The 72,089-nt window shown below is 36.3% G+C and overlaps 2 protein-coding genes across 3 annotated transcripts; both read left to right on the top strand.

Moving 5' to 3' along the window:
* Nucleotides 1-683: 683 nt before the first annotated feature.
* Nucleotides 684-1,881, top strand: LOC114383917 (DNA ligase 1-like). The gene has a single exon (XM_028343618.1). It carries the CDS (start codon nucleotides 684-686, stop codon nucleotides 1,542-1,544), a length of 861 nt encoding a protein of 286 aa, XP_028199419.1. The 3' UTR covers nucleotides 1,545-1,881.
* A 17,276-nt stretch (nucleotides 1,882-19,157) lies between these two features.
* Nucleotides 19,158-49,575, top strand: LOC114384871. Of its 2 annotated transcripts, none has more exons than XM_028344689.1 (19): nucleotides 19,158-19,270; nucleotides 25,173-25,260; nucleotides 25,336-25,563; nucleotides 25,920-26,006; nucleotides 26,110-26,199; nucleotides 26,285-26,411; nucleotides 27,722-27,822; nucleotides 28,315-28,483; nucleotides 28,605-28,726; nucleotides 32,806-32,934; nucleotides 33,031-33,129; nucleotides 33,229-33,286; nucleotides 33,363-33,438; nucleotides 33,519-33,648; nucleotides 41,982-42,139; nucleotides 46,320-46,392; nucleotides 47,165-47,359; nucleotides 47,965-48,058; nucleotides 48,465-49,575. In XM_028344689.1, the coding sequence occupies exons 2-19, from the start codon at nucleotides 25,186-25,188 to the stop codon at nucleotides 49,349-49,351; spliced, it is 2,898 nt and encodes a 965-aa protein (XP_028200490.1). In that variant the 5' UTR covers nucleotides 19,158-19,270; nucleotides 25,173-25,185; the 3' UTR covers nucleotides 49,352-49,575. The 2 variants fall into 2 exon arrangements, with proteins under 2 accessions (XP_028200490.1, XP_028200491.1); XM_028344690.1 differs by lacking the exon at nucleotides 19,158-19,270 and adding an exon at nucleotides 24,364-24,382.
* Nucleotides 49,576-72,089: the final 22,514 nt, after the last annotated feature.

The raw sequence follows: 72,089 nt of genomic DNA, 5'->3' as shown, positions 1-72,089 counted from the left end.
TAGAAAGATTTTGTGGTCTATTGAGGAAGACACCCACTGACAGATTCTCCGAACCGATTCAACTCAACATTTTTATTGGTGGGTTAAGGCCACAGTCTAAGCAGCTATTAGACACTTCTGCTGGGGGGAAAATAAAGTTGAAAACCCCTGAAGAAGCCATGGATCTTATTGAAAATATGGTTGCAAGTGACATTGCTATTCTCAAAGATAGAGCCCATATACCAACAAAGAAAAGCCTTCTATAACTTACATCACAAGATGCATTGTTGGCACAGAACAAGTTGTTGTCCAAGCAATTGGAAGCATTGACCGAAACACTAAGTAAGTTGCCAACTAAAATACATTATGCACAATCTTTACTATCTACTGTTTTGCAGGTTGTAGGGTATGCCATCTGTGGTGGAGCTCACCATTCTGGCTGTTGTATCCCCAATGATGAACTAGCTCATGAAGTCAATTATATGGGGAACTAGCCAAGGTAAAATTTCAATGCAGGTGGATATTTCGGGTTTCAACATGGCCATCCATATAATTCACAGCAAGGACAATGGAGGAATCACCCTGGAAACCAATTCAACAAAGACCAGGTTGGTCCATCTAACAGGTCACAACAATAAGGGCCAAATCTCTATGATCGAACAACGAAGCTGGAAGAGACCCTAGCTCAATTTATGCATGTATCTATGTCAAACCATAAGAGCACAGAGTCTAACATAAAGAATTTGGAAGTCCAAGTGGGACAACTGCCAAACCAGTTGGCGGATAGGCCGTCAAGCAGCTTTAGTGTTAACACTGAGAAGAATCTGAAGGAAGAATGTAAAGCTATAATGACAAGGAGTAGAATGGAAATTCAGGCTGATGAAGGTAGAGCCGAAGAGAAGGTGGAGGAATATAAAAAACAGTCGATAGCTGAGCCGGCACTGGAACCAGTTTCTGATCTTATTGAACTTGAGGAAGTTGTGGAAGACAAAGATGACCAACAGGAGAGAGAGACACCAATAAAAGAGAGTGAAATAGGAATAAAGATGAAGGAAGAACAAGAAAAACAAAAAGAAAAAAAAGAAGAAATAGAAAAAGAAAAAAATCAGAAAAATGAAAAAGAAAAAGAGAAGGTTGATGAGGAGAAAAAGAAGAGCAAGAGTGAGGTTTCAAGAGAGAAAAAGAGAGAGATTACTTCAGCTGAAGGCAAGGAAGTACCATATCCATTGGTACCTTCCAAGAAGGATAAAGAGCGACACTTAGCCAGATTTCTTGACATCTTCAAGAAGCTTGAGATCACTTTGCCTTTTGGAGAAGCTCTCCAACAAATGCCACTCTATGCCAAATTTTTAAAAGACATGCTGACAAAGAAGAACGGGTACATACACAGTGACACAATAGTTGTGGAAAGAAGTTGTAGTGTTGTCATTCAACGCATCCTTCCCCCGAAGCATAAGGATCCCAGAAGTGTCACTATACTGTGTTCTATTGGTGAGGTTGTTGTAGGTAAAGCTCTCATAGACTTGGGAGCTAGTATCAATTTAATGCCTCTCTCCATGCTCTAGCGACTTGGAGAGATAGAGATAATGCCCACACGCATGACTGTTCGACGGCCAGTAAGTGCACCAGATCGCGCAAGTAGTATAAAACGGTAAGTGAATACCGAGTATCGAACTCTCGGGGAACTTGTTTTACTTGGTAAAGTTGTGGTTCAATAAATAAGTGTCTTTGGATGAAAGTTTGGTGTGTGGTATGGGCAAGTATGCAAACTAAACTATTCAAAAGTAAATCACGTGAGTAGTGGTGTGTGAAGACAGATAAAAAAACGTGTTGGTCTTCTTACTGGATGACTGATGTTATTAAGGATGTTCTCTGCCTAACAATGTTCATGTGTTCTATGTTGTCTCCTGGACTACTAAACCCCGATGTCCCATGCATGTTTAGCCTAATCCTAATCAAGCGTCATCCTCAGATCCCTCTTGTTGGACTAAACTTAACCAAAACCGCATTAAGACATAACATAACAAAAACTAGGTTATCGTGCCCCGATGTCTCACGAAAATACGATAAGCTAGCCATGTCCTATCAGGTTCTAAGGATCAAACCATTTCCCAATGTTGAGTGACCCTAACTAAGCATGCAAGTGCGTGATCAAGGCAAAGGCACACAAGAATTAAGTACTGATAGCACAGTGAACACATAAAACATCATTAGATAGATATGAAAGTATTTACATCAAGTACCCCATAGGAAGAACTAACTGAGGATTTAGCTCTCCATAGCAGGGAAGCTTCCTTTACAACAATGAGAAGAGAGGATGAAAGATAGAAGAAATACAAGTAGTGGGGATGTCTCCTCCACCTCTAGAAACCTCACAATCTCTCAAAATCTCATCCAAAGCTCCACAAGATGGCTTCCTCTTCAAGCTTAGCTCTCTCTTAGTCTCTCAACAGCCAAAAACTCTAAAAAAAAACTGCCCCCCTTCAAAAATCGTGATTTCAGCTTAAATAGGCAATCCTGTCGGTGGACGCGAGCTTAGCGGAAGATGAGCTCGCTCAGCGCAGTAAGTGACTTTTGGCTTAGCGCCAGCCACACTCGCTCAACCTGAAGGTGAAGACGGTGCGCTTAGCGAGTTGGCTTTCGCTCAACGCCTCTATACAGCTCATCCTTCTTCCAGAATTGTCCATGCGCTTAGCCATCAGATGGGGCGCTTAGCAGATGATGCATTTAGCCAGATGATGAGTGGCTGAGCGAGTTCATGAAATCTGCACTTCACCAATCTTGCCTATTTTACCTAAAATTGAAGTGGAATGATCATTAAATACACAAAATTGGGATACTAAAGTATTTATTTCCTAAATTATCAAAAAGTAATTACAATACCACCAAAAACAACTATACATGGGAGGAGTTGTATACAATTTACAACAGTTTTTTACACAAAATTTAGTCGTATTGACTGGCTAACAATGACCCTCCAGTTGGCTGATCGCTCCATCACAAGACCATATAGAGTGATCGAAGACGTTTTGGTTAGGGTCAAACATTTGATCTTTCCAGCTGATTTTGTAGTGATAGACATTGAAGAAGATGCTGGCATTCCCCTAATTCTTGGAAGACCTTTTATGTCCACTGCAAGCTGTGTGGTAGACATGGGGAAGAGGAAACTACAAATGGCCATAGAAGACCAGCAAATCAGTTTTGATATGTTTCATGAAGAGAAAGCTTTGCCTGACTAAAATGTTTGTTTGAAGGTTAATGTGATGGAGGAAAAGAGACTAGAGAAGAAGGTTTTGGAAGTTGGAACCTTGTTGGAACAAGGATAACAGGATGATGCGTCAAGCTAGTGACGCTAAAAGAGCACTTACTGGGAGGCAACCTAGCTTTTCTTTCCCTTTTCTCTTTTTCATTCTTATATCTTGCATGTAGTTAGGATAATTGCTTGTGATTGTGATTAATTTTGCAGCTTGTTTAGTAGTGAACAAGAGGGTTTTTAAGCTCATGGGAAGAGATGAACAGAAAAGACTTAAATTTTTTTTTTCAATTGTCCATCTGCTAAGCGCAACCCTTGTGCTAAGCGCCATGTCTTCACGCACTAAGCCTGAGCTTGCTCGTGCTAAGCGCTTAGACCCCTTACTAGTTGGCTAAATAGTTCAGCTAAGCGCACATCACTGTGCTAAGCCCAACATCTTCATTGGAAGTAAACTTCAAGCAGTGGGCTTAACGGAGATGATGCGCTAAGCGCCACTTCTTCTCTGGAAAAATTTATTGTAGCAGCGCTAAGCGCGCTGTCCTGAGCTAAGCCCCAGATCAATTCTGGAATTGAGCTTTCATAGTTGGGCTTAGTTGTAGGATGCGCTAAGCGCCAATCCCTTACTATTTTTGAATTCTTGGAAGTGCGCTTAGCGCGCTTGTTGTGCTAAGCCTGAACTACTCTCTGTAAGTTGAAGCTTGATTGCGCGCTAAGCCTTACATCGCAGGCTAAGCGCATATTGCATAAATTTTTATGTTGCAAAAAGCGCTAAGCGCCACCTGCTACGCTAAGCCCCAGATGCTCACTGGATTTTGAAACTTCAAGTTGGGCTTAGCGCGAGGTTAGGCTAAGCGCATGGATTTTAAACTCAAACGTCACATTGGCACGCTAAGCGCGCCAAACGAAAATGCCAAAATAAAATAGAACTGCCAATGGCAGTTACCTTTACACCAAAGCTTGTCTTGTGCTTGTGCCTTTGTGCTTTCGTGCTTTCTTCTGCCTGCATTTCAAGTCATCCCTGCATCATTCTTGCTTTCATCTTACATCATTCACTCCATCATAATCCAAGTAAGTAGTGCTTCATTTCCATTTTCATGCTTTGAACCTTAGGATAGACGATTTCTTGCTTTGTTAGCTTGCATTACTATTTAGGTTAGGGTTTCTAGCTTTAGGGTTTGTTATTTTAGGATTTAGGTTGAGTTGTAAGCCCATTAGGGGCAATGCTGCTAAAAGGGGTGAGGACCCCTATGTTTCTATTTGGAAATCGCAATGAACGCGCTAAGCATGCCTGCTGCGCTTAGCATGTTCATCACAACTGTTAAATTTTTGAATTTTACGATATTGTATCAAATTGATTGAATAAAAATTAAGTGTTTTGATTGAAATGATATCCTAGGTCAGAAATCATGTTCTCTAATCTATTAAGTTGGAGACTAATCCCATTGAAATGATGTATTTCCACAAATTGTTGCTTAATTTCAAAAAATTTTACTTAGGGGTGGCAAAGCGAGCTAGCTTGACTCTTTTTGGTCCATTCTACCGGTAGCCCGCCAAAATGGGTTGGGCGGGGTAGTCCAGCTTCTAATGTTGAGCTAAAAATCCTAGCCTGTCCTATTTAGGAGTGGGTTGGTGGGTTGACAAATCGGCACACCATAAATAAAAATAAAAAGGGAAAAAGAAAAATAATAAATTTTTAATATCTTACTTCATAAAATTAACCGATATAAATAATTTTAGTTAAAGAAAATAAAATATATCAATTATTTATCCTAAATTTGATTTTAATATAAATTTTCCTATTAGTATTAGAGAAATTCAATTTATAAAATAATATAAAACAATAACAAATATGTACTTTGATTTTTGAATAACAATAGAAACTTAAAAAAAAAACAAAGTGCATGACAATCCAAAGCTAAAATACCTATTAGTATTTATATTTTTTTTTAAGAAAACTATATGTATGGCGGGTCGGTGGTGCAACTCGTCCTGTCATTGGTCCACCGGGTTGGTAGGTTAGGAGGGATGAATCGATTTGGGCTGGCAGATCTAGTCACCTAGCCATTTTTAAAAGGCTGATGGTCCGGTCCGTTGGGTCAAGGCCTACATTGGCACCCCTAGTTTTACTTTTTTAGTTTAATCATATCTAATAAAAAGAGAGTTATTATGGTACTCCCAATAATTTGGAGGTTTTGATATTGTTAATTTTTTAACCAATCAAATTATATGTCATATTCTCAAAAATTATTTTTTGTTTTTTCAAATTATTCCTTGGTTATTATTTTTTAAAATTTTAAAATTATAACTTGTTTAAATTAGAAAATATGATTAAAGATAACTTTAGAAATGTAAACTTGAAATCTTCACTTTCAACCCTTGTTATGAAAAATCTTTTGGAATTTAGGGTTTAAAAATGTGTTATTATTGGTTGTTAAGCATAGGTTTTATAACTTCTTAGTTACACTCAAAACAAACTCCTTATTGTTTAGGAACTGAAATTGATAGGTATAGGAAATATTTTTGTTCTCCAACATTGGCACCCAGCGCAACAAATTTTTTTTTTAATTTTTAAAAAAAATATGTGTTACAAATTAATTTAAAATTAATGGTCAAGCAAGAATCAAACTTATGACTTTCAAGTTATTAACACAACACTCTAACCAACGAAGCTAATTGACCAATTATGTTATAAAATAAATAATGTTGTTATACATAACACTAAAATTTCTAATGTATATTTAATGTGCATGTAAATTTAAATAATAAATTTTGTGACAATTAATTTTGATATAACTCATACGAATTATTTAATCCATATACTTTTTATAAATAAAAAAATATTTACTACTAAAAAATTTAATATATTAATAAATTAAAAAAACTTATTTTTGAAAAAAAAATTAAAAAAAAAACATTTACGGATCATGTAATCCGTATGAGTTAATTTGTATGACTTATACGGATCACACAATCCGTAAGTATTTTTTTAAATTTTCTTCAAAAATATGTTCTTTTAATTTATTAATATATTAAATTTTTTAATAGTAAACATTTTTTATTTATAAAAATATACGGATTAAATAATTCATATGAGTTATATCAAAATTAATTATCACAAAATTTATTATTTAAATTTACATGCGCATTAAATATATATTAGAAAGTTTAGTGTTATGTATAACAACATTATTTATTTTATAACATAATTAGTCTATTAGCTCAGTTGGTTAGAGCATTCTACTAGTAACTACTTGAAAACAATATGGCTTAATGTTATAATTATTATAATGTTGGCACTACGCATATGTACTTTTTATGAAAATTATTGAATTGTTTTTTATATAAAATTGCTACAAATTTATGTATTTATAATTTGAGACTATTTATAAAATAACAAGGATGGCCCACAAAGTTACTCCCATTAAGGAGTTTGATGATTCAAGAGAAACATGGGAGTTAGCTATTAGAATTATCTGTTAGTAATTTTGGGTCATACATATATATATCTCATAATTGAATGAGTTAGGGTCATTATATAATTAGCCAAAATATTAAAGTGGTCTAATTAATATAAAAATATGGTTGAGGACATATATGTCATGAAAGGATAATTGTGTAGATATCGGTGATATTATAATTTGATAAGGGTCCAAATTATAATTATCAAATGTGGGATAATTGATGGTATAAGAGGTTATGGTCCCCGTTTGTAATGCTACCGCAATGCCTACTGTTTCTCTTCATCCCGTCAGAAGAAAAAAATCCAGAGAAGGAAAGATAAGGGCTCTCTACAATTGGAAGATCACAAAACCCAATTTTCTGATCAACCTTTCATCATCATCATTCCATTATGGCTAATCCAGGTATGCTTTCGCATATAGTTTTCATCATGATTTTGAGTATGGGAACACAAAGGGATTCTACTCATCTTTGCACAATAATTCTTCTATACATGAATAGAAAACATGTGGTCAAGGTCGTGCAAGATGCAAGGCAATTTAGGCATCAGCCTAAGGCCCCAAAAAAAAAAAAATTTTTAGGCCCCTAAATTTTTTTTACTAACTATTAACAAATTTTAACTCATCAAAATAAAATAATTTAGGAATCTCTCTCTTCCCTAAAAATTAGTCAATCAATATCATATTTTAAAAAATTAACCAATATCACAATTAATGTCATTTAAAGTATTTTATTTATCCCAAAAAAGTAAATCCCTATTAACTTTCCTTTAACCCATCCCAATTCCTTAACTAACGTATCTCACTCTCCAGACTCCATTCTTCACGTTTTTTCATCTTCTCATCTTCTATTCATAAAAAAATTATTATTCTCCTTCCCTTGAATGAAACCTATTGTCTATTGATCAAACTTTGTCTCCGCAGCTCAACCTCTCTGGATTTTACATCATCTGGATTCTGAACGCCTATAAACTGCATACATCTTGGCGTCCTGCATACGGAGCCTTTCATCTCCATCCCGATGGATTGGTGGAACGATTCATTTCACGGGCATGACTCTGGGTACGCAGCAATACAACACGTATCATGTAGCATCCTTGCGCCTGACACAACATCTAAACAACAAAATCTCTGTCTGTTTCCAATTCCAGGTTCTATCGTTCTGTTCATCGATCATCATTTTCTATATTTATTTTAGAGTTTATTTTAGAGTTTAGTTTATTTAGATTTCTTTAATATTTAGTTAATTTTTTTATTTTGATTATTTACAAAAGAAAATGTCAAATAGAAAGTATGAATCTGGTTATGAAAAATTGAAGAAAAAACAAAAAGTTGAAAAGCTAATTGAATCTCAACGTGGTGCCCGTGATAAATTTGTTATTATTCATAAAAATGACGCAGAAGCAAGTTCAATAGGTGAAAATATGATATAACAATCACTGATAGATCATACTGACAACGAGGAAAATGTTATAGAACAATCACCTATAGATAATACTGACAACAGTGTTGAACAACCACCTAGAGATGATACTGACAATGGTAAAAACGTGATAGAACAATCACCTATAAATAAATAATACTGACAACACAAATAGTCATAATTTCAATCAAGAACTAGAAGACAATATTTTAGAAATAGGAGTAGAAGGGAATGTTGAGCATAATAACACTTCACACCTACAAATATTTATGACCCAGGACTATGGAAAAATATTGATGGAAAATTAATGATAGAAAAGGATCCTATCAGACATGACAATTTTCAATATCCAAAAGATGAAAATAATAGATATTTCTATTCATCATGTTATCAACGAACACTGTCAAATGGAGAAAAACATGATAGAAGATGGCTAGTTTATTCTAAAGATTTAGACAAAGTGTATTGTTTTTGCTGTAAGTTATTTGGTTCAACAAATGTTAGTCAACTAGCAAATGAAGGGACTAAAGATTGGAAGAATCTTGGTTCCAAACTTAAGAGTCATGAAACAAATCGTGGACATATAATTAATATGACCAAGTGGATTGAACTAGAAAAGAGATTGACAACAAAACAAACAATTGATAAGCATATACAAGAACAAATTAACAAAGAAAAGGAACATTGGGAAAAGTTTATACTTAGGATTATAGCTATAGTCAAATATCTTTCTAAAAATAATCTTTCTTTTCGTGGCACAAATGAAAAGATATATGAAAAGGGTAATGGTAATTTTTTGAGTTTGATTGAGATGCTTGCGGAATTTGATCCAATTATGCAAGAACATGTTAGGCGCATAAAAAGTAATGAAACTTGTAATCATTTCTTGAGTAATACCAAACAAAACGAGCTTATAGAAATGATAGCCTTCCAAGTTAAAAAGTCAATCATAGAGAAAGTTAATGATGCAAAATATTTTTTTGTTATTCTTGATTGTACTCCTGATGTAAGTCATCAAGAACAAATGAATCTTATCTTGAGATGCGTTGATACTTCTAAATCTCCAATTAAAATCGAGGAGTATTTTTTAGAATTTTTAAAAGTTGATGACACATCAGGAAAATGTCTTTTTAATGAGCTTGTTAATGTTTTAAACAAATATGGCCTTAATATTGATGATATAAGGGGACAAGGTTATGATAATGGTTCCAACATGAAGGGTAAAAATCAAGGAGTGCAAAGAAGATTATTAGACATAAATCTTAGAGCATTTTATACATCGTGTGGGTGTCATAACTTGAACTTAGTTTTATGTGATATGGCTAGTTCGTCTCCTAGAGCTATTTCTTTTGTTAGAGTTCTACAACGTATTTATTCTTTGTTTGCTTCATCTACCAAACTGTGGAAAATTTTGCAAGATAATGTATCTAAATTTTCTGTTAAATCATTATCTCAAACTCGTTGGGAAAGTAGAATAGAAAATGTCAAAGCTATTAAGTTTCAAGCTCCAAAGGTAAGAAATGCTTTGTCTGAATTATCAAAAAATTGTGAAGATCCTAAATTAAAAAGTGAAGCCATGTCTTTAGCAACTCATGAACTTGAAGATTTTGAATTTTTATTAGGAATGAATATTTGGTATGATATTTTGTTTGTTGTCAATTCTGTTAGCAAGATTCTACAATCAAAATATATGCATATAGATGTTGCTATAGATCATTTAAAAGGTCTTATCACTTATTTAAAACATTATAGGGAAAATAGGTTTGCATTGACTTTAGAATCCATAGAAAAAATGGCTATCGAAATGGATATAGAGCCAAAATTTCGTGAAAAACGTAAAATTCATAGAAAACCTCATTTTGATGAAAATATTAGTAATGAGATCACACATTCACTTGAAGAATCTTTTCGTATTGAGTATTTTTTATACATATTAGATCAATCAATTAATTCTATTGAGACACGATTTGAACAATTTTTACAATATGAGACTATTTTTGGTTTTTTATTTGATTCCAAAAAAATTAAAGCTTTAGATGAGGATGAATTGAAAAAATATTGTATTAATCTTGAAAAGCTTTTAAGGTTTAATGAATACTCTGATATTGATGGTCTTGATTTATTTTCAGAATTGAAAGTACTAAGAGAAGTGTTAAGAGAAAAAATTAGCACACCAATAGAAGTATTGAGTTATATTAAAACTTTAGATTCTTTTCCAAATGTTTACATTGCATATAGAATTTTATTGATAATCCCTGTAACAGTTGCTACTGCTAAAAGAAGTTTTTCAAAATTAAAATTGCTTAAATCATATCTAGAACCAACAATGTTACAATATAGATTGAATGGGTTAGTTATTTTATCTATTGAAAGTGAAGTGTTAAAATTGCTTGATTATAAAACTCTGATAAATGATTTTGCAGCTAAAAAAGCTAGAAGATTAATATAAAAATTGATATTTTATATAATATACTAAGTCTCTTTAAAATTCTTGTAAAAAAAAGACCTCTTTAACATTTTCGCCTTAGGCCCCAAAATGTCTGCTAAGTCTCTTTAAGATCAATGATTGTCTGCTAAAATGAAATTAGGTTGATTGATTGAATCCCTATATTTGGAATTAAATCCCATTTGGTATCAGAGTCACTCATACTTGATTCATGTATGATGGTTGGACAACATACACACATTAGATATAGTGTTTTGAGGAAACAAATAAGATTATCACATTACTGTGGAAGAACAATGATATAAAGCATTTGGTATAAATTTAAATGCATCATTTATGTGTTTGTTCTTCTTACTTTTAGAGGCCACTGCAGTATATTAAAATAATAATCATGGGTTTCTAAAATTTAAAATAAATAAATAAAGTTAAAATAATTTACTCAAGAAATATTTTAATTTTGGATTTGGTGCATCAATGTTCAAAATCTAGTTATGGTATATCATATTAATTATTTAGCATTTAAATGAGCTAATTGAATCAAGATATCACCAAAGTGACCTCTCTTGTGTAGATTGTTCATGAGAAATGTTAAATGTTAACGTGTGTGATTATTTATATGAATGGTGATTGACCCAAAGGAAAGTTATCATTCAACTAAGTTATGTACACACTTGTGATGTTAAACATGTGATAATTACCAGGTTTTGCATGTGAATGATAAGTCACATCAAAAGATGGGTTTTTTATTTGACATGCATTTATCATCAATGTTTGAACATTACAACAAGGATGTAACTAGCAATTAATACCATTGTCCAAAGACTTGATATTAATGGTGCACTAGATATCTTGAGATGAGATATACCATTATTTAAATGCATTGATGATTGTTATGTGAGCTTATTTTATTTTTGTTTTGATCTTTTCAATTGTTGCATCTATATCTGCTAATATGAATTCGGTTCCAGTTCTTAATGGTGCAAATTTAAGGACTGGAAAGAGAACATGTAAATTATTCTTGGTTGCATGGATCTAGACCTTGCATTAAGGATTGAGAAACCCCATTCTCCTACGGATTCTAGTACCTTTGAACAGAGGAAACTTCATGAGAAGTGGGATCACTCAAATCGCATTAGTCTTATGATCATTAAGTGTGACATTCCTGAGGTCTTTAGGGGTACTGATTCATATGATATAATTAATGCCAACGAATTCCTTGCTGAAATTGAGAAGTGCTTTGCAAAAAGCGATAAGGTGGAAATAAGTACTCTCCTTCAGAACCTGATTTCCATGAAGTATCAAGGCAAAGGGAATGTTAGGGAATACATTATGGGAATGTTAAATATTGCTTCAAAATTAAGGGCATTAAAGCTTGAGCTATCAGAAGACTTGCTTATTCATTTAGTTCTAATTTATCTACCTTCATAGTTTAGTCAGCTTAAGATCTCTTATAACGGTCGGAAGGAGAAATGGTCTCTTAATGAGTTCATTTCATACTGTGTGCAAGAAGAGGAAAGACTAAAGTAAGAAAGGACTGAAAGTGCTCATGTTGTGAGTACCTCTAAAGACAAGGGCAAAAGAAAAAGGACTGAGGAGCCCAAGAATGAAGCTGCTAAGGGTCTAGGACAAAATAAAAAAAATCAAGGTGACAACTATTTCTTTTGCAGTAAGCCTGGACATGTAAAGAAGCAATGTAAATGTACCAAATATCATGCTTGGCGTGCAAAGAAGGGTATGTTTCTTACTTTGGTATGTTCTGAGGTCAATTTAGCTTCAGTACCTAGAAACACTTGGTGGTTAGACTCTGGTGCCACTACTAACATCAGCGTTTCAATGCACGGTTGCCTAAGCTACCGGAAGCCAATTGATTCTGAGAGATGGATCTATGTTGGAGATGGTAAATCGGTAGAAGTGGAAGCTATAGAGCACTTTAGATTATTATTATGTACTGGTTTTTATTTGGATTTGAAAGACACTTTTGTTGTATCATCATTTAGATGAAATTTGGTTTCAGTTTCTTATTTGGACAAATTGGGTTACTTGTGTTCATTAGGAAACAATGTGTTCAGGTTGTCTTTTAATTCAGATATTGTTGGAACTGGTTCACTCTTGGTTAATGATAATCTATGTTTACTTGATACTGTAGCTTCTTATGGTGAATCCTTTAATGCATAATTGTGTGGTACTAAGCGTAGAATTGATAATACAAACTCAGGAGCATTATGGCAAAAACGCTTAGGTCACATTTCTAAGAATAGAACTGAACGACTTCTGTCAAACGGAATCTTGGATTCCATTGATTTCACAAGCTTTGATGTTTGTGTTGAATGCATTAAAGGTAAACAGACCAAAAGCAAGAAATTAGGTGCATATAGAGCTACGACTTCTTGGAATTGATACATACAGACATTTGTGGGCCATTTCATACACCTTCATGGAATGGTCAACAGTATTTTATATCATTCATAGACAATTACTCTAGATATGCATACTTGTTTCTTATACATGAAAAGTCACAATCTCTGGATGTGTTTAAAACATTTAAAGTTGAAGTTGAAAATCAACTCAACAAAAGAATAAAGTGTGTCAGATCTGACCATGGTGGTGAATACTATGGCAGATATGACGGTTCAGGTGAACAACATCTGGGGCCTTTTGCCAAGTACCTAGAGGAATGTGGAATCGTCCCATAGTACACCATGCCAGGGTCACCTAGCATGAATGGTGTGGCTGAAAGATGAAACATAACTCTTAAGGATATGGTATGAAGTATGATTTGTTATTCTAACTTACCAGAGTCACTCTGGGGAGAGGCACTAAAGACTGCAGCTTACATTCTTAATAGAGTGTCAACCAAGGCAGCTGCCAAAACATCGTATGAGCTTTGGGTTGGGCGAAAGCCTAGTCTGAAACATTTTCATGTATGGGGATGTCCAATTGAGACAAGGCCTTATAAGCCAAATGAAAAGAAATTGGACTCCCGAACAATGAGCAACTACTTTATTGGTTATTCTGAAAGATCCAGGGGTTATAAATTTTATGATCCCAAATTAAAGACAATTTTGGAGACGAGAACCGCTATATTCTTTGAGGATATTGAGTTTGGGGGGAAGAATAAGGTTAGAGACTTTGTCTTAGAGGAAGAATCGGTAACAATTCCAGAACTGATTCATATAGTTGCTTTTGATAAAGCAAATTCAGAACCTCTACAAGATATTGTTATTGAATCCTCCACTCAAGATAATTTGGTCGTTCATGAAGAACAAACTCAAGATCCTCAAGAACCTATGCTTCATGAGCCAATATCTTTGTGGAGATCCACAAGAGAAAGGAGAAGTTCTATTCTAGATGATTATGTGGTATTTCTCTAGGAACATGAGGAAAATAATGGTATGATGGAAGATGACCCAGTCAACTTCCATCAAGCCATGCAAGATTACAACTCAGAAAAGTGGATTGAAGTAATGAATGAGGAGTATAAGTCCATGCAAGAAAACAAAGTTTGGGAACTTGTCCCATTACCAGAAGGTGTGAAACCCATTGGTTGCAAATGGATATTTAAGACCAAGCGGGATTCCAAAGGTAATGTGGAGAGGTATAAGGCTCATCTTGTGGCGAAGGGCTATACCCAAAAGGAAGGGATTGACTTTAAAAAGACTTTCTCTCCAGTTTCATCGAAAGACTATTTTAGGACAATCATGGCTCTTGTTGCACATTATGATTTGGAGCTTCATCAAATGAATGTTAAGACGATGTTTCTCAATGGCAATATTGATGAGACAATTTATATGGTGCAACCAAAAAACTTTGTGTTAGGAGACCCAAAGAATATGGTTTGCAAACTGACAAAATCCATTTATGGGCTAAAACATGCATCTCGTCAATGGTACCACAAATTTCATCAAGTAATTTTTTCATTTGGTTTTGAGATGAATCTTGTTGATGATTGTGTGTATCACAAATTCAGTGGGAGCAAATACATTTTCCTGGTCTTATATGTTGATGACATACTGCTTGCCACTAATGATATAGGCATGTTGCACGAAACCAAGAGATTTCTATCAAGAAACTTTGAAATGAAAGATCTTGGTGACGCCTCCTTTGTATTAGGAATTCAGATACACCGAGATCAATCTCGGGGTATTCTAGGATTATCACAAAGGAGCTATATCGAAAAGGTACTTAAAAGGTTTGGCATGCAGGAATGTAAATCTGTGGATACTCTAGTTGTTAAGGGAGACAAGTTTAGTCTCAAATAGTGCCCAAAAGGAAGTTTGGAAATTCAGGAAATGCAGAAGATTTCCTATGTATCAGCTATAGGGAGTTTGATGTATGCACAAGTATGTACGCCTCCGGATATAGCATACATAGTTGGGGTGTTATTAGATTTTATGTATGCATACATTGACTTTTAGATATATTTGGTTATATATATAAATATGGTTTATTATTCAGTTGTTACACTTTGCACATTAAGGTTATTAAATGATCTCATTGAGGTAAAGTAGGACCAGATGAAAATATACGTGTACAGACCACCTTCACGTGATTTTCATGCTACACATTTCATGATGAGTCTATGTCATGTGATTCTGTCAGCATTAGTGATCATTGATGGGTTTAGTTGTGATTGATACAATGAAAACTGCTTTGGTTCTACATGCGGATGTAATCAATGGACAAGATTTTTGGAATATGCTCAAGGCATGTAATGGAAAATTTTGAGCTCATAAAGTCTAACACATTCATAAGGATTAAGTATATATATATATATTTGTGACCAGTGGGAGATTGTTAGATTGTTAGTAATTTTGGGTCATACATATATATATCTCATAACTGAATGAGTTAGGGCCATTATATAATTAGCCAAAATATTAAAGTGGTCTAATTAATATCAAAATATGGCTGAGGACATATATGTCATGAAAGGATAATTGTGTATATACCAGTGATATTATAATTTGATGAGGAGCCAAATTATAATTATCAAATGTGGGGTAACTGATGGAAGTTACCAATATAAGGGGTTATAGTCCCCATTTGTAGAGTGCAACTTAACGCACCGCAGCCCGTATAGTTTTTCTTCATCCGTCAGAAGAGAAAAATCCAGAGAAGGAAAGATAAGGGCTCTCTACGATTAGAAAATCACAAAACCCAATTTTCTTATCAACCTTTCATCATCATCATTCCATTATGGCTAATCCTAGTACGCTCATATAGTTTTTATCATGATTTTGAGTATGGGAACACAAAGGGATTCTACTCATCTATGTACAGTAATTCTTCTATACATGAATAGAAAGCATGTGGTTAGGATCAATGATTGTTTGCTAGAATGAAATTAGGTTGATTGATTGAATCCCTATATTTGGAATTAAATCCCAACATTATCAATGTGCCGAGTATCCAATCATAGTGGAGGACAACAATAGAAGTTATTTTCATGGATCAAAATGTAAGAATTCTTTGCCTATACAATTTGTATCAATTTATTAATTACAACACAATATTTGCATGCCATTTTTTTTAGAAGATGAACTCAAACATTCTGCTTTTTCAATTGTTTCTAATAGGGGGACAAAATTTCAGCTCAAAGTTAAGAATTTGGACATAGAAAAATGGGAACAACAACTAAAAGAGGGCAAGACTTATATCGCACAAAATTTTGAAGTAGAGAGCAACAAAGAAGATTACAAGACAACAAAGCATGGGTACAAGTTGGTCTTTGTTAAGGGAACCATGCTTAAGGAGCAAGATCTACTTGACATCCCTCATTATGTTTATGATTTTACAAAGTTTGAGAGTATCATCAATAAGAATGTTGTTGCTGATGTGTTAATAGGTAAATGATACACTTTTAGCATTTAGTTTCTTTTGTTATGTAGTTAATATCTTAGATTTTACTTATATTTTATGTAAAAATTATATGATAGTGTTTTCTTACATGTTCATTGTTGTTTTGTGTAGAAGTTATTGGTGAGTTTGTTGATTTGGTCCAGTGCAGCCTTGAAACTAGGCCCAAGAAATTAGTATTCACAATGAGAGATGAAGGGTATATTCTCAATATAAGTTTAAGTCCTGTTTAGTTTTCATTTTTGTTAATTTTTGTAATGACAAGATTCTATTATTTTGATGTTAGCAGGGAAATGGTTATGTGAGCATTGTGAGGATCATTTGCAACTCAGATGAGGTATTTTTTTGGACAAACACAAATTTGGACCAATGATTGTCATCCTGACACAGGCCAAGATAAAGGAGGCTACAGGTTCAATCAAAAATCTTAACATGGTCCACATTGACAATCATTTAATTGTTTGTCTTTATAAACTAATTTTATTAACCAGAAAAATTCTGCTTTTATGCAAACTCAGATAAGTTTTCCCTGTCCATTCAAAACTCCATGTTTTGTTCAAAGCTATTTATCAATGACGATAGCATTCCAGAGATAGAGCATTTTAAGAAAAGGTTTAAATATCTTGAAAGCACCTTTTTTTCAATAATTTTTTACCATTATTGAATATTGTTCCTGTAGCCAGTAATACCGATAGCATTTCTTTAAGTCTAAGACTGAGCCAAAATTCTTCAAGTTCCCCGTTAACCAAGGGAGGAAAATTTCTGATTAATGCACCAGTTAAATATTTAAATGAGCGTGGATAAGGTATGCCAAATTATAAATTTGGTAACTTAGTTATTACTAATATTAATTTAAGTGTTTCTTAAATTGTTATGTTTGTTTGTTTCAATAATCTTATTTTGTGACTGTTGGAGCTATTAGCAAACCATTAGTTGCAAATGGTTGGTGCTTTGAAGGATGTCCTAACTGTAGCAAGAAGAAAGATTTCACCAAGTCTACCTATACATGTACAATGTGTCACAGTGAAAACAACTCAATAGTTACAAGGTATTCAAATTTAAAATTTTCTAATATTTTATAAATATTTTTTTTACTATTTCCTTGCGGTTAATCTTTATTAGTGATCACTCCAGGTTTAGGTTGGAGGTAAGGCTGTCCTAACTGTATTATGCATTTTTTAATATTTTTTATAATTTTCGGGCGATTCTTAATTTTCATAAGTCATATATATATATATATATATATATATATATATATATATATATATATATATATATTTTTAAAAGAATGTCATGTTTAGATATAACTGAACCTAACTATAGATAAAAAAATGACATATTATAATTTAGCGAAGATAAAAAATGAATAAAATATTAAAAGAAATTAAAATCAAACCTTAATAATTTTACATGAACAAGATATTTTTGCATTAAATTTTTTAGACCTTTATCCGAACGGACTAAACGGGTCTTCAACTCCAGGGCATATATCACCCTAAGTGTATTTAACCAAAAAAGAGGATTTTCTTCTTACGCATAACCTATACAAATTTTCAATCCATATAGATTATACGAAAAATTATAGGTTTAAATAAAAATCATAAGTTTAATAAAAATTTATATATGTAAAAAATATATTAATAGATCAAAATTAACTGTTATAAAATTTATTATATAAACTTATATGTGTATTAGATATATATTAAAAAATTTAATATTATATATAGCGACATTAATTATTTTTTTAACATAATGAACCTATTAACTCGGTTAGTGTGTCCTGCAAATAACGGGAACGTCAATCTAGAGTAAATTAAAATGATCTAAAGAAATTTGTTGGGTGCATAAAGAAAAATACCAAAAAAGACAAAAACAATCTAGAGTAAATTAAAATGGTCCACAAAAAGATTATCATAGTTACCTAATTGACCTATTAGCTCAATTGATTAGTGTGTTGTGCCAATAATGCAAAAGTCATAAATTTGAGATTTACATAAATCATTAATTTTAAATTTTTTAGGTCTCACATATTTACGATCTGTATATGCTATGTATAAAGATATTTTTGATTTTCCAGTATGAACAATTTGTTGATGAAGAAAGAAAAATGTCAAAGAAGACAAAAGCAATCTAGAGTAAATTAAAATGATCCACAAAAGTACACGTGTATCATGCTTACGTAAAGGCGCCTGAATAGTCAATTCCGCCAGCCGAAGGATCAAAAAGAGAAAAAAGGCATTGATTTTTCCTTTTCCACATTTTTTGGTGAGGAAGCCTCATACACTTTTCCTGGTTGGCAAGCAAACGAGTTGCGAAAATTCCAAACCCCACTACACGACACTAATGTAGCCGTCGTTTCAATTTCCACAGAAAGTCATTTCTCATATTATTTTGATACTTAAATATGTTTTGGTTTCATAAGTTGTGCTTTTTAAATTTTAATGATTGTAAAATTTTTGTTGATTTTTAGATTCTTTAAATTCGTATCTTTTAAATTCTTAGTACCTATAAATATAAATTTATACTTTTTAATTCTAATTTCATTAAAATTTTAATTATTTATATTTTTAATTCCTATAAATTTGTGTTATAAAAAATCAAATTAGAAAAATACAAACTTACACATATTAAAATTGAATAAAAATATTTATAGAACTAAAATTAAAAAACATATACTTATATAAATTAAAATGAACAACTTTTTTACAGAATTAAAATTAAAAAAAAAATGCAAACTTAAAAAACGAAAAGTATATATAAAAATCTTATTTTTATTTTCACACTGCTACCTCATTCCCCCCACACCACACCTTCTCGTCCAAGCAGTTACTCAGTGCTCTTTCCAAGGCTTTCAGGTAATAACTGCACCACCACCGCTCTTCTCTCCCGTTTTGCACCAAAACGACATAATCTGAATTTTCATGAACTCTCTCTTCTTTCTCTGTTTCGATGCTTTTCAGTGCTCACTGATGAATTGAATTGACTTGTCTGTGTTTGTTGTTGGCTGCTAACGAACAGTAACGGATTCGTCGTGTTGATGTTTTCAATTTTGCTTGAATTTGATTTGTAACTTGAACATCGATGATGGATTGTTACATGGTTGATTGAATATGTGCGACTGAAATGTCGGTTCTGCTTTGTACATAATTATTACGGGGTTGTTCAATTTCGGGATGAAAACTTCACTTTGGGTTTAAGAAAGGATCCATAGTTTTTGGGATGGAAATTTTACTTTGGGTTTATGATACGGGATATTCTTGTAAGTAAGTCAAGAGAGGGATGGGTAGTTAGAATAACAGACCTTCTCAAGAGGGAAGCGGTTAGACATAAATAGAGGTTGATTCCTCTGATTCAGTAGATTAGAATTTGTAAATACTCTTGTATCTCAATTTCCTTTCTAATAAGATTCAGAGGCCGTTCTTTCATTGGCGTGTCCCTACTCTTCTCTGTAATTCTTCGAGTCTCATCCTAGAATTATCTTAACAAATGGTATCAGCCTGTAACCTTCCAAGCATGACCAGCCATGGCGGATGCTACACGGAATCGCGTTCTTGAGCGTGAAATTGAAGATCGCGTGGAGAATCGTCTCAGTTCCAAGATTGATGAAAGATTCATGGAGATGGAAGCTTCGATGCAGCAAACTCTTCACGATTCCCTGACACAGTTGTTAGCCTTGTCGATATCGCAGCAAATGCAGGACCTTCTACACAATAACAGCAAGGGCAAAACTCATTCTCAAACTGGGGGAAGCCCAATTCGAGGTGAGAGATCTTCTTATTCTTGCGGAACACGTCTAGCTAGAATTGATTTTCCGCGTTTCTCTGGTATTGATGTTAAACAATGGTTAATCCAATGTGATACATTCTTCTCTATTGATAATACACCTGAGGAGTTTAAGGTAAGGTTGACGGTGGTACATTTCGAAGGGAAAACCCTTCAATGGCATAACTCTTATGTGAAATCTGTAGGATTGCAGAACTTACCACCTTGGTCAGAATATACAAGGATTTTAATTGAAAGGTTTGGTGAAGTATGTGATGATCCTATGGCTGAATTGATGCAATTGAGGCAGAAGGGATCGATAGTGGAGTACCATGAAGCTTTTGATGCTATGTAGCTCGTTTGGATCTGAGTGAGGAGCATAGGCTGAGTTGCTTTTTTTGGGGGGGGGGGGGGCTTAAACAAGAGGTCCAGATGCTTGTTCGAATGTTTCAACCAAATTCTGTCCGACGGGACTTCACATTAGCAAAAATGCATGAGGCAGCAACTGTGCATGGTTCTGTTACAAAATCTTGGAATAAGCAGTCTAAACCCGAGGCTTCTTCTAAACCACCATTGTTACCTACACTTCCTAAAACTATTTCCAAGACACAAGATATCCCCAAAACAAAACAGCAAGCCTCTAAAACTTTAACCCCTGCATATATGAGTGATAGAAGAGCAAAAGGGTTATGTTATTTCTGTGATGAACCCTTTACGCCTGAGCATGGTTTGACTCATAAAACACTGCAGTTGCATGTGATGGAAGTGGATGAGTTACAGGAGGGTGCGGAGGAAGAAGTGTTGCTTGAAAACTCAATGGGGTCCAACTCTATAGATCCTCAAATTTCTGTCCATGCCCTCACGGGAATTGCCAATTTCCACACCATGCGTGTGACAGGCTACTACCAAAAGAAGCCTCTTCATGTGTTGATTGACAGTGGGAGTACCCACAATTTTCTGGACATTGAGGCGGCCAAGAGATTGGGTTGCAAAAGTAATGCTTTTGATTCCTTGAGAGTGGTGGTTGCTGATGGTACACAGTTAAACGTGTCTGCTGTCGTTAGAGGATTCCAGTGGACAATTCAGCAAACCAAATTCACTTCTGATATGTTACTCATTCCATTGGGATGCTGTGATTTGGTCTTGGGAGTGGAGTGGCTGGTTTCCTTGGGCGATATTGTATGGAATTTTAATAAGTTGCAGATGGAGTTCTATGTTAAGGGAAGGAGACATGTGTTAAGAGGGGCCTCTACTGGATTGGATTAAAAACAGTTAAGAGGCAACAATTGGGAAAGGCTATGACAATTGGTGTTCATTTGTCAATTTTGCAAGTATGTGATGGACAAAGGGGTCTTTTGAACTCACTTACAACTCAAGCTGTTGATAAAGAACTGATCATTGAAGCTTGAAATTCATTTTGGATCAAAAATGGACTACGGCACTTTAGCAAAGGTGGTTGGTGAAATTAATGGAGTTTGATTTTTCAATTGAGTATAAGCAGGGACATGATATTGTAGCTGTTGATGCCTTGTCGCGAGTGGAACCAGTTGCTTGTCAAGCTCTCGCGGTTCATCAGGTGGTTTCTGAATTGGTGATAAAGATTAAAGCCTCTTGGGATTCAGATCCTACAATTTAGAGGTTGATTTCAGAATTACAAGCAAACTTTGGTTCTCACAAACATTATTCTTGGAAGGATGGGGAGTTAATGAGGAAAGGAAGACTAGTTGTGGGTAGAGATGATGCTTTAAGACAGGATATTCTTCTGCATTTTTATGCTTCTGCCGCTGCTGGTCACTCAAGACGAAATGCAACCTTACAATGACTCAAATCTGTGGTCTGTTGGAAAGGGATGAGTAAAGATGTTTGAGCTTTTGTTCAGAAATGCAGTGTATGTCAAAAGTGTAAATATGAGACCAAGGCTTCTCCTGGATTGCTGCAACCATTGCCTATTCCGGATCTGATTTGGCAGCATATTACCATGGATTTTATAGAAGGCATGCCTAGTTCCTTTGGTAAGTAGGTGATTTTTGTAGTAGTTGATAGGTTGAGCAAGGCAGCCCACTTTATGGCTCTTTCTCATCCTTATTCTGCTGCTGATGTTGCTCAATCCTTCCTTGATCATGTATTCAAGTTGCATGGATTTTCAGATTCTATCACCAGTGACAGAGATTCAATATTTCTCAATCAGTTTTGGCAGAACCTTATGGCTTTTCAGGGTGTTCAGGTCCAGCTCTCCACAGCTTATCACCCTCAGACGGATGACCAAACAGAGATTGTTAACAGGTGTTTGGAAACATATTTGATGTGTATGTGTGCAGATTCACCCTCTCAATGGTCTAAGTGGTTACCCGTGGCTGAATGGTGGTATAACACCACCTTTCACGGCTCTATTCGAGCTACTCCTTATGAAGTGGTGTATGGACAGCCACCTCCTGTGAATCTTCCTTACTTAGCAGAAGCTTCTAAGACTGAGTTGGTGGATAGAAGCCTCTTGAGGAGGGAGGAGATGCTGAAACTCATTAAATTTCACATGAAGAGGGCCCAGGATAGAATGAAACAGCTGGCAGATAAACATAGATCTGAGAGGCAGTTCAGTGTTGGCGATATGGTCTATGTTAAATTGCACCCTTACCGGAAAATTTCCGTAGCTGCCAGAAGCAATGTGAAGTTGTCCCCCAAGTTTTATGGCCCATTTCAGGTATTGGAACAGATTGGGGCAGTGGCCTACAAGATCAAGCTTCCTTCGGGTTCAAGTATACATGATGTATTCCATGTCTCTTAGTTGAAGAAGCATGTAGGTGAAGCAGTAACTTCTTTGAGTCTTCTAAGTTTAGTAGAAGGAGATCCTCTATTCAAAGAGCCTGAAGCTATTTTGGATCGCATGACAGTAAAGAGAAGGGGTCGAGCTGTTACTAAGGTCCTAGTAAAGTGGAAGCATAGCTTGCCAGAGGATACAACTTGGGAATTTTTCTTTGATTTGAAGCAAAGGTATCCTCACTTCCAGCCTTGAGGACAAGACTGAAGCTAAGGGTGGGGAATTGATACGGGATATTCTTGTAAGTAAGTCAAGAGAGGGATGGGTAGTTAGAATAACAGATCTTTCCAAGGGGGAAGCGGTTAAACATAAATAGAGGTTGATTCCTCTGATTCAGTAGATTAGAATTTGTAAACACTCTTGTATCTCAATTTCCTTTCTAATAAGATTTGGAGGCCGTTCTTTCATTGGCATCCCTACTCTTCTCTGTAATTCTTTGAGTCTCATCCTAGAATTACCTTAACAGTTTAATAAATGATCCTCTTGCCATGGGGATTGCCTACACGTTAGTGTGTGTTTTCGTGGGCATCTGACTTGATGCAATGGAGAAGCAGCTAGGCAGTATGCTTTGACGTTTTTGTCTCGGAACTTTTTTTTTTCCCGTTCAGCGTGGTTTAAACGCTTTTCCAAACACAGCCTTAAATTTTCAATGGCATTCTAGAAAATTTACTGGGAAGAAGTCCATGTATAGTAGTGACAGTAGTTGAAAACAGCACTTGGGATCAAGAGTTTTGTTTTGTTTTGTTTTGTTTTTTTTTTATTATGGGGATTAAGAGTTTTACACACAACTATTTAACTAGACCTGAATTTTGCGTCGTTGACAAAGTTTGGTTGTGTTCATAGACTTTGCTGTTTGTTGAGTGCATAAGATGGACACATAAATAATGGGCGGGGTAGCATTTTATGGAATGATGGAATATTAAAGTTTCCTCTAGTTCATTGTTTTGAGGCCTGCCTGAGAACAAAGATTAATCTATTTATTTTCATATTATCTTATTTTGTGGATTTATATATGTTTTTATTTTCGAACATGGGTTCATTAACTTTTTACACTGCCTGTTTTTCTTGTTACCCTTGAATATTTCCAATTCACTGTTAGGAACAGTATATGTTTGAGGACATTGACTTCTAACTATTAGGAGGTGTCTGGTGCTGGTATTTTGAGATGAACATATAGTGTACCGGATTTTTGTGGATGTAGGGAAATAAAGGTGCCTTTGACATTGCTATTAAAATTTAAAAATCATTCAGAATTTGTTTGGTGGAATCCATTATATTGATACAATCATACAAATGTTAAAATGTTGGTGCAATGTACTGATTACTGAATGCCTTCTTGAAAGATCCCTGGATGTCAAGGATCAACCCTCCTGAAAACTTAAGCTATTAGGTGAGTACTTTGTGAATGGTTTTATAATTGATGTTTCCCCTCACACAAAAGTCCCTTGCATGAAAGTCCTTTGGGTTTAAAGCATGGACAATGCATAAGTCAGCCCTACCTTATGCAGAAATTCAACTTTTTTTTATTTAGAAGAATGGGGCGGCAAGATCAAACTCTTGACCACTTGGTCATAGAAGGTCTGAGACAATATCAGTCACCAACTCTCCTAAAAGCATAAGCAACTGGGTAAAGGCTCATGAATGTGGCTTTATAACATCCCTAGCACAGTCCTGCACATAAGAGCCTTTGGGCTTGTACTGTGGATAATGTCTATCTTGAGTCTTCAGCATGTGCTAAAGCACTTGAACACTTGGTCATATAAATTCTAATACCATTTCATGGACCAACTTAACTCAAAAGCTTAAGTTGTTAAGTGAAGGAGTATCAATGCTTTTATTTCTAATTTAACAATGGAAATACTAGTTTCAATAAATTTGAGATAAGTGCTGTTTATATTGAGATATTTAATAATCTCAGAGTTGTTTTGTTCAATGTGTTTATTAATTATGAGTATTGAACTAGTCTATATGCTCTTTCTGTATTTTTCTTGAATCTTTTTCTTCAATAATCAACTTGTAGAACTTCTTTATAGTTAAAATGTGTAATGGGCATTTGTTACTCTGTTATTGTTTGTTTGACTCTCTTGTTTCTTGATTTGCTCGAAATATATATTTTCAGTCTAGTTATTCTGCCATATCTGTATCTTTGGCCTTAAACTTAACCGCATTCTTTGTTGTAGCTTGCCTGCGAGAATGGGGTGGGGAGATATTTACAAGAGACGGGTTAGAGTATTTACAATGGCTGTAATAATATACCTGGATTATAAGGTGAGCTTTGTTGGTTACTCCATTTTTTTTTCTTTTCCTTTTAAATAAATAAGCTTATTGAATTTATCTCTATAGAGTGTACAACAACGAGAGAAATGGACTAGCAAATCAAGACAAGCTTCATTGTGGGAGAAGGCTCATGAACGTAATGCTAAGCGTGTTCTAAATTTGATAATAGAGATGGAAGGCTTATGGGTTAAACTTGGGCAATATATGTCAACACGTGCAGATGTGCTTCCTGCTGCCTATATACGTCTTTTGAAGCAGTTACAGGACTCTCTTCCTCCTCGACCCTTGGAAGAGGTTTTTCTTCAATTTTTTTTATTTTAAAAATATTTTAGTTTATGTTATGGAAGAAAAAATGCTTTTAGGAAACAATTTACATTATGTGGCTTTAATAAAAAGAGCCCCACATATTTTTTGAGCATTGTAGATGATTTTTGTTCATTAACCTAGTACAAGAATTCAAAGTTTTTTCTTTTTGTGCTTCTGTTGGCTGTGAAATTCTGACTTTGCTGCTGAAAATGGAACTGTTAGTTTGGACTCCACAGTCCATGAACAAGAATAAGGGCCCTCATTTTCTAACCCGCTTGAGAATTTCAATTTATTTCTCAAGTCACTATGCTACTAGACTTCTGAATTTAGTTTATATATGCAAGGTCTATGGCACCATACAGAAAGAGTTGGGGAAATCGATGGATGAGTTATTTGCTGATTTTGTCAACAAACCTCTGGCAACAGCATCAGTAAGATCGGATGATTATATAACTTAGCTAAGAATCTTTATTAGTTAAGTGTTTTCCTTGATTGAGTGGAGTGAATCATATCTGAGCTACACATTTTATGCAGATAGCACAAGTCCACCGTGCAACTCTGCTCAATGGACATGAAGTGGTAGTTAAAGTTCAACATGATGGTATCAAGACAATTATACTGGAGGTTTGCTTCTTTTATCCTTTGGGATGTATGGATATAGAGGTCCATGGAACCTTTCAAAAGGTCTTTGTACCTACATTTTTTTCAGGACTTAAAAAATGCGAAGTCAATTGTTGACTGGATTGCATGGGCTGAGCCACAATATAACTTTAATCCTATGATCGATGAATGGTGCAAAGAAGCTCCTAAGGAACTTGACTTCAATCATGAAGCTGGTATTTTCGGATCTTTTATAAAATTTGCATTTGATGTAATAGATCTAAATTAATGCTTGAAAATATCTTTGGTGTATTTTGTTGGAGATAAGTTCTTGGATATTCAAGAAGTTTTCTTTACAGATCTTTTATAGGCAGAAATGTTTTCATTCTCTTTGGTGTTTAGCAGACTTTCCTAATGGCTTTCTTTGACTGATATGCTGAGAAATTATTGAGTTCTAGTTATTGATGGTTTGTTTTGTTTTGACAAGTAGTATTTGTGTTGGAAAGCCACCTTAATTATAGTCAACCCTAGCCTGTCTTAGTTGCGGTCACTTTAGGGGCTCTTAATTGCAGCTTCAAGGGTGGTGTTTAGTTCCACATCAACTAGATATATGGTATAAATAAAGCATATAAGTTTGGACAGTCCTCACCTTATAATCAGTTTTGTGAGGTTGAGTTAGGCCCTAAGTCCAAATTCTAAGTCAGCATTAGAGCCTATCCTAGACTCATTGTTGGGCCACTTGCATGCGACGCTCTAGGTTGGTAGCCTTGGGCATGAGGGGGATTGTATGAAAGCCGCATTAATTGCTGTTGCCCCTAACCCACCTCAATTGCAGCTTCTTTAGGGGCTACCTTAATTGCGTGTTTAGTTTCACATCAACTAGAGATATGACTTAAATAGAGGTTATAAGGCTTACTAGTCTGTTTTGTGGGATTGAGTTAGGCTCTAAGTCCAAATTCTAAGAAATTTGTTTCCTTGTTGTCTATTGGAATGAGAGGAAGAGAATTTTAGAGAATATTTTGTATTTTTGAAAGATATCAATTGTACAACACAGAACTTCTACTTACATTTGTATATTTATAGTGCAAAAGCTTGAAACCTTAACGGATGCCATCTGTGACAGTTAACCATTATTGAGATACAGATTAATAGGATTATAGAAAAGAGACAGCTGGCAGAAACCAAAAGATAGCTAGCCTAGAGATGTGACTGAAGTAGTGCTTATTAAGGCTTGGACGGTCCTCTCTCCTCACCTTATAAGCTGGTTTTGTGGGGTTGAGTTAGGCCTTTAGCTCAAATTCCAAGAAATTCCAAAACCAATATATCCAAATAAATAAATCTACCACAATTCCAGATTTTATGATGATTTCTTCTCTTGTTTTCTCTCTCTCTCTCTCTTTTCAGGGGGAGGGGGTTGCGTGAATGTGGTGATTTTAGCATTCTCTCTATAGACTCATCTAAGCAATCAGGCTTTATTTGATTTCATTCCCCCCCCTCCTTCCCTTCACTTAAAGTGTGTCTCTTACTAACACATTTGTTTCTGTAGAAAACACTAGAACGGTGGCTAAAAATCTTGGCTGCAGAAACCAATATGATGGAAATATGAGAGCCAATAGAGTGGATGTTTTAATCCCAGATGTAATTCAGGTATATTCTATCTATAAAATATTATATTGAAATATTAAAATGCAATGATGATGTTAGAAATCAGGTATCACAGAATATTAAGGGAAATTCTGTGAACAAATGACCCCTTTATTTGCAATTTTTGCAAAGTCCCTACTTCTTAGAATGGGGACATGATGCCATTAATTATCATGTCCAGGCCTGATTAGACATATTAATGTATTTTACATATTTTTATTTCAATCTGAGAATAGAAGTAACCTGTTTTTTACATATTTCCCGACAAGGTGCCATACCAAGTAAAAAAATGAATTTTCTCCATAATTATATGCTGATTAGCTTATTAATGTGTTTTTATATCATGTTTAGTGCAAATTTCCAGTGGTTGGATAAGTGTTGGTACCTTAAGTTTGTTAGGGGTTCAAAATGAATGTGCTTCCTGTTTATTCTTATTCTTTTATCTTTTTGCCATAATTTTTCTTATTTATATAATCTGGTTGCTTCCAATTATAGTCTACAGAAAAAGTCCTTGTTTTGGAGTACATGGATGGCATTCGGTTGAATGATTTAGAATCACTAGAAGCTTATGGAGTAGATAAACAAAAGCTTGTTGAGGAGATTACTCGTGCCTATGCCCACCAAATATATATTGATGGATTTTTCAATGGTGATCCTCATCCAGGTACTCTCTCTCTCTCTCCCTCTACGTTTGTGCTTATGTATGCATGTGCATATGATGTAACACTTCCGATTGTTCCATGTGCTCATGAACTATTTTGGCTCTCTTACTGGAATCATCATAGGAAATTTTCTTGTGAGCAAGGAATCTCCACATCGTCCTATTTTACTTGACTTTGGCCTTACAAAGAAACTATCAAGCACCATTAAGCAAGCACTTGCAAAGATGTTTTTGGCTTCTGCTGAGGTTGGTTTTGGCTTTTGTGCTTTTCATGATTATGTGGATACTAATAACATCATATATATTGTTTATGTAGTGGTTATAATTGTCATTTTTGGGTGAAGATCTCTTGATTCCTTGTGGCTGGGATGGCTTGGATTTTATTTTTTTGATCAGCAAAAGTAATAGTATATTATATTAGAAAAACAACACAAGGGTTACTGTTGTATATACAAATCAGCACTCTAGTATGCAGAACTATGGTTCCTTAATACAAGCTATATAGCATGAATTAAGAAACCATAAAACTGACTGTAGAGTTATCACAGATCAGCCCATCAACTATGTACTAATCCCCCTTGTTTACAAAATCCCTCCCTGATATTACTTGACCAGTAGTGAAAAGGTATGTCAAATCCTTTTTCGAGGTTTGTTAGCCAAGTCCAGCAGAAAAATAGAGCATCTTCCATCAATTTATTAACGTTCAAGCTGTTGTTTGAAAAAACGATCCTATTTCTATGGTGCCAGACGCAGCATGTTAGGGAGATCCACCAAATCTGCTAGCACCGCACCCTAATACCAGAAAACCTGCAGAAGGAATGCTGGAGGAAATGATGGCTTGAATTCTGCGGGAGAGCTCCGACCATGATTATCCAAGACATCGATTCCCACCATAACGGCAAGATTTTGTGACAATTGAAAAACAAATGAGCTGCCTCCTCTTCCTTATCTCTGCAGAATGGACATAAGTTATCGTTAATCTCTACATTCCTCCTATGCAAATTGTTCTTAGTACGCAGTCTGTCCCGTATTAATCTCCATGCAAAAAAAGAGGCTTTGCTTGGGATTTTTAGTTTCCACAGTTCTTTAAATTCTTCGTCGTGATTCTCATCTCTTGAGTCCTTGTTAAGAAACTTATATGCATTACCTACAGTATATGTCTCGGTTGAGTCTCCCTTCCAAACCCACTTGTCTTGTCGATGAGAATTGATTGTGAGACCTTGTATTTCCTCCAGAAAATTGGTACCCATAACTATTTCAGTTTCGAAAAGGAATCTCCTCTAATGCATGTTCCACTCCCATGCTGCATCTGAAATGGTCCCATCTGCTGGATATATTGATTCTTTTGGTTCAAAATGAGGTAGAGTCTAGGGTACTTTTCCATGAATGGAACACCATCTTCCTTCCACCCAAAATCTCACCTTTGAGATCCACACCCAACACTCCATTTTATTTTGCTTTTAAACCAACTCCCCTCCCCAGCCGAATGACAGATGGAACTAAGGTCTTGCCACCATACAGATTCTGCCGTGCTCTTTCTAACCTCATCCAAATTCCTCCATCCTCCATATTTTGAATCCAACACTCTAGCCCACAGTTCTCCTTGGTGGTGAAATAGATTCCACCGCCATTTTCCGAGAAGGGCATAATTAAATTTGATTAAGTCCCTGATTCCCAGACCTCCTTTCTCCTTTTATAAACAGATTGAGCCCTGACTAACCCAGTCGATCTTCTTCTGCTTTGAGTCACCTCTCCACAAGAACCACCAGGGTAACTTCACCAGCTTATCCACCACCTTCTTCAGAATCCTGAAAAACGAAAGAAAGTAATTAGGAATGGAGTTCAGGACTGACTTTATCAAAGTCACCCTTCCCCCAAAGGAGAGATACTTTTGTTTCTACTTTGTCAATTTTCTCTCACATTTTTTGACAATAGGTTCTCCAGTCGTCCTATATCTTGGGTTTGCCCCGATCGGAATACCCAAGTAAGGAAAAGGTACAAACAACAAACTGCAATTTAAGTATCTTGCAACATTCTTCATCCATTGTTTTGACATCCCAATCACCCCAAAATTGCTTTTTTGCAAAGTTTATTTTTAACCCTGAGACCAACTCGAAACTCCTCCGCTTCACCTTGATTGCTCTTACATTTTCCATCAACGCTTCCCCAAGAAAATCATATCATTTGCGTACTGCAGAATACTGATTTCCACCTTATTTCTTCCAACTAAGAAACCTTTGAACTGGTTATTCCGCAGTGCTACTCTCATCAGACCAGTTAATCCCTCTGCAACAATATTAAACAGAAGTAGGGCTAGTGGATCCCCTTGTCTAAGCCCTTTTTGGGGAATAAATTCAATTGAAAGGATCCCATTGACCAATATAGGGATAAAAGCTTATTTAAGACAGCTGTCAATCTAAGTAATCCATTTGGAGCAGAAATCCATCCTCCTCAACATGTACAATAGAAAATCTCAACTGATTGAGTCATACACCTTCTTGTAGTCAACTTTGAACACCATGCAACTCTTATTACATCTTTTTGCTTCCTCAACTACTTCATTAGCAATGACGACACTATGCAGCATGTGCCTGCCTTCTATAAAGGCAGTTTGTTGCTCGTCTATAATATCTGGCATCACCCTCTTTAGCCTTCTTGCTAACAGTTTAGCCACAATCTTATAGATGCTGCCTATTAATGAGATGGACCTTTATTGATTGAGATTTTGTGGATCATGAACTTTGGGAATCAGTGCTAGGAATGAAGCATTGCTTCCTTTCGGAAATCCTCCATTAACATAGAATTCATCGAGAAAACGAAGCACATTATATTTGATAATGTCCTAGAATTCTTTGATAAATTTGAAATTTAACCCATCTAGTCCAAGACTCTTCTCACTTCCACATTCCCATACTACATCCTTTACTTCTTTCTCATGAAAGCACACTACCAAAAAATCATTTTGATGCTGGCCAATGACCTGAAATCTAACCCCATCTATTTTGGGTATCACCCCCTCAAATCTCTTTTTAAAGAACTGATGAACCTCCTCTTTGACCCGGCTAAGTTCTTCGATCCAGCACCCATCAACAAGCAATCCTCTCAGCATATTGTGTGTGCGATTCCCATTGACTATCAGATGGAAGAGGCGAGAATTTCAATCCCTTTCCTTGATCCATCTGGTCCTTGCCTTCTGCCTTAGCAAGGATTCATGAGAGTTGGCTGCAACCCACAACTCCTGCAACTGCTTTCACAATTTTAAATCATGATCGCTCGGCTGTCTTCCATCCCCTTCAGTTTCCAGCAAATTCAACTCCATTTCAATTCTTCTTAGCTTCTTCAGAGTATCACCAAATTACTCCTTGTTCCAAGCTTTCAGTCTTTGCTTAACTCCCTTTATTTTTTTCTTTTAGCACAAAACCACCGTTGGGATGGCTTGGATGCAAGCTACCTGTTGCCTATTTCACCCCCCTTCTTGCAAAGTGACTTAAACAGCTAGACCATCCTATCTTTGGCTTTTGGGGGTTGTGCTTTAAATTGATTGCTACTTATCAGGCCAAAGTTTTAGATGAGTGTGTGCAGGTGAAGTTTTTTATGGTTTAGTTTAGTAGTTATATTAAGTAATAATGTTTAGATAAATTTATTTGGCTTTATCTATTAGTATTAGTACTACTACTAACATACCCAAGTGTCCGGAGGCTCCTCACTATGCGATGGTTGGGGAGGGTCATTGTACGTAGTCTTACCCTTGCATATGCAAAGAAACTGTTTCTTGATTCGAACCAATGATCAACTGGTCACCAAGGCACAACTTTAAAGTTAGTAATAGTAGTATCTTAAAATTTTTGTTTGATATATTTGGCATGGTGTGAAAGCCACTCTTTCACAAATTGTACTTGATCTTCATGACTTCCGTTTTCTCCATTTTTCGGATGATAAGTTGAGCAGAACATAAGGGAGGCTTTTAAATCGTAATTTGTTCCCCCCAGCAAGTTGGCTTTTAAAGGGATTATTATTTATTAGAGATGCAAATGCCATTTTCCCAACCTCACCTAGGCACCTAACAAAAATAAGCTTTTTGATTGGGTATGGGTGGTTTTGTACTCATGCATTCATGGCAAAAAAGTTCACAATCACGAAGTGTCTATGTGATTCAGGAACAAATACTTTTAATTCGTCTAGCTCAATTTTATTGTAATATTATTTTTCTTCACTTTTTTGTATTACAGTTTTTATAGGATTATTAGTATTCATACAAGTTTCCCTTAATTGCTCCAAATGATCTTTCTAAACAATGACTGAGTATGTAAGCCTTTTTGTTAAAGGGGGACCATGTGGCCCTCCTGTCTGCCTTTGCAGAAATGGGGCTTAAGTTGCGTCTGGACATACCAGAGCAGGCAATGGAAGTAACAGCTGTATTTTTTCGTGCGACAACACCCGCAAATGAATACCATGTAAGTATGCCTTTAGCTCCTGAAGTATACTTTGGTTTCTTCATTTTTCAGACTTTTAATTTTTCCCTAATTATGGTGTATTTTTCTGTAACTAAGAAAACAATGAAATCTCTAGCCGATCAAAGGGACAGAAATATGAAGGTTATACAGGAGAAAATGAACCTTGACAAAAAAGAAATGAAACGCTTTAATCCTGTGAGTTCAGCTATAAACTTACATTTTTTCCCTGTTCCAAATTATGCTACTATAATATTTGGAACGATAGAACGATAATTTTTCTAAAAATATTTTCAGGTTGATGCATTTCCTGGTGATATTGTAATATTTGGAAGGGTTCTTAATCTTCTAAGAGGTCTGTTGTCTTCCACTGTGATGTTTATTTGTTCCCTAGTCTTATTTTACATTTTACTTACCTGATGTGGATGTAGGGCTTTCTTCCACTATGAATGTACAAATAGTATATATGGACATTATGAGGCCATTTGCAGAATCAGTTTTGCGTGGGTGAGTCTTTTGCAAATTTTCTGATTAGTATTTATTACATGCTTGTTTCATTTGTGGCTGAACTGAGGTACACTTGCCAGGTACATTAGTAAAGGACCATCCGTAAATGATAGATGGATTTTTGATTCACCAGTCCATTCTGATGTAGAATCCATGCTGAGGCAGCTTTTAATCGAGATGGGAAATAATGATAAAATACTCGGAATCCAGGTGCAAGTCGTTTTTCTTAATTGATTTTAGAAATAATTTCTTTAGTGATTCAAATGTTAACAGCTAAGAAGTAAAACTTAAATAAGAAAAATATACGGAGCATAAAAGTCAGTCCGGTATCACGTAGTGGAGTAGCCAACCACAAAATTGGGATATTGGATAATGGAATGACCGCTATTTTAATATTATATGTATATATATTAATTTAATGATATTTTATATTCTTTCTACTTATTATAAAATTATTATTGCTGTATTAGTTTTATTAAATTATTACATTTTTATTAAAATATATTTTGTGTTTATATGTATATATTATGTATTGATATTTTTCTATATTTTTTTTTAATTTTTTCTTAAATATTATAGGGTATTGTATAATTTTATTACTTTTATAATAGTATAATATATATGATTAATTAATTATAAAAACAGTAAAATAGCCTTCCGATTTTAGGATTATTTGGGATTGGGATGAAGAGTGGTCCAATTTGGGTTGTGGGCCCAAATCCCACTCTCATCCAAAACAACAAAAGAAACCCTAGTTTATTTTTCTCACATCAGCTATCATTGTGTAAAAGATAAACACCTAATCTAGTTGTCTTCTTTGTCCAGAAAATGTTCTGAAAGACTGAAACCCTAGTTTCTTTCACTTTCTCCCATTATCCCCCGCCTTTATGTTTCATTTTTATTTTTTATTCGAAAAACAAAATATCTCTGCCTAGCCAAATTCATTGGATTTTAGGAGTGCGATTTCATAGGCTCTTTTATGTTGCAAACCCAGAGTGGGATTGCGGCTGCTGTGCTCATTGACTGCAACACTAAAACGCGAAGCGAACAACATCTTTGTCGCAACACATCGCTGCTCTGGCATGCTCCACCGCTATCACAACCACTCTGGCTGCTATTGACAACTTTGATACGCAGACAAATCCCTCAATCATAGGGAATTAGAATTCCATAAAATGTAAAAGAAAAAAAATAGGAAGGTAAATCCCATGAATCAGGATTGACTAATCATTTCCTTAATTGTAGAATTTGATCTTCTTAACTTATTTAGAATCCTAACATCCCTAATTTATCCACATGCCCCCTCAAGTTGGTGCAATGATACTGATGAGGACCCAAAGCTCAGGCCCAAGCCCAAGGTGAATAAGCTGTATGTAAGAAGAGATAAAAGGTTTGATGCACCTGCCCAAGTCTAGGAGAGAGAAGTTATCCAATTCACTGCCAAGCTGGCAGTAGTAGTGGAGAGAGGGAACATGAGTTGGTTCTGTGGAGAGAGAATATTAGTGGGTAAAATTGTAGGGGGAGGTAGGCTGGAATTTGGAATTGGGACCTTAGGAGTGACTACACCTCTCGAACACCTAGAGTTTTCTATTTTCCGAACACCTCTATACCTAAGACTTGAATCCTTTGATTAGGCATGTTTATACATAATATATGCTCTCTGTCTTTTTTTTTTCCTTATTTTTCTGTCTGGTTTCTATCGTTTGCAGCTGCAAAATAGCAACATGGGTGGTGATGCCGACATTACAGTATTTGTCTGGGACTAGTTGAAGGGCTAGTGCACAGTTCATTCCATGTAGGTGTTATGGTTGTGGAGTGTGGTGGAATGTTAGGATCCAATTTCAAGGTATGGGACTTGGTGTCACACATCGGAGTATGGGATTCTAGTGTAGGATTTATAAGGCCTTGAGCTCTCCAACTACAACAACTAGCTTTTGTGGTGTTGTTAAAGGTTCTTATGATTTGGCATTAGAGTAGCACAGGTGGTGATGTTGTCATTGCAGTGTTCGCTCGAGACTAATCAAAGGGATAGTGCATAGCCAGTCTGTGTGGATGTTGGGGCTGTGAAGCATGGTGGGATGTTAGGATCCAATTGCAAGGTATGAGACTTGGAGTCTCACATTGGAAGTATGAGATTCTAGTGTCAGATTAATAAGGCCTTGGGATTTCCAACTACAACAACTAGCTTTTGTGGCGTGGTTCTAAGGTTCTTATCAATACCCAAATGATAGGAACCAGAAAAGCCATAAGGAAAATAAATAGTGAGAACATATATTATTGTATAAATGGGTCCAATCAAAGAATTAAAGTCTTGGGTATAGAGGTTTTTACAATTGGAAAACTCTTGGTGTTCGAAAGGCCTAGTCTCTCCTAAGAACTCAATTCCAAATTCCAGCCTACCTCTCCATGTGATTTCCTCCACTAATATTCTCTCTCCATGCAACCAACTCATGTGCCCTCTTTCCACTTCTACTACTAGCTTGACAGTGAATTGGACAATTTCTCTCTCCTAGACTTTGTCAGGTGCTTTAAGCCTCCTCCTTTTCCTTAAATACGCCTTGGGCTGTGGGTCCTTATCAGATATCTATCATGCTCCACTTGGTAACTTTATGTTTGAACGGTTGTCTTAATAGACCCTAGGTTAAAACATCCACAATCTGCTGAGTGGTCAGAACAAATGGAATGCAAATTACTCCTTCAATCTTCTTGATGAAGTGTTTGTCAATCTCAATGTGTTTTGTTTGGTCATGTAAGACTGGATTATGAGCTATATGCTTAATCACAACCTTGTTATGTATAGAAAGGGTTTACTGTATTTATGTGTTGTATCACACATGTATACTCTTATTTATAATTGAATAACAGTACAATTTAGGAAAACATAATCAAGACTATTAATGACAATAATCCCTAATTATCAGCTAATGATAATTCCCTAATTATAGTAATCAAATCATATGTTCAATACTCCCCCTCAAGCTGGAGCATATATCATATGAACCAAGCTTGTTACATATGTTCTCAACACGAGAACGTTTGAGGTATCTAGTAAGCATGTCTGCAAGTTGGTCACCGGAGTTGACAAAGTCAATGATGATTTCTCCTGAGAGCACCTTTTCTCTCACAAAGTGACAGTCAATTTCTATTTGTTTAGTCTGCTCATGGAAGATCGGATTTGATGCAACGTGGAGAGCAACTTGATTGTCGCATAGTATCTTGAGTGTCTCCAAATTTTAGTTGTTGGAGAATTTGCCTAGCCATGTAACCTTGGATGCAATAGCTGCCATAGCATGACACTTAGCTTCAACACTGGATATAGCAATTGTTTTCTGCTTCTTACTCCTCCAAGAGGTCAAGTTCCCTCCAGTGAGAACACAATATCCAGAAGTGGACCCCCTATTTGATGGTGATCCTGCCCAGTTAGCATCAGAATAGTAGACATTTTTGGCATTGCCTTTATCTCCACATATTAATTTGCGAGATGGTGCATTTTTGAGGTATTGAAGGATACGTATCACAACATTCCATTGATTATCACATGATTCCTTCACGAATTGACTAACTGCAAATGTGATATCTGGTCTAGTGACAGTGAGGTAATTAAGCTTGCCTACTAGACGACAATATCTTCTAGGGCCTTTGAATGGCTCCCCCTGACTTGGAAGAAGCTTCATATTAGGATCCATGGCAGTATGACTCAGGAATAATTTTGCTAGGAAATGACAATTCCAGATGAGGATTGAGCAACTTTGATGCCAAGGAAGTACTTGAGGGGGCCCAAGTCCTTAGTCTAAAAGTGACTATGAAGGTGAGATTTGAGGGGTAGGATACCTGCGGACTCATCGCCAGTGATGACGATGTTATCAACATATACAATGAGATAGAGGCATAGTCTAGACTTAGAATGAAGGAAAAATACTGAGTGATCAGCTTCACATTGAGTCATACCAAACTCAAGTAGAGTAGAGCTGAACTATGACCAAACCAGGAACGGGGAGATTGCTTCAAGCCATAGATTGAGCGGCGAAGCTTATAGATAAGGCGGGAGTCACCAGAGACTATAGAACCGGGTGGCTGATCCATGCACACCTCTTCTTGCAACTGACCATGCAAGAAGGCATTTTTGATGTCTAACTGGTGAAGAGGCCAATGTCAGATTGCAGTCATAGCATGAAAAAGATGAATAGAGGTCATTTTGGTCACAGGTGATAAAGTGTCACAATAATCAAGACCAAAAATCTGAATATATCCTTTAGCCACTAAGCGAGCTTTGTAGCGATCAATAGTGCCATATGGTGCGATCTTCATCGTATAGATCCAATGACACCCAACAGTGAATTTGTTGGGAGGCAAGGGAACAAGCTCCCATGTGTTGTTGGCATCTTGCGCAGCCATTTCTGCCAACATCGGTTGTTGCCAATTATGGTTAGCCATGGCTTCACGTGTAGACTTTGGAATAGACACAAAATCCAAAGAGATAAGAGAGTAATAGGAGGGAGGTAAATAATCAAAGTTAAGAGTAAAAGCATATAAAGGATTGGGATTATGAGTGGACCGAACACCTTTGTGTAGATGGGAAATTAAAGTGTAGGCGGTGGTGGTGGACAAATGTTTGGAGCAGGAGATGATGTTGGAGGATCAGTAGGTGGCGCTGCTGGTAGTGCTTGTGTTTGTTGGTGGTATGTGAGTAGAGGAGGTGGAGGTGAACTTGGAGCATGAGCAACAAGTGGTGCTGGAACAATAGGTGGAACCACTAGAGGACATCTTCAATGGTGGAAGAAAAGAAAAGAGTAGTCTCAAAGAATGTAACATTTGCATAGACCAGGTACCATTAAAGTTAAGGAGACAAGCATCGGTAACCCTTTTGGAGACAGGAGTAACCTAGAAAAATACATTTTAGATACTTGGCAGAGTTTATTTCTACCTGGAGTGAGATCATGGACAAAACATGTACTTCTAGAGACACGAAGGGGAACATAATGAAGGTCCTGTATAGGATTTAGATGGAATAAGGAATTTGATTATTGAGAACCGATGAAGGTATACAGTTAATCAGATGACAATCAGTAAGAAGAGCATCCCCCAAAAACGAAGTGGGACATTATAGTGAAGAAGAAGGGTGCAAGCTGTTTCCACCAAGTGACGGTTTTTGCGTTCTGCAACACCATTTTGTTGTGGTGTATGGGCTCATGATGTTTGATGAAGAATCCTATGTGAGTTTAAAAAGGATTGAAACTGGAACGACAAATATTCTTTTGCATTATCAGTTCGTAAAATTTTAATTGAGGAGGCAAACTGATTTTGAATCTTAGTGGAAAAACTTCAAAAAATAGAAAAAAAACATCATACCGATTCTTCATTAGAAAAACCCAAGTACAACGAGAGAAATCTTGTATAGATGTGACAAAATAAAAATAATCTAATTTGGAATAGACTCAATTGGGACCCCAAATATTGGAGTGAACTAAGACAAAAGGTAACGCATCACCCTTATTGACATGAGAGCCATAACTGATACGAGTATGTTTACCTAGTTGACACGACTCGCATGGAAAGGACTTAAAATTAGAATGATTGGGAACTAATACATGCAAATGCAGATGAGACACAAACAACCCGAGGTGTAAGTTGATATAATCCTCCAGACTCATATCCTGCTCCAATCATCCATTCAGTGCGTCGATCTTGTACAAGAACGAAATTACTAACAAATAGGACAGAAAAATAAGAGTGCGGGTGAGTTTGCTAATAGAGGTTAAATTAAAAGGATAACCAAGAACAAATAAGACAAAATTTAATGAAAGTTGAGGAAGAGGGTGTGTTTGTCTGATGCCCTAGATTTTAATATGAGAGCCATCTGCAAGAGTAACAAAAGGAAAGGTGTCCGAAAAAGTCAAGGAAGAGAAAAGAGATTGGTTACCAGTCATATGATTAGAGGCATTAGAATCAAGAATCCAAGGTCCAAGATAGGAGGATTGAGAAACAAAGGCTACAGGATTACTAGATTGAGCCACAGAGGTAACAAGTGATGCAGGTTTGTTGGCTGCTCGAAGCTTGAGAAGCTCATTATATTTAGCAGCAGAGATAGTAATATATGAGGTAGAGGTGGTGACTTGGGACACATTAATTGACCAGGACAATTCTCTAGCTTTGATGTGAAAATCTCCTTACCCCAGTTCTTGCAGTAGTGGCAGCGAATACCACGTCCTCCACCTCGTCTTCCACAATGAGAGGAGTGAAAGACAAGGGCAGAGGAATCCTCGGTAGAAGTGGAAGAGGGTCTGCCCAAAGGTATGTGGAATGGAGAGACACAACAACTGTTCCTGAACTAAGTCATAGGTAGGAACCATGGGACTCGATAAAATCTGGTTACGGACTGCCTCAAGGTCTGGTATGTGTCCAGCAAGAGCAACCACCATGAAGAACTGTCCGTGCTGTTTGTAAAAAGTCTGCATCAGTAGTAAAGGGCGTAAGAGTGGAATATTCCGCAATTAAACCATCCAGCTTAATGAGCATTAAGCTGGAGAACATGGACATGCAGACATACCTTGGTAAGCTGGAGAATATGTTGGCGCGTGTGAAGTTGGGTGGCGATGCGGTTGGCAGCGTTGGGTTCACCAGAGGGTGGCACTTCCCCGATCAATGGGTCACAATGGTGAAATGGCAGCTCGGTGGCAGCACAACAGAGCTCGCATCGGTCGTAACAAAACGGGGGCTGCAGCTGAAGGAAAGAAAAAAAAGAGAAAAGAGAAAGGGATCGAAAAACATAGAAATCTACTGATACCATATAGAAAGGGTTTACTGTATTTGTGTGTTGTATCACACATGTATACTCTTATTTATAATTAAATAACAATACAATTTAGAAAACATAATCAAGACTATTAATGACAATAATCCCTAATTATCAAATAATGATAATTCCCTAATTAAAGTTATCAAATCATATCTTCAACATTATGCATAGCTGCAAAGGAAGAATTATTGTTTTTTCAAGTTCTTCAACTACTTTCTTCAGCCATGGAACCTCAAATATTCCTCGAGCTGTCAATCTAAACTAAGCTTCAGCATTTCTCCTAGCAACAACTTTTGTTTTTTACTCTTCCATGTGATAAGATTAAACCATAGGAAGGTGCAATATCCTGATGTTGGCCTTCTATCCATAACAGAACCAGCCGAATCAACATCAATATTTCTCAATTCCTCTCTTCTCGTGTTTTTGAAGAAAGAGACCTTTTCCTGGTGTGCCTTTTAGGTATTAAAGAATTTTGTGAACAACTTCGACATGTTTTTCATACGGGGAATGCATTTACTCACCATGTTTCAGAGTATACTCACATTAAATGGGGACTAAAACCACAATAAGCCATATTTTCATGGAACTTATATCTGATATTTAGTTGATGAATTAAGATTGTATCTGAGCATGTATACTTTTGGGAATTGGGATCACATAATAATAATAATAATAATAATAATAATAATAATAATAATAATAATAATAATTCCACTTTCGAAAATCATACATTGCAGCTTAAGAAATATAATTAACTTAATTATTTTTTCTTATAAATTACATTCTATATTTATTCCTTTTTAATCACCATGCATATAGATTCTGTTTTTACTCCGTCAAATATTCTTTCCTGCCTCAAATATTAAGTATGCATATTATATATTGGTCAAGAGTCCAGAGTTGCAGAATCTATCTTTGCATTGACATGTATTTCTGGTATGATCCAGTACTGTTGTTGGTGACCCAAGTGTTCCATTTTGTTTTGGGAAAATGCTTCATAGTACGAAGAAAAATTAGTATGAAATGCACAAACTGATGTGGCTTATCTAATGTCCAGTAATTTCGGCTTTCTTCATGGGCTCCCTTCTCACCGTTTTATTTTATTGGGTTGTTGGTTGCTTCACTTTTCTTCTTTTACAATCTTGAATTCCAATTTCACAATGGGATGTTGCTCTCACTCTTGTATACCATTTTATATCGGTTTGTTTTTTTCAACCCAGTTAAACCTGATTTCACTCGATGAGTCCAAACCCGATTATACAGTGGTCTCTTTTTCTTCAACCCAGTTAAACACATTCACTAGATGGCTCCTCTGAAACTTCTGTGGTACGAGCCCTACAGAATGAGTTTCAGATTGTGCCTTCCCCTAATTGGATGACATTCAATAAAAAATTAAGAGACTACGTAAAGTTGTTGCATGTTCTGGTTTCTCCAATTCTTCAGCTTTGAAATCGATAATTTTAGGTGTTGGTGCAAGAACTTTTCATGATAAGTGGGATAGTATTACAGTTCTATTATTTTATTTTTCTTTTAAATTAAAATTCGATTTATTATTTAAAACAATAACACGTTGGCTCTTCGTGCATTTTGTACTGTTACTCTTTGTACCATATAGCACTGTTCTTTTTAAAGGTTCATGTTCTTCTTGTCTATTATTGTGGTTGTTGTTGCATTGATGTCAAGAGCCAATCAAATAGCTCAAGTATTTGTTCAATTGTCTTGATAAATTCTGCATAATCACTTGAAGGTATGTGCCTACAAAGATGGAGAGGTCATTATTGACACTGCTGCAGGAGTGCTTGGTAAATATGATCCACGTCCGGTTAAGCCTGATAGCCTTTTTCCGGTGTTTTCTGTTACAAAGGGTATCACAGCAGGAATGATACATTGGCTGGTTGACAATGGGTATGTTGTAACATGCTATGACCATATTGTCTGTGCACCTCTGAACTGGTTGCTTAAGTTCTTGTTTGGACATGAAGTTTTCATTTCACACAGAAAAAAGGGCTAGTGGGGCTGTTCTGAATTACATGGTGCTGACTACTAAACTGAAATCTTTCTAATAGTTCATGCCAAGATAACATCCTAGATTCATTAAATGTGTCATCCACCGTGTTATCCACGCACCAAGCCAAAAATTGTTGGGCGTAAGGGGGTGTATTGGGAAAAACCCTAGTCCTACATCAATTAGAGATAGTGCCTAGATAGAGTATATAAGTGAGGGACATCCCTCACCCTACGGGCTAGCTTTTGGGGTTGAGTTAGGCGCTAACCTACATTCTAAGATCTTCAATGTTAGTTGCTAGTAGTCTGCATTTTCTCCTTCCTTGAATAAAATGTTCATGGTCACAATGTATATCTTGTTGCATGGTAGGCTCTTGTAGTGTCAGTGTTGTCTTCAGGAATATGTAAAATAAGCTAGGTGGTTTGGATAGGCATTGCCATTTAGTATTTATCATGGGCTTTTTTCCCCCTCTTTAATGAAAGAAGAAATTACAATAAGTTTGGATGGTAAGGAATCGTCCACCATGCAAGATTGAAATTTGAAACACAAAACAACAAAGGAAAAACAAAAAAAAAAATATTAATGCAGCAACAGTCCAATCTCTGAGCATATCTGTTGGGCAACTCTTAAAAAGATAGTTTTGCCTTACAATTTACACTACATGGAAGTATAGTAGTCAACCCCAAGTTGTGGTGCATAGCAGCTAAAAATGCTGTGGCTGGTAGCAATATGATTGCTATTCTGAAATTTATAAGGTACACATAAATTATACTACACATACATATAAGTGGGGAAAAGATAATACCTAAATTAAATACAACAACAACAACAACAACGCCTTATCCCACTAGATGGGGTCGGCTACATGGATCAACTTCCGCCATAATGTTCTATCAAGTACCATACTTCTATCCAAATCATTAAGTTCGAGATCCTTTTTGATAACCTCTCTTATAGTCTTTTTGGGTCTTCCTCTGCCTCGAATTGTTTGCCTTCTCTCCATCTGGTCTACTCTCCTCACTACAGAGTCTACCGGTCTTCTCTCTACATGCCCAAACCACCTAAGTCTATTTTCCACCATCTTCTCTACAATAGGCGCTACTCCAACCCTCTCTCTAATAGTTTCGTTTCTAATTTTATCCTGTCGAGTCTTACCACACATCCACCGCAACATCCTCATCTCCGCTACACCTACTTTATTCTCATGTTGGCTCTTGACCGCCCAACATTCTGTTCCGTACAAAATCGCCGGTCTTACCGCAGTCCGATAAAACTTTCGCTTTAGCTTGATCGGTATCTTTGCATCACATAACACCCCCGATGTTTTTCTCCATTTCATCCATCCTGCTTGAATGCGATGATTCACATCCCCATCAATTTCTCCATCATCCTGTATTACAGACCCAAGATATTTAAACCGTGTGACTTGAGGGATAATATGGTCTCCTATTTTCACCTCTGAGTTAGAAACCCTCCTTCTTTTGTTGAACTTACATTCCATATACTCCGATTTGCTTCTGCTTAGGCGAAAACCATGTGTTTCTAGAGCTCGTCTCCAAGTTTCCAACCTCTCATTCAACTCCTCCCTCGACTCTCCAAGGAGGACTATGTCATCTGCAAAAAGCATGCATCTCGGCGCTATCTCTTGGATTTGTTCCGTGAGGACATCCAGAATTAAGGTAAAAAGGTAGGGGCTAAGAGTTGACCCTTGATGCAAACCAATTGTGATGGGAAAATCGTCTGACTCTCCACCTTGTGTCCTAACACTAGTCGATACCCTATCATACATATCTTGGATAGCTCGAATATATGCAACCCTAACCCCTTTCTTCTCTAGAGCTTTCCACAAAATCTCTCTAGGCACTCTATCATACGCTTTCTCCAAGTCAATAAAAATCAAGTGCAAGTCTTGTTGGTCCATGCGATATTGCTCCATCACCCGCCGTAATAAATAGATCGCTTTCATGGTCGACCTTCCCGGCATGAAACCAAATTGATTCTCAGTAACTTGAGTCTCCTTTCTTAATCTCCGTTCGATCACTCTTTCCCATAATTTCATGGTATGACTCATGAGCTTGATTCCCCTATAATTTGCACAATTTTGTATATCCCCCTTGTTCTTATAGATTGGCACTAACGTGCTTTTCCTCCATTCCTCCGGCATGCGTTTTGACCTCATAATTTCATTAAAGAGTTTGGTGAGCCACTCAAGACCTCTATCTCCAAGAGTTTTCCACACTTCAATAGGTATGTTGTCTGGCCCCACCGCCTTACCGTTACTCATTCTTTTCAACGCTTCCTTTACTTCCTGTTTCTGAATCCGACGATAGTACTTATAGTTCCGGTCCTCTTCTCTTATGTCTAGACTGCTAGAGTCATATCCATATCTATCATTAAATAAGTTGTGGAAATACGCCTTCCACCTTTCCTTGATATTTTTTTCATGCACTAAGACTTTGCCTTCTTCATCCTTAACACACTTTACTTGATCCAAATCTCTAGTCTTCCTCTCTCTACCCTTAGCAAGCCTATATATAGATCTTTCTCCGTCCCTGGTTCCTAGAGCTTGGCTATTCATAATTTATGTACGCGTCACAGGTTTGCTGGAATTGTGATGAGTTGTTGGGAAATGACTAGAAATTGCTGGATAATGCCGGAAATGTTGCCATGGAAAGGTGGGTCTTCGTTGGAGAGAAGGGCCAGGTTTGTCACTGTTGAACGCGCAAATGAAATGAGAAGGGAAAAGAAGATTTCTGTTTTGATTAAATAAAAATTAGGGGAAGGGGTTCCAAGATTTTGTTAAGAAATCCCCATCACCTGGCTCAATTCTTGGGGTGTAGCTTATATATATCTGTCAGACAACTTTACTTATTGCCAAATAGGTCTTAAGCTAAAATCTAACATGGTATCAGAGCCTATAACACATCTTGGTTCTTGCCTATTCTAGTAGGTTCGCTTGTTCTGGCAGGCATCTGGGGGGTGGGAGGGTTGGTATTTAGGTGCCTACCTCAATTCTTGAGGTGTAGCTTATATATCTCTTGGACAACTTCACTTGGTGTCAATTGGTTTTAAGCTGAAATCTAACAGATTTTCCATCACAAAGCAGCAGCATTCCAGGAATAGAATTAGGGTTCTTGAACATGTCAATACTGATTCTACGAAGCATTGAAGTCCAAATAAAAGACTTCACCTTGGAGGGAGCTTTGAAATTTCCAAAGGGTTTTGTTAAGATGGAAAGTAGCTCTATGCAATGAATGAGTTAGGAAATGGAAAAAGGATTTGCACAGAAACGCTCGAGAATAGTGAAGAGACTTATTTCTGTTATCTATCTTAATTATTTCTTACTTTTATCAAAAAATAAACGAATAATGTGTAAGTAGAACAGATCAGGAGGAAGGAACAAAGAATTTAAGGGACATACTTACAATTTCTTTGCCTTTGTATAGCATTTCTGAGCAGAACAGAAGTAGACTACCTGAATCATATACATTCCCAGTTTATATCTAATATTGTTCATCTATAAGAGGAAAGTTCATAAAAAATGGATTTGGAATAGTAAACTCCCTGTTTATGTTTCTCACCATTCATTGATTCTCACCCACATGTGAGCATATGTTAAGTTTCCCTCCATAAGTAATTCCACCTTTATGCTGATTTCAAAGAACGTTTTGCTAAGTTATGACTTATGACATGACAAACATTTTATGCATTCATCGAGACTTTAATCATCTGTTGGATTGATATTTATATGATTACACTTATGATTAGTTTCTCCTTATTGTTTGACTGTCTTTTTATATGCTGAACTATTTGATCAAGAATTGATAGCCATGGAATCTAATTGTTGTATGTAAATATCAGATTGCTTGTGTTAAGTTTTAAATACTATCAAAGTATCTGTGTTGGTGCTAGCTTTGTTAGTCAGAGATGTATACTTCGATTTAACCAAGATACTTGTTTGTAAATTGTCATTGAAAGTTTAAAATCATACTTTCATACACAATGAACATTCTAACATCATATACTCATGTTTGGTGCTTTTAACCTGAAATAAGTATATGCTTGCTTATTATCTTGCAGACAACTAAACCTTGAAGAGAATGTTGCAAATATTTGGCCAGCATTTGGATCAAATGGGAAGGATGTCATTAAGGTCTAATATTTATATTTTCTCCCTACTTAAGTTCTGTAGCTATTATTTTTAATGATAATAATGAGAAAGGAATGGTAAAATGAGAGAGAAATGCTGAAAAAGAAGTGTTATCTAATTTTCTAATGAGAAAGGATACAAGACACGTGTATATATGCATTCTAGCGTGTTGGCCATTTGGACAGCACAATAATCTCCTAAATTCTACTAACCTAGTGCAAATACATTAACACTTCCCCTTAAGATGGAGCATACACATTATGTTCACCCAACTTCTTACTAATGAACTTAGAATGAGGGACCCCTAAGGGACTTTAGTGAGAATAAATAATTTTAAATCCTCCTACTTTTTTATGGTATGTATTTAATGTGTTTTATATTTTCAAGACAATAAATGCATTTACTTTTCATTTAATACTTTCTTCATAAGATAGGAGGATAGAGTAGGAGGATATAACATTAGTCATGTTAGCTAGCTGGTTATTAGTGTTGACTCAGTTGGTGATAGTACACAAGAAGGCTAGAGAGCACCTTTTCTCTAATAAAATGACATTCCTCATCAATATGTTTGGTTCTCAAAATAAACCGGATTGGAGGCAATATGGAGCCATGGAGGACAACTTGATTATAAAAAATAGCTTCATTTGAGAGATTTTGCAAATTTTAGTTCTTGAGCTCACATGTGGGCCATTTTGCCATCACAAAGATCTTCTACATTCTACAAATCTAATATAAATATAAACACATTTAAGAATGTTATAATCTTCTGTTTCAGGTTCACCATGTACTTAACCATACATCTGGTTTGCACAATGCAATGGGAAGCATAGCTCAAGAAGACCCTCTTCTGATGTTTGATTGGGATGGATGTTTAAATCGCATTTGTCAGTCAGTACCTGAGACTGAACCAGGCAAGGAGCAGTTTTATCATTATTTATCATTTGGCTGGTTGTGTGGAGGAATCATTGAGGTATGAATGCTTGTCCTTGCCCTAGTCAATCGAAAATTTCAATTCTTATATATTTCTTATTCCTGTTCAAAAAAATTTCTCAAATTTTATGCTTCATTGGACTTTCTGAAAAATGAGGGTAAAAGTAGATGATAATTTTATATATATATATATATATATATATATATATATATATATATATATATATATATATATATATATATATATATAAAATAGTATTTTATTTTGATTAAAAAGAAAGTAAGAGATTTTTTTTTTAGAAAAAAGGGATGGAAAGAAGGATTTCGTTGAGTACTCTTGTCATGCTTGTAATGGTGAAAAATACAATATATGGTGATTGGCTGGTGGGGTGTAAGTGTGGACATAGGACCTTAAACGTGTATGGATTGTGTTTGTGCTTATGGCATGCCCCTCTAATTTGTTGATGAGACATTTGGTGTAGGACATAGTTGATGTTGCCTATATATATAAAATAGTAATTTTGGCATGGTTGTAGTCAGTTTTAAATTATTATTTTTAACGAAGTTGCTAAACCAGTTGCCATTAAAATATACCTACCAGTAGAGTTTCAATCATGTTCTAATAATTTATTTGTATAAAAACAGCATGCTTCTGGCAAGAAATTTCAGGAGATTCTTGAAGAAGCAATAGTTCGCCCCCTCCATATTGAAGGGGAGTTATATGTAGGGATTCCGCCAGGTAATTTTTGTATGGATGATATGAAAATTGTATTTGATGTGCATACTGTGAACTCATTTTATTGAATTGTTTGTATAGGTCATAGTAGTTGGAGGTAAAGAAATTTGGGACCTGTTTGGTGTTAGAACATATTCTGTTCTCATTTCTTATTTTCACAAATAATTACAAAATGTCACCTTTTTTTCTATTGTTTTTAACGATTTCTATAGTGGAACAACAAAATCTTATTTTCAATTTCTGTACAAATCTTTGAAATCACGGAACAAATTAAAATGAAACGTCATTTTATTTATTTATTTGTGACAACTAGAAACTAAAAAGAAAATGTTTTCTTAAACCAAATACATCTAATATTTCCCTTCTGATATTGTAAATTGTAATCATGTTTCATTGCGTATATTTTTAGGGGTGGAATCACGTCTTGCCGCTCTGACTGTAGATACTGCTGATTTAAGCAAAGTCTCAGCACTCGCTAATCGTCCTGACCTTCCCTCCACCTTCCAACCACAGCAAATTGCTCAACTTGCAACCAGTTTACCTGTTGCTTTCAATACACTGAATGTTCGCCGTGCCATCATACCAGCAGCTAATGGACATGTATCTGCCCGGGCACTTGCACGTTATTATGCAGCCCTAGCTGACGGTGGCAAGATACCACCACCTCATTCTTCTGCTTCTAAGCCAGTACTTGGTAGCCATCCCCACATCCCCAAATTATCTTCTTCCCCGAAACCCCCTAAAACCCGAAAATGTATTGGACGGAGGAAGCAAGCAACTTCGACTTCAGTTAGTACTACTAACAGTTATGAAAAAGTTTCTAGTTACGATGATTCTGAGGCTAATAAGGGCAGAAATACCAACAGCGAGAGTAGCAGTGGTGATGATGCCAGTAGTAGCAGAATTAGTAATAATCTGAGATCCCATGTTGCTGGTAAGGTCTACAAGAATCCTAGGATTATTGATGAATTCTTGGGTACAGGAGAGTACACGAATTTAGCTTTGCCAGGGGAAGGTTTTGGCCTAGGGTTTAAGAGGTTTACGTCGAAGGATGGGTCATCCATTGCCTTTGGTCACTCGGGAATGGGTGGCTCCACAGGTTTTTGTGATGTCACCAATAACTTTTCTATTGCTGTGACACTGAACAAAATGTCCTTTGGAGGTGTCACGGGAAAAATTGTCCAACTTGTGTGTTCAGAGTTAAATATTCCTGTTCCAGACGATTTCTTGAGATTTGCGGTTGAGCAAAGTGGACCCGATGAGCAATTATCTATGGGGAGGCCCATTATTAATTGAGGGTGGGAGGTTCTTTTTAGCCCTTTTCCACCATATTTTCACGTATAATTTTTAATTTTACCTAAAGCCATATACACGGGAATCTTTTGAGCCTTTTTCTGTGCTCTTCATGTACTTAGGACATATCTTTGCGATACATACTGTGTAATTATGTACCACCCGCGAAGTTGCAATTTTAATAATCAAATTTATGAGAACTTTAGTATTTGTGATTTTTAATTCAAGAGTTTCTGTTTTCTCTGTTGAAAGAATTTGAATGGCAAATTGTCATGATCCCGGACACAAGTGGTAAAAGAGAGTGGTCATCATTATTGAATGTGACGAAGCCATTTGCAAATAAAGCATGGAGAACTTGAAGAACAATGGAAGCCTCTCACTAGGAATCCAATAGATTGTGGAGTTTGCAGTAGACCTCTTCAAATAGGTTACCATTTAAGAATGTTTGCTGACATTCAATTGCAGTAAGAATAATTTATATTTGGCAGCAGGTTACTGCAGGACCCTCAATAGGTGGATGGTTTCTGACTTGTGAAGAATATGATTTAATGCCAACTATTTGGCATTACTAGTTCCCATTTGCTCAATAATCATATACCAAACTTTGAACCATGCTGAAGAACTTTATAATTGTGGTGAATATTTCTGATTTGACTCGAGCCAAATAGATTGGTAAATCTTACACAATCATCAATTAAGGTTAATATTTTCCATCGACGCAATAAATCAAAGGGAGAACGAGACCAACCTATAAAGCCCCTTTTAAAGGAAATATTTTACAATTGGAATTGAAAGTGGGTGTTGCTAGGTGCACGCAGCATTATTGCTCGTGCACCCAGTATTTTTTTTAAATACCAAAACTACTCCTATACTTTTTTCGCATTTGTGATGGGTGTGTGTAATTGATCCATGTCATAGAGATTCGACAAAGTTTTACGTTGGCTGTCGAAAGCCTAACACAACCCTCTCCTTTTATCTGGACTTGGGACCGGCTAAGAATAGCAAAGCTAACCTAGGTAGGATTTCAAGGAGTGTTCTAGGAGTGGTCTAGGTGTAGAAATTCTGAAACTTGGGATAAGTATAAGATAGCTAGAAATGAAACCAAAAAGGCGGTGAGTGAGGCAAGAGCCCAAGCTTTTGACGGACTATACCAAGCTCTAGGAACCAGGGACGGAGAAAGATCTATATATAGGCTTGCTAAGGGTAGAGAGAGGAAGACTAGAGATTTGGATCACGTAAAGTGTGTTAAGGATGAAGAAGGCAAAGTCTTAGTGCATGAAAAAGATATCAAGGAAAGGTGGAAGGTGTATTTCCATAACTTATTTAATGATGGATATGGATATGACTCTAGCAGTCTAGACACAAGAGAAGAGGATTGGAACTATAAGTATTATCGTCGGAATCAGAAACAGGAAGTAAAGGAAGCGTTGAAAAGAATGAGTAACGGTAAGGCGGTGGGGTCAGACAACATACCTATTGAAGTGTGGAAAACTCTTGGAGATAGAGGTCTTGAGTGGCTCACCAAACTCTTTAATGAAATTATGAGGTCAAAACGCATGTCGGAGGAATGGAGGAGAAGCACGTTAGTGCCAATCTATAAGAACAAGGGGGATATACAAAATTGTGCAAATTATAGGGGAATCAAGCTCATGAGTCATACCATGAAATTATGGAAAAGAGTGATCGAACGGAGATTAAGAAAGGAGACTCAAGTTACTGAGAATTAATTTGGTTTCATGCCGGAAAGGTCGACCATGGAAGCGATTTATTTATTACGGCGGGTGATGGAGCAATATCGCATGGACCAACAAGACTTGCACTTGATTTTTATTGACTTGGAGAAAGCGTATGATAGAGTGCCTAGAGAGATTTTGTGGAAAGCTCTAGAGAAGAAAGGGGTTAGGGTTGCATATATTTGAGCTATCCAAGATATGTATGATAGGGTATCGACTAGTGTTAGGACACAGGGTGGAGAGTCAGACGATTTTCCCATCACAATTGGTTTGCATCAAGGGTCAACCCTTAGCCCCTACCTTTTTACCTTAATTCTGGATGTCCTCACGGAACAAATCCAAGAGATAGCGCCGAGATGCATGCTTTTTGCAGATGACATAGTCCTCCTTGGAGAGTCGAGGGAGGAGTTGAATGAGAGGTTGGAAATTTGGAGACGAGCTCTAGAAACACATGGTTTTCGCCTAAGCAGAAGCAAATAGGAGTATATGGAATGTAAGTTCAACAAAAGTAGGAGGGTATCTAACTCAGAGGTGAAAATAGGAGACCATATTATCCCTCAAGTCACACGGTTTAAATATCTTGGGTCTGTAATACAGGATGATGGAGAAATTGAAGGGGATGTGAATCATCGCATTCAAGCAGGATGGATGAAATGGAGAAAAGCATCGGGGGTGTTATGTGATGCAAAGGTACCGATCAAGCTAAAGGGAAAGTTTTATTGGACTGCGGTAAGACCGGCGATTTTGTACGGAACAGAATGTTGGGCGGTCAAGAGCCAACATGAGACTAAAGTAGGTGTAGCGGAGATGAGGATGTTGCGGTGGATGTGTGGTAAGACTCGACAGGATAAAATTAGAAACGGAGCTATTAGAGAGAGGGTTGGAGTAGCGCCTATTGTAGAGAAGATGGTGGAAAATAGACTTAGGTGGTTTGGGCATGTAGAGAGAAGACCGGTAGACTCTGTAGTGAGGGGAGTAGACCAGATGGAGAGAAGGCAAACAATTAGAGGCAGAGGAAGACCCAAAAAGACTATAAGAGAGGTTATCAAGAAGGATCTCGAACTTAATGATTTGGATAGAAGTATGGTACTTGATAGAACATTATGGCGGAAGTTGATCCATGTAGCCGACCCCACCTAGTGGGATAAGGCGTTGTTGTTGTTGTTGATGGGTGTGTGTGAGGGTGATCCGTAAATCGTACAAATCAAATTGATCCGTAAGGTTGATACGGATCAATTTGATCTGTATGTTGATATTAAGCATACGGATCAAGTTGATCCGTAAAGCTTCTACGGATTAAGTTGATCCGTAAAAGGCTTACGAATCAAGTTGATCTGTAAGTCTTTTACGGATCAACTTAAATGACTTACGAATCAAGGGTATTTTCGTCATTTTGCCTTATCTGCTGGGTGCACCTAGCAATACCCTTGAAAGTTGGTAACCAAGCTGGTTTTTTTTTCTTTCTAGTGCAGCCAAGCAGTTATAACTTTTAAGTTATATAATGACATAAAATACTCGAATGTGAAAATTTCAATTGAGAGAAATATAATGAAGAAAAGTTAGCAAAATAGTCTTCAAGAGCGTGTGAAAAGAAGAATAGTGATCGATTTGGAGAGCAGTAGCGTAATTCTTAGAATTTGAGTTATAACTAATGAATACATAATTTTCACTTGTCATCTAACTTCGATCTTGTTGGGAACATGAGCATATGTATGACCAAAGACTCACAAATGAGAAACGCTAGGCTTCTTACCGCTCCAAGCTACTAAGTATAAGAAAAATACTAGAAATCTCAAAAACATTATTTTAATTAGCTTGACTTGCTCAATATTCATGGTCGTCCCTTTTGCTAACACGTTCCTGGTATCCACCATATGGCTTTTGAGCATACTTTCGGTCACCAATCCATCATTTTCCGCATGTTAAGCTTAGCTTTCCCATTAATTCATGTCTTGGACCGATCATAACATTATTTTATTTAGCTTAACTTGCTCAATTAATCATTGACTCATGCGGACATTTCTTCCATCCCTCTACCATGCTTTGCAAGGGTTTGAGGCTTTCTCCATTTAGGAGAATTTTTCAGTAGGAGAGAATAAGACACATACATTATATGGAATCGTATAATATGTGTCTTTCTCTCTACTATTGGAAATTTCCCGTGGATCTCACATAGTGTATGTGTTTTTCCTTCTCCTACTAAAAGCTTCCAGCAAATGAAGGGAATTTTTACTCTCTTACAAACTTCAAGCACACCGTACGTACTCCATCACCATAGTTGAACGTTAAAATTGATACCCGTATCTCAAAAACTAACACGTCATCCATGGCTTCCGATAATAACAGTCTATTCTTCGTTATCCTTGTTAGCTTCCTCAGTTTGGAATCTACTGAGGCACAGATATACTAATATTGCTCCAGCGAAAAAACCAATGCCGGAACCTCCTTCTCTTCCAATCTTATTTCTTCATTATTATTACCATTCTCCAACACTGACAAAAACACACCTCCGAATCAGCCTATGGAGTCCAAAGTGAAACCCAGCCTCTACACTCATCAGGTCGCTCCCCCTCTAAAGAATGCATGGTTAGTTATTCCTATAGCTCTTTCTCCTCCACTATCACAACCACAAAATAAAACTACAGTTGCATGCATGGGTCGTATTTTTCCAGAATGTCCTGAGAGACAAAGGATCTCATGGAAACAGAGACGTTACCGTGACTGCTACCACCAACGTTTCCTCGATTATCCGATGACCGGTGCCGGACCTGGCGGTGTTGAAGACCCTCCGCCGCCTGTCTTGAATCACGTGATTAAATTTAATTTTTCAGGTATCTTTGACGCCAGAAGAAAGGAATAAGAGAGAAAAAAAATATTTTTAAAAGTAATTTTTCTTTAATTTCAATTTCAAAAACATTTCTTCTTATGATTTTTTAGGTACCATGCTATCGAATATAGGGTAACATTTTCCTAAGCCAATTAAATCTTTCTATTTATGTACACCAAAAAACAAAAAAAAAACTTTCTATTTTTTATAGGCTAAAATATCAGTTTAGACTTTTTTGTTTTCAATTTGTTTTTTCATTCTTTATGTTTTTAATTTTTAATTTTAATTATTTATGGTTGCAAATATACCTAAAATGGTCGTTCTATCTATTAAATAACGATGTTAATTTTATTATTATTTCATCATGTTATATGATAGATCAAAACCATTAGAAATTACTTCTTTGAAATATTTGATAAGTATTAAACAAGTTTTAATAATTTTTATCCAGTTAAATCGTTTAATAGCTACTAAATACTTCATACAAACACTTTTTTGTAGGTTTGGACCGCTAGAAGACGTAATAAAATGATAATAAAATTAACATTACATTATCATTTAATGGATGGAAAACCTATTATTTTGAGTCCATTGATTACAATATAAATGATTAAAATGAGACTTTTAAAAGCATAAAAGATTAAAATAGAAAAATGAAGAAACATAATGAATCAAAATGATATTTTAGCCTAAACAAAATTTAGTTTCTTTATTGTTTTTCTTATATTTCATCATATCTTCAATGTATCTTAATATATCTCTTAAAGAAATCTATCCTAATACATGAAGGGGAGGTTACGATCAACGTAGCTAGAATATAAAATAAATTTTAAAATTTAGAAGTAAAATTTGATAAAATATAAAACTTAATTATGAAATAACGATCGAGTTTAAAGAGGTAAAGTTGTTTTTTTTTTTTAATTTCATAAACATTGATATTTTGTTTGATGAGTTTGGAATATAAGGTTTCACATTAATTGCTTGCATTTTTATAGATTTTCTTGTAAAACTTAGAATTTTAGGAAGAAACAGAACAAAATTTAATTTATTTAATTATATAATCTTAGGAGACTAAAATCAGGCTAAAGTACTAAAGAAAAAATAATAATTAACCTTGTATGCTTAAAGATAAGGTTTGCATTGTATCGATGTTTAAAAACATAAGGGTAGGAGTGTTCATGATCCATCTAATTAATCTGAATTATTGTTCCATCCGAAAAATATTTTTGATATGTTTATATTTTAAAATTATACTTAGTGAATTTTAAAGTAGATTTCAAGTTATATTTCGAGTGATTTGTACTTGGCCTAGTGTCTTATATTATAATATTCACTTAAATATGTTTTTTTTATCCTTAATATATAGTTGAATTTTGCGTTTGATCGTTGATAAAAATTTTCATCGCATCTGCTCACTGATATTTGAAATGTTTTGTTTCAAATCTGATGCAATCCTACCCCGCAAGGGCATTGGATAGAAAACTCCAAGTAGATTAGGCCAGAGATGCAAGAGAAGGCCCTAGGGTTCTTATGAGCCTTAGGGTAGATTTCGGGCCCATGGGCTAAGTACGAGCCCACTTATCTTTGTAAATATTAGATTAAGGTTTCATTATTTTTGAGCCTTGTATTTAGGGCTCCATAATGTAGGTAGGGTACCCTAGAAATATAGGATTTTTCAGCCCTTGTATTTTAGGACACCTAGACTAGTTTTTGTATTAGGGGTAGTTTTGTAATTTCACATGCACTAAGTGGATATTTGATGTGTGTGGTTGGAAATAAATTTAATTGAATTGGTAGAAGCCCAATCCAATTAAATTTTAGAGGGGGAGGTGAGCATTTGCTTACTACACCCCATTGCCATATCATATAGTCACACTTTGTGCATGTCCTTCATGCTTTTCATGCCTCATGACACCTAAGCACATTTAGGGGAGAATCTTGGAATTGATCTTGGATTAGTGGGCTGAACCATAACTAAAATTCACTAATCATAATTAGTGAAATTTTGGCTCCAAAGTTTGGCTCCACAAATTCAATTTCAAATTCAAGTGAAATTTGAATTTCCCTCCAATTTTGTGTGACACTTAGGCTATAAATAGAGGTCATGTGTGTGCATTTTTTTTCAACTTTGATCATTTGAATATTAAAATTCAGATTTCAAAGCTCATTTAGAGCACAAAATTTCGTGCTCTTCTCTTCCTCTCCCTTTATTCATCTCCTTCTTCCTCCAAGCTCTTATCCATGGCCTCATATGGTGGTGAGCTTCTTCTAGACTCATCTTCTCCTTGAAGTGGTGTCTCCTCTCCCTCTTCCTTCTACATTCCGTTGTCATTCATCTTCCAAGAAGCAAAGGAATCCATTGATGAAGAAGATCCTAGGCCTACAAGCTCCAATGGAGCTTGCATCAAAATCCCTACCATCAGTTACATGACGAGTGTCCGTTAAATATTTGATAATGCAAGTTGTGGCAACTCAAAAACTACCAATACTTATTTCAAAATCAAATTTAAATTTTCTGGCGTTTAAAAACCGCTAGAATCAATTAAAGTAAAATAAAAAATAAATCTAAACATTGAGAACTCTCTTCCGATCCATCCACCAACCCTTCACCTACCTTCTTCTCCTTCAACCTTCATTTTCCAAAACAGATCTCAATGTTTTTTTTAAATAAACAAATCTTAAATCAATTAAAAAAATCTCACAAACACTATCATTCTTCCCCAACATCCTAGATTTTGTTTCTTCAAACTCACACTTTGAACCTTAGCATGCAATCGTGGATAAGGATGATGGTGTTGTGCGCTGGTTCTAGTGGTTAGCAAACACAGGGTGTGTGCATGTGCATGAAGAGCAAATTCAGTTTCTAGCTCAAGGAACTTAATTTGGCTTATGGGGGTAAGGTTGGCCTTCATTCCACCGTCACCATCAATGACGAGAGCCAATGGACCGTCTCTGGTGGCGAACGCCACTGCATCTCCATTAGAATCGATATCATCCATGACCCTATTGTGCTATTCCTGGATGAACCAACTTCCGCAATCTGGTTTGTATTGCAACCACCGTGCCTCGACCCGAACCACACCAAACCCTTAACCCAACAGAGAGCAACCCAAATTTGAAACCCAAATCAACAACAACCTAGATCTGAGACCCAAATCAACATCCTAGACATTTCCTTGAATGCACTTTATTTTGTGTTGATTTGGTGTTGCTGTAGTTTTGGGGTGGGTTTGCGTTTGCGGCTTGTGGTAGTTCGGGTGGGTTCGTGATTTGGTGTCTTTGTAATTTTGGGGTGGTTTTTTGAATTTCCACGCAGAAGGTGGCCAAAATTGTGCATTCTTAAGTGCTTTCTACATCAGTTATGAAAAAACCAATATTTAATGTGCCTTTATAACATTGATTTTAGACTAACCAATGTTGCTTTTTGTATTTTTTTTTAAAATATTTTTAAGCAACCAGCAAATCAAAACAACAACCAACCCAAACAGTTTGTATAATGATAGTATTGATATGTGTGTGTGTGTGTGTGTGTGTGTGTATTCAAATTATTATCAAATAAATAGCTTGTAAGTTGTCAATTTTTTTTTAATTTCATTTGACCAAAAAATTGTCCATGTTCTATTTTTAGCTTGTTTCTTTATTAAAAAAGATGTTTCTAAGCAGTCCATAACTGTGTCTATCTTAGAGATAAACTCATTTCTTTAATATCAAAAATCAAAAGAGGCCACCCACAAATTATTCATACACTAGGAGATTAATTATCAGAGTGAAAAAAAGAGAGTTGAAAGTAGTTGATCAATGGCCTAAACCACCATACTTAGAAAGAAATCAATTGCCCAATCCTCCAATGCTTCCATCATCAATGGCCACAGACTCCACATATCCAATGAAATTGTTGGAGAGAAAAAAGTCATATATATGATACAATCTCCAAAACTTCTTCAAAAAACCTCTGCAGTTACACACAAAAGATAATGCAATTGAGCCCAAAAAAATACAAGCAAAATTAAAATATACAAACCATGGTTTTCATACTAGAATCTAACAATGAAACAAACACAAATACAAAGTCCAAGAAGTTAAAGAAGCAAATTTATACAAGCTTAAGCATCACATTCATTTTACACAAATTTCAGCATGCAGAGAAAGCCTTGAATTATCATGAACGTCATACATCCATATTAGGAAATGAAAAAAGTTAGAGTATCCACACATAATCTTCAATCTACTAGAGACTACATTTTGATAGTATAATCTCCGACTACAAACCATTAAAATTTCAGAAGAATGACATTTATCAAAAAGTGTGTAGTATAGCTTTGATATTACTTCATTAGCTATTTAGAGAATTGGTATTATAATTGTCAAAATGAAAAACTACTATATGTTAGAGATAGGGGGAGCAACATGAGATAAGCAACATGAGCAACATGGTGAACAACCTAAAGGCTAAAGCTTAAAGCTCAAGGAAAAGCTTGAAGAAGTTTTGACGAAGTTTTTGGCTTTTACATGCCCCACTTCCTTGAGTGGCATTTATATTGGTTGTTACCTTGGTTATTGTGTCTTAGTAAATTTAATATCTGTATTGCATCATGCATCATCATGGTTAGTGTGAAGAAACATTTCTAAGTTAGAAAAGTTTCTTCAGAGGCAAAAACTTTGTTTTAATCGACTACAGTGTTGTCTTAATCGATTACAACAAGCTATCAGAAGCTTGTAGAGTTCAGTCTCATATCGGTTTAATCGATTACAGTAGTCTCATAATCGATTACACTGTTGTTTGAGATGATGACTGATTTATTCAGGAGTCTTTGCTTTAATCAATTACTTCTCTCTCACTTAGTTGTTCAGAGGTGAACAAGAACACTTTAATCGATTACCTAGAGCCTCTAATCAATTAAATTGTTCTTGAGTTATTTCCAGGTGTTGGGAATAACACTTTAATCGATTACTTAGATAATCTAATTCATTATTTCATTGAATTAATCGATTACAGTATAGATTTAATCAATTATAGGCAGTAATAATTTTTTCTCTATAAATAACCAGCTTGTGTTCACATCTACAGATCAAGAGATCAATAGAGGATACTCGACACATCTCAAAAATAACATCTTAGCCTCAGAATGATCAAGATTTCATGTTGTCATTAGTGAATAAGAGAAGAGAAGAAAATAGTTTTTTAGTAACTCAACAAGGTTATGAAGATCTTTTCTTCAAAGTGAGTTGTATCTTTTGAGTTGAAGAAGATCACTTACTCAATCCAACAAGGTTTTTGTGGAAAGATTGGTCAGGTTGTATCTCTCTTACTCAGTTTTTCTTGTGTATGGTTTTTACACAATCTTTTTGGTTATGCATGAATTGCTTAAAGCATGCTAGAATAAGGTTTTCTAGTTTGGGCTAAGAGTAGGATTCTCTTAGCTTATATTCACAAAGGACCCTAGTGTTGGCGCCTTAGTCTCTTTTTCCGGGGTGGGAATTGTAGATTGGCTGTGATTACTTGTAAGGATTCTTGATGCATAGTGAAATCTAATTCTGGTCGTGGATTCGATAATTGTATTAGCTTCTCTAGTAATAGAGAGTGAAACAATATAAAAAGATTGTGGCTTTCTTCTCTTGTTATAATTTTTTTCTCTCATTCAAGTATTAATCAAGTTTTTCATAAAGGTTCAAGTTTTACAATTGTGAAAGAAATAATGCTAATGAAGGATCATGTTTAAGGAAGGATTATTTAAGTATTGATTACGTTCGATTCATATATTTGTTTATGGTACGATCCATACAAAAGTTTTTTTGTAACTGTTTTTAAAAGTACACTTTGTTTTGAAAACCAATTCACCCCCCTCTTGGTTTATTGAGTTCCATCATCTTTTTTCAATTGGTATCAGAGCTAAGTCTGGAAAGTTGAGTCACAGTTTTTCTAACAAGATGGGCTAAAAACAAATCACTTTCAAATAGGGTGCATCTTTGAATCGACCTTCTTTGTTTGAGGGTGAACATTTTTCTTTTTGGCAAAAGAGAATGGAAATCGTTATTCAATCCATTGATCCCAGTGCATAGAATGCCATCATTAAAGGTCCTTTTATTCCTACTAAATAATTGAATGATGAATTAATACCTAAAGAATGGGATGAAATGAGAGATGATGAGAAAATAAAAGTAAAAGATGATAAAAAAAGCTAAGAACATTTTAAATTCTGTTTTATCTTCTGATGAATTCTTTTATACTGCAAGGTGCAAAAGTGCAAAAGAAATTTGGAACATGCTTGAAGTCACTCATGAAGGCACAACGGATGTGAGAAGAGCAAGAAAGCATACTCTCGTGTCCAAATATGAAGCATTTCAAATGAAGAATGGGGAAACCATTTCAGAACTTCAAACAAGATTCACTCACATTGTGAACCATATCCTTGGTCTAGGAAAAAAGTTTATAGATGAAGAGCTGAATATCAAGATCTTAAATTGACTCACAAGAACTTGGGAACCAAAGATTACAACAATAAAGAAATCCAAGAATCTAGCTATAATGACGATGAAAACTCTCTTTGGTAAATTACTAGCCTATGAACATGAATTGACTCAACAATCTTATGCAGAAGAAACAAAAAAGAAAAGGAAAGGAATTGCACTTAAAGTGAAATCCTCAAGGGAAGAATACAAGGATAATTCTAGCAGTGAGGAAGATGCAAAGAACTTCAATTTGATGGTAAGAAAATTTGGAAATTTTCTTAGGAATTCCAAGGACAAAAAATTCTCCAAGTCCTCTAAGAAGATTGACAACAACAACAACTACACATGCTTATTGTTGTAAGAAAGGCCATATAAAATATGAGTGTCCTATCTACCTTAGAAAACATGTTAGTGAAAAGAAAGGAAAAAAGGGTAGAAAACAAAAGAAATTCTACATAGCAAGGGAAGATAGTGCATCAACAACCTTCAACTCTTCAAGTGATGAAGAAATTTCAAACATATGCTTAATGGCAAAATCCATGAATGACCCGTCAACAAGTGAAGAAGAACTTTTAGAAGAATTTAATGAAATGCATGAGGAAGCTCAAAGGCTTGTTGTGTTAAACAAAAAGCTGAAAAGTGAACTGAAATTGCATATCAATAAATTGGCTTCAACACAAGGTGAGTTGAATGTATTGAAGCAAGAAAATGAAAAGCTTGTTTCAAGATGTAAAGCCACTGCTTGTGATAACACCTCTACTTCCTTTAACTTGGATGATTACAAGTGTTTGCAAACTAAGTTTGATAATTTCAAAAAGGATCACTATGCTGAATGTATAAAATTGCAAACTGAGTTATCCTACTTTAAAGATTTATTTGGAAAATTAAACAAAGGAAAGAGTGATCTTAATCACATGCTTAGTGTGCAAAAGCATACTACAGATAAAACCGCCTTGGGGTATAACAAGCAAACCTCCTTTTCAGAGAAAACTCAGTTTGTATCCTCAAAAGGGGTAAACCCAAACAAGGTCACTAAAAAGAGGAACATGGTGTAATCTAAGAGAAATGCAAAAACATGTCATTATTGCATGAATAAGGGTTATACATCATATAAATGCTATGTTAGAAGATTTGATATTCCAAGAGGAAAATGCATATGGATTCCAAAAGATTTATTTGTGAAGATTAACCCCATTGGACCCAACTTAAATTGGGTACCACCTCTCTCTAATTGATTTTGTCTTGTAGGTGTGCCTAAAAGTAAAGGATTCACTATGGTACTTGGATAGTGATTGCTCTAGGCATGTAACGGGTGACAAGTCCAAACTCTCTGAATTTGTGTCAAAAGATGGAGGATACATTACATTTGGAGACAATAACAAAGGAAAAATAATGGGAGAAGGAAATATTGGAAATCAACATAAAACTCAGATAAAGAATGTGTTATATGTGGATTGACTAAAGCATAACCTTCTAAGCATTAGTCAACTTTATGACAAGGGCTTCAAAATTGAGTTCAACAAGAATTGTTGTCTTATAAGTGAAGCTATATCTGGTAAAGTTGTCCACATTGGTAAGAGAATAGAAGAAGATGCAGGTTTTTAGGAAAAGGATTCGACTCTTGAAGATGAAATCAAGGCTGAAGAATTTGAGCAAAGCAAAGAGATCTTTACAACAATGCCTGAAGAATTTCCTAAAGAATCGAGAACTCTGAAATATCTTTCCTTAGACAACATAATTGGAGAAATCTCAAAGGGTGTCTTTACATGTTCTAGACTTAGAATTTTGTGTAACAACATGGCTTTTGTTTCTCAGGTTGAACCAACAAACATTCATGAAGCTTTGTCTGATGAGCACTGGCTAATGGCAATGCATGAAGAGCTAAACCAGTTTAAGAGAAATGGAGTGTGGGACTTAGTTCCTAAACCAACCTCTCATAAGTCAATTAGAACCAAATGGGTGTTTTGAAACAAACTTGATGAATTCAACACCATAGTAAGGAATAAGGAAATATTGGTTGCAAAAGGATACAACCGAGAAAAAGGAATCAACTATGATGAAACATGCGCTCCAAGTGCAAGGTTAGATGCTATAAGATTGCTACTTGCATTTGCATGTATTATGGATTTCAAACTTTTTCAGATGGATGTAAAAAGTGCCTTCCTCAATGGACGCGTTGAAGAAGAAATGTATGTAGATCAACCACTAGGTTTTTTGGACTATGAACATCCTAACCATGTCTACAAACTAAAAAAGACTTTATATGGTTTGAAGCAAGCACCAAGGTCATGGTACGATAGATTGAGTAGTTTTTTAATTAAACAATCTTTCAATAGAGGTCAAGTTGACAAAACTTTGTTTATTAAGAAAGTAAACAATGACTTATTAACTGTTCTAATATATGTTGATGATATATATTTGGTTCTACTAATGAAACCTTGTGCAAGGAATTTTCATGTTGCATGCAGAAAGAATTTGAGATGTCTATGATGAGAGAATTGAATTTCTTTCTAGGACTCCAAGTCAAGCAAATGAAACATGGAACCTTCCTTAGTCAAACCAAATACTGCATAGAATTGATTAAAAAATTCGGTATGGAAAAATTCAAAGAAGCATCTACTCCAATGGCTACTTCAATCTACCTTGACTTAGATGAGAAAGGTAAATCAGCGGATGAATCAAGATATAGAGGTATGATTGGATCACTTCTCTACTTAACTGCAAGTAGATCGGATATCGTGCTAAGTGTTTTCTTATGTGCAAGAAACCAGTCCAATCCTAAGGAATCTCACTTAATTGTAGGATCATTAAGTATCTTAAGAGCATAACCAATGTAGGTTTGTGGTATCCCAAAGGTACATCCTTAAACTTAATAGGTTTTTCAGACTCTGATTTTGCAGAATGCAAATTAAACAGGAAAAGTACAAGTGGGACATGCCACCTATTAGGAAGCTTTTTAGTGTCTTGGAATTGCAAGAAGCAAGCTTATGTTGCACTTTCAACTACCGAAGCTAAATATGTAGTTGTAGGAAGTTGTTATGCTCAAAGTCTTAGGATGAAGCAACAACTAGAAGACTTTGGAGTAAACCTTGATCACATTTAGGGATTAGGCATATAGAAATAAGGCATCATTTTCTTAGAGATCATGTGTTAAAAGGTTACAACTACATTGACTTCATTGATAGTAAGCATCAACTAGCAGACATTTTCACTAAACCGCTTGCTAGAGATAGGTTCTTTTTCATTAGAAAGGAACTAGGCATATTGGATGCATCTAGCATAGAATAATATTTTGTTTGCATAGTGTGTGATTCATATTGCTATTCATATCATTTGTTTTTTGTTTAGTTTGAGTTACAAGTTATTGGTTCATGTGCATACTTATTAGTTTGTTTAAAGATCACATGTTTTTCTCAGTTATTTTGTGTTTTCTCTTTGTTTTAATTGATTACTCTTCATTTTAATCGATTACTGTATGATATTTGTTTGGTAAGTTTAACAAAACTTTATATTTTTATTAGTTACTATTCGGTGGTGGCAAGTGCATCGGATCGCGCAAGTAGTATAAACCGGTAAGAATCAAGTATCGAACTCTCGGGGAACTTGTGTTACTTGGTAAAGCTATTTCAGTGAATAGGTGTCTAGTATGAAAAGATATGTGTTTACTATGAACAGGTATGTAAACTAACTAAGAAGGAAAATCACATGAGTAATGATGTGTAAAGACAAGTAGACAACACGTTGGTCTTCCTAATAGGTGCCTGATGTTAAAAGGATATTCTCTACTTAACAATGCTCATGTGTTCTATGGTGTCTCCTGAAATGCTAAACCCTGATTCCTCATGATAGTCTAGCCTAATCCTGATCAAGCATCATCCACAGATTCCTCTTGTTGGACTAAATTTGACCAGAACCCCATTAAGACAAACATACAACAACTATGTTACCATACCCCGATCCCTCGTGATAATACGATAAACTAACCCTGTCCTATCAAGTTCTAAGAATCAGACCAGTTTCCACTGTTGAATGATCCTAAAAACACATGCATCTACGTGATCAAGGAAAAAGCTTGGTAGACTGAAGTTCTGATAGCACAGTGAACACACAAAACATCATTAAATAGATATACAGATATTTACATCCAGTACCTACAAGGAAGAACCAATAGAGGATTTAGCTCTCCATAACTGGGAAGCTTCCTTTACATCAAAGAGAAGAGAAAGATGAAGGATTGAAGAAATAAAAAGGTGGGGATGTCTCCTCCACCTCTAGGACCTCACAATCACTCACAAACTCATCTCAAGCTCTCAGGACGGCTTCCTCTTTAAGCTCGGTCCTCTGCAGGTCTTCACACAGCAAAATCTCTCAAACTCTCTAGAACTTTGACCTTTCTCTCTCTAGAAATCTATAGACATGCAGAAGCTTCAAGAAAAGGCCAAACTCCCTTCCAAAATCTGATTTCAAGCTTAAATAGGTGGCTTTGTTCGTGTTTGCACGCTTAGCGCAACTCTAAACCGCTTAGCGTGCATTAGTGAATTTCAGCTTAGCACATGCTTTCCTCGCTCAACGGATGGGCTGAAGCGGTGCGCTTCGCTGGATGACCCTTCGCATAGCGCAATTTCACAACTCATCCTTCTTCCAGATTCTTCCTCGCGCTTAGTCAAGGGGTGTTTCGCTCAACGGATGGCTCGCTAAGCCAGAAGATTGGCTTAGCAAGAGGGTGAAAATCAACACTTCACAAACTTGCCTAATTAACCTGAAATTGAGAGAAAATGATTATTAAACACACAAAATGGACATACTAAGTATTTATTACCTATCTTTAACAAAAAGTAATTATAACACTACAAAATAACCCTAAATTGGAGGAGTTTGATACAATTTACACAAGTTTTATACACAAAAGTTACTGATTGCATGATAAAAGAATAAAGCAAAATGCCCTCATCACTTGTCTTTCACAAAGCATGCAGTTATCCAAAGAGAAGAATAAGATGTAACCTGTACAATTAGATGAAGTTAGGCATAAGACAGATATCAAGGAAAGTAGCTTAAACCACAGTCTCACGGCTACTGTTTCACTCACGCACAAGTGTTTAAGCTATTCATCCATAACAACTAGTTAAAGGTCCAATCTTTGAACTTCATCTCATGTCATCAAATCAGAAATGCATGAACAGAATCAGAAGGACTTTCACAGGCTTGTAGTGAGGCTTGGCTACAAAAAATCATTGGTTTTTCTAGGATTCAAAGGCTTAGATTCTAAGAGAGCACAAATCCTAGACTTATCCAAGTAATCCTTTCAATACAATTTAGCATACTCACTAGCCTTTCATTTTAATTTGCTTTTGACCTTATTACAACAGCACACATTTCCTTTTTTTGTTAACATACAACTTATTTGTTGTGTGTGCTGATGCTTTGCCTTTTACTTTACATCCCAATCAAATCCACTCCCCCAAATTTGGGGTAAATTTGCCTTGAACCATATGCTCTCCTAGAATCTAAGCAAGGTATATGGAGATAATCATTTAAGTTCAGGGTTCAAATTTATTTGACACTATCATTCAGCTCACAAAGGGTGCAAAGGATACAATTATAATTCAAGGTAAGCTTTTTGGTCAATCGGCTTGTATATACACAATCATGGCCTTCATCATGTTCTCATTCATACATTTCATTCTAAAATTCAGAGATTGATGCAAAGACTATTACTCAAAGCTAGTTATTCACTCATAGTTTAAGATCACACTCTTACCGGGTTTGGTTCAAGCTTTTCTTTCTCAATCAATCTATCTACTAACTAATAATTCTAATTGCAAGTTCACATTCTTGTTCTTTCTTTGTCTAACATGCATACTTGCTCAAACTCATGAAGAGAAACAAAAACTCCATCACAATCATGCATTCAATCCAAAATCAAATCATACACCAATTTTCACATAAAGATAAAAGTGTTTGACTATAGTATCATCAAAATTAAGTCAAACTGTTCTAAATGCTTCAAAATAAGCAAGCCAACTAACCATAAACAAAAACAATAGTGTATATAAACATCAACCAAAATCACTAAAAATACTGTACTGAAACTATAATCATAATAATAATAATCCAAAAAGCATAATTAGGAATTTAGAATTCATGTGACTGGTCCTGAGTATCCTATGTTTAAACATCCTCCTCATATCTAGTGTGAATTAAGTAAGTCGTCCAGTCCCGGACATGGTAGGTCGGGGGGGGGGGGGGGAGGGGCAAAGTATTAAGAAGTGCAGGTGACCCCTATTTTGTGCAGGTACAGAGCAAGCATCTGTTCCCACCGTATGGCCTGCCTTCCAACTATACACCACCCAAAGCTATACATGTGCCCGAGGAGAACATTGACCACTCCGCTCCTATACCCCTTAAGAGCCAACAACCTCAGTCTGGGCACGCACATGTCACTTAACTCATGGGGGAGACAAATGAGGTACCCCGAGACCATGCTCTAGCCGATTTCAAGCCTTACCCTGGGTATGCCACTGAGGGGCAAGCATTTGGTGGTATACCCCAGCCAAACACTTTTTGGTGCCCTTCATTATCGCCCACAACCGCAACTACAACCCTTACATTTTTCGGTGGGAAGACTGCCTCCCCCCATGATGGAAAGGGAAAAATTTGATCACCTAGAAGAAAGGCTGAGGGCCATCGAAGGAGGTGGGGACCACCCTTTTGCCGACATGGCAGAACTATGCCTAGTACCCAATGTCATCATTCCTCCCAAGTTCAAGGTGTCAGACTTTGACAAATACAAGGTGACTACTTGCCCCAAGAACCACCTGACGATGTACTGCCGGAAGATGGGGGCGTACACGAAGGATGAGAAACTCTTGATGCATTTTTTTCAAGAGAGTTTGGCTAGGGCAGCGATCACTTGGTACACTAATTTGGAATCTTCCCAGATCCGTTCTGAGAAAGACTTAATGGCTGCCTTCATCAGGCAATATCAGTACAACTCTGACATGGCTCCGGTTAGAATGTTGGAGCAAGAAGAAAGAGAGGTGAAGCCGCACTAGGAAGAAACAGAGGTTGTGAACTTAGGCATTTGTGGAGAGAAAAAGGAGGTCAAGGTCGGCACTTTTATGTCCATGAAGGTCAGAGATGAGTTGGTGACTCTGTTATGAGACTACCAACACATCTTCACTTGGTCTTACCAAGATTTGCTTGGTTTGAGTTCAGAAATCGTGCAACACAATCTACCTCTGAATCCCGAGTGCTCCTCGGTAAAGCAAAAATTGAGAAGAATGAAACCCGAGATGTCCCTAGAGATAAAGGAAGAAGTGAAAAAGCAATTTGATGCCAGTTTCTTGGAAGTTGCTCGGTACCCAGAATGGGTCGCCAACATCATGTCGATCCCTAAAAAGGATGGGAAGGTGCGAATGTGTGTGGACTATCAGAATCTAAACAGAGCGAGTCCAAAGGATAACTTTCCTTTACCGTACATCAATGTTCTCATAGACAACACAACTAGTTTTGCCCTATTCTCTTTCATGGATGGGTTTTCGGGTTACAATTAGATAAAAATGGAACTGGAGGATATGGAAAAGACAACCTTCATCACTGTATGGGGAACCTTCTTCTACAAGGTGATGTCATTTGGGTTGAAGAACGATGGGGCAACATACCAATGGGTCATGGTGGCGTTATTCCACGACATGATGCATAAAGAGATCGAGGTCTACGTGGATGACATGATCGCCAAATCAAGGATGGAGGAGGAACACCTAGTCAATTTGCGGAATTTGTTTAGGCGACTGCGTAAATACAGATTAAGGCTGAATCCCGCAAAGTGTACGTTTGGGGTAAGATCCGGAAAATTACTCGGCTTTGTCGTTAGCCAGAAAGGAATAGAGGTGGATCTAGACAAGGTAAAAGCAATCCTCGAAATGCCCGAGCCACGTACCGAGAAATAAGTCCGAGGTTTCTTGGGAAGGTTGAACTACATAGCAAGATTCATATCACAGTTAAATGCCACCTCCGAGCCTTTTTTCAAATTATTGCATAAAAATCAGTTTGTCCAATGGGATGATGATTATCAAGTGGCATTTGAAAGGATTAAATGGTGTTTCATGAATCCTCCCATGCTTGTGCCACCAGTTCTTGGAAGACCTCTTATCCTATACATGACAGTATTAGATAAGTTGATGGGGTATGTGCTGGGACAACACGACAAATCCGAAAAAAGGGAACGGGCCATCTATTACTTGAGCAAGAAGTTCAATGCGTGTGAGATGAACTACTCTTTGCTAGAGAGTACGTGTTGTGCCTTGGTGATGCAATCCTCCCTAGGAAGGGACTAGTCACTAGAGCCATGAACAAGAGGCTCCAAGAGGATTGGGCTAAAGCTGCTGAAGAAGGCCCTAGGGTTCTCATGAACCTCAGGGTAGATTTTTGAGCCCGTGGGCCAAGGTTGGGTCCAATTATCTTTGTACATATTAGATTGGGATGTCATTATATTTGGTACTTGTATTTAGGGCTCCATAATGTAGGTAGGGTACCCTAGAAATATAGGATTTTTCCGCCCTTGTATTTTAGGGCACCTAGACTAGTTTTTGTATTAGAGGTAGTTTTGTAATTTCACGTGCACTAAGTGAATATTTCATGTGTGTGTTGGGAAATAAATTTAATTGAATTGGTAGAATCCCAATCCAATTAAATTTTATAGGGGGAGGTGAGCATTTTATTACTACACCCCATTGCCATATCATATAGTCACACTTTGTGCATGCCCTTCATGCTTTACATGCCTCATGACACCTAAGCACACTTAGTGGAGAATCTTGGAATTGATCTTGGATTAGTGGGCTGAACCATAATTGAAATTCACTAATCATGATTATTGACATTTTGGCTCCAAATTTTTGCTCCACAAATTCAATTTCAAATTCAAGTGAAATTTGAATTGAAATTCAAATTTCCCTCCAATTTTGTGTGACACTTAGGCTATAAATAGAGGTCATGTGTGTGCATTTTTTTCAACTTTGATCATTTGATAATTAAACTACAAAGTTTAAACTTCTTTAGAGACACAAAATTTTGTGCTCTTCTCTTTCTCTTCCTTCATTCATCTTCTTCTACCTTCAAGCTCTTATCCAAGGCTTTCTATGGTGGTGAGCTTCTTCTAGACTCATCTTCTACTTGAAGTGGCGTCTCCATTAGACCTCAAGAAGCAAAGGAATCCATTGGTGAAGATGATCCAAGTCCTACAAGCTCCACATGGAGCTACATCACTTGGTGTGGGCAGCTCACCGTTTGAGGCAGTATATGCTGAGTTACACTACTTGGTTGGTCTCCAAAATGGATCCCGTCAAGTACATCTTCAAAAAGCCCGCTCTCACTGGGAGGATAGCTCAGTGGCAGGTTCTATTGTCAGAATTCGATATTGTCTACTATCGTAACCTACTCTTCGGAGAGAGGGCGAGGTGAGATTCACGGGTGCATCTTCGAAAAATGAAAACGCGCGGGAGTCGCCACCAACGTTTATTTGTGGAAACCGTTAGAAAAAAACCAAAAAGAGATTTGTGAATTTTAAGAATAAGGGTTCGGGAGTTGTTTACACGCAGTGAAGGTATTAGCACTCGACACGTTCGTCATAAGGGACGGCAGCCTTTAATCGAGTGTGCAAAATCATGACTTCAATATTTATTTATTTTCCCTTTTTTATATTTATTATTTTTTTGGGATTGACCAAGGTGTTGCCCTTGCTCCTACATATCCTCAAGTGCGATGAGGAACTCAGACCTACGTAGTTCTTTAAAAATCAAGAAAGTTATGTGTAGAATTGATTTTAAACTTTTGAATGGTTAATTTTAACCGATAAAAATGAAAGAGACCGTTAAGGCGTTGGACCTTGAACGGACTCAAGCGACTTTTGTGGATAGAAAGCTCGATTACATTTTGATTTTATCTTGGTTTCACGTATTTACTTTCAATCTTATTAAAAGACAACTTGTGAGATAAATGATCAGTTGAAATTTTATTTTAGAAGGATAAAATGAGATTACGACACAAATAATCCATTGAAATTCGCTTTACACAAAGAAGATCCAATACCATATGTGGAAGCCGCAGAGGAGTCATTGGAAACGGCCTTCCAATCTTTTGAGGTAGTAAGCATTGCCTCCGTAGATTCCCTCTCTAGGCAGCCTTGCCTGTCCGATACGGCAATGATGGTGGCCCGGGTGATGTTGGGGTATGGCTATGAGCCCGAAATGGGTTTAGGCAAGAACAACGGCGGCATAACCAGCTTGGTAAGCACTAGAGCAAACCGCGGGAAGTTTGGGTTAGGCTATAAACCCATGCAAGCGGACATAAGGAAAAGTATCGTGGAAAGTGTCATACCCTAATTTCGTCCGGGGACCTTTGCTTGATAACATGCGACCATTCTTTGGTCCTTGTGAGGTGCTTGGCATCCATCATTAGGCAATTTGTGAAATTCCAGGACATGCCGAAAAACCAAAAAAAATATTGATGCACAATCCGTAAGTTTCCGTGACACACCGGAAATCAAATGGAAGCATCGTTGCATAATTAAGTGAGGTTCCGTAACATTCCGTAAGTCAAAAAGGGGATGATTATGTAATCCGCAAGGTTCCGTAACATTACGGAAAGAAAACAAGTATCGTTACGAAATTCGTAAGTTTCCGTAACTTTACGAAAAAAGAATCACCAAAAAAAGCCAAAGGGGGGTGTATTTAGTAAAATGGGGGGTGCAAATAGTAATTTTCGAATCTGGGCCCTTCTAGAGGTTTCTGGGCAATTTCTTGCTTAAGGTTGAAGTAACCTAGCTCGCCTGGGCGAGCTGAGCTCGCCTGGGCGAGCTAGATGGCCACCACACCCCCCGTTTTGTTGAAAAATGGGATTCCGGGGCTTCCGGGACACCCGTAATGCTTCCGTAAAATTCCCATAACTCTAAATAAGCATAATTAACTTAATACGGGTGAGACGGAAGAGAAAAAAGAAGAAAATCAAGTCCTATATGCTTCCGTAAGGCTTCCGTAACTTTTCCGTAAATTACGAAAGAGGGGGGGTGAACTTATCAAAATTGGGGGGGGGGGTGCAAATAGCAATTTCGAAATTTTGAATTGGGCCTTCCAAAACGTTTTTTTGAATTGGGCCTGGGCGAGCTAAGGTCGCCTGGGCGGCAACCTCCTCCCCCTTTTTCCTATAAAAAGGCTGAAGGGGGCTGTTCTAAGGATCCCTGAGCCCCCTGGCTATGTATTTCAGCTGTTTTGGGTGAAAAAAATTGTTTCCGTGAAGAAAATCCAAGCAGAGGTGCTTCCGTAACGCTTCCGAGATGTTTCCGTAAGCAAATCCGTGAAGGTTTTCGTCCGTTCTTCATCCGTTCTTCGTTCTTCAACGGGTAAGTTTTCGAATCTGAGACTTTCAATTCATTTCTTGTTTTTTTAAGCTTTCATCTTTATTTTCGATTTCTTTTCTTCCGTCTTTAACGCGCTTTTACCGTTTATTTAAGCCGTTTTCTCATCTAAATAATGATAAAATGAATTTCAACCGATCATTTGTGTTGTAATCTCATTTAATCACTTTTAAAATGAAATCTAACCGATCGTTCACGCTATAACCTCGGTTAAACCAAAAAAAGTAAAATAATAATAAAATAATCAAAATATCTTGAAAAATAATAATAAAATAATCAAAATATCTTTGAATAAAATAAATTAAAAAAATCAAT

The sequence above is a fragment of the Glycine soja genome, chromosome 14, assembly GCF_004193775.1.
Source record: "Glycine soja cultivar W05 chromosome 14, ASM419377v2, whole genome shotgun sequence".
Classification (NCBI taxonomy): domain Eukaryota; kingdom Viridiplantae; phylum Streptophyta; class Magnoliopsida; order Fabales; family Fabaceae; genus Glycine; species Glycine soja.
Note: the sequence above shows the minus strand (reverse complement) of the source record. Positions and strands in the feature narration are given on the sequence as shown.

Coding starts and splice junctions, on each gene's coding strand:
- LOC114383917 (XM_028343618.1), top strand. CDS start 684: ATGTCAAACCATAAGAGCACAGAGTCTAACATAAAGAATTTGGAAGTC.
- LOC114384871 (XM_028344689.1), top strand. CDS start 25,186: ATGGGGTGGGGAGATATTTACAAGAGACGGGTTAGAGTATTTACAATG. Junction 28,484..28,604: donor CAATGGTGATCCTCATCCAG/GTACTCTCTCTC, acceptor GAATCATCATAG/GAAATTTTCTTGTGAGCAAG. Junction 33,649..41,981: donor ATAAAATACTCGGAATCCAG/GTGCAAGTCGTT, acceptor AATCACTTGAAG/GTATGTGCCTACAAAGATGG.